This window comes from Hemiscyllium ocellatum, chromosome 3 (genome assembly GCF_020745735.1).
Source record: "Hemiscyllium ocellatum isolate sHemOce1 chromosome 3, sHemOce1.pat.X.cur, whole genome shotgun sequence".
In the NCBI taxonomy this organism is placed as follows: domain Eukaryota; kingdom Metazoa; phylum Chordata; class Chondrichthyes; order Orectolobiformes; family Hemiscylliidae; genus Hemiscyllium; species Hemiscyllium ocellatum.
In genome coordinates, this window is record NC_083403.1 from 95,704,747 (window position 1) to 95,776,835 (window position 72,089).

The following is a 72,089-nucleotide window of genomic DNA, read 5'->3' on the forward strand; positions in this document are numbered from 1 at the left end:
CTTATGTTCAAGAAGCTTTGGTGAAGCTCTCGTGTTCCTTTCACTTGCCATATCTTTTTTTCATAGCTCCTCCTTCATTAAAGTTACAGCATGCTAACTGAATGAAAGCCTCTGTGATTGACATTGCCACTTAATGCAGGATGGTGCTGGTGGCCTGAGTCAAGGAGTCAGAGCAGAAATATATTTGAGAGATACAGCATCAATTCCATTTGTGCAGTTACTATTTCAAATCCAAATTTTCTTTATCTGGCTGTCAAAATTGCCCACAGGTTTAATGTAATCATTTCTCACACTGCTAAATACTGAAATAGGTAATATGAGGTGAAATTTTAAACGGTGAGATTACTTCCTGGCATCATGTGTGTGCCACACTGCCTTTGACACTTTTTAGTATCAATCAGGGATAAACTGCTGTACTTTGCTTAAAACCATAGCTCCTAGTCAGAGCCAATGCTACAGTATAAGTGGTCACAGAAAATGGCTATTTTTTCCAATTTTTTTTTCATTTTCATTTGTGTCAGTATTTATTCTCATTTATATCTTTCCATAATGTGCTGCCCCTAATAGCTAATCGAGTAAATTAGATTCAAATTCCCACAGCTATCATTCCAGCAAGAAAGTCTTAACTAATTAATTCAAAAATAAAAAAAATACAAATTCAGAGTGATGGTGACTGAAACCAATTAAATAGCTCTTTCAAAAATCTTCCACAGGTATGACAGCTGAATATCTGTTTCTCCACTGTATAAGTCTAAAACAGAACCTACACTTAAGTTTGTAAAGATAGATCCTCTGATTGAATCTTTGACTGATACTTGAATCAGACTTGAATCTTCTGATCAAATGATCAATTATCTGAGCCTCTGCTGGATCCTTTCATTGATCTTCTGTGATTTTCTGATAATTTGATTTTCATCTGATTCAACCAATGGACTTTCTTATTGATTCTGCGGTCAAACATTCAGTTGATCATTTGATTGAACCTCTTAATGATTATCTCTGTGATCCACTAATTGATTGTTAAAGTAACACAATGAATGATCCTATGATCATTTCAATGACTAATGCTCCAATAAGTCTGATTGATTCTCTACTTCATTGATCCTCAGATTATTTATAGAATTATTATGAGGAACAATCTCTGAGTGGTCCATTGATTAAAGCTTTGACTGATCTCCTGCTTGATACCAGGATTGATTCAGTTATGCTTTCATAATTGAACTTCTGATTGATCTCCTGAATGAACTTCTGACAGATATAGTGATTCATTCTGTCATACATCTTGTGATTGCTTCTGGAATTAGCTCTGTCACTGATTTCACTATTAATCTTCAGACAGATCTTCTGATTCTGTGGTTATATTATAGATCCTTTTCTGATTGATCCCTATTTAATTAGGGATCCCCGGTTGAGCCTCATTTTAAACCTCTGATTAATCCTCAGAATGTTTTGTGAATCAATCCTCTGTGTTTCTGATTCTTTGATTTCCTGTATGATCCATATACTTCTGTAATTGGTCCTTTCATCCATTGTCGGATTCATCCTCTGAGTAATTCTTTGAATAATCTTCTCATCAATCCTGTCATTGATTCTCTGGTTGATCATCCAATTGACCCTCTGGTCCCTCTGTCTTTAGAACATTGCCATTTTCCCAGGCATTGATTCTGTAATGGGGCCCTTGCATCTCCACGATTCGATCCATTGGCTGTTCTGCTCCCAATCTGCTCAATGCAGCATCTCCAAATGATATTCCCACTAAATCATTGAATAAAATCACTTTTACATGAACATTTCCTTTTCGTGTATTTAGCCAAACATCTTTTAAACATTGTAATTGTACTTACAGCCATCACTTCTGGGTATATGAATAGGAAGGGTTTGGAGCAATTTGGGCTGGGTGCTGACAGGTGGGACTAGATTGGTTTGGGATATCTGGTCGGCATGGCTGGGTTGGACCAAAAGGGTCTGTTTCCATACTGTACATCTCTATGACTCTATGAATCTAAGTTCATTCCACATGCAAACTACCCTCTGTGTAAAAAAATTGCCCCAAGTCTTTTAAATCTCTCTCCTTTCATCTTAAAATGGTATCCCCTAGTCGTGAAACCCCCATCCGAGGGAAAAGGCAACTGTATGTCTATTAACTCTTATCAATACCCTTCATTATTTTATATACTTCTATCAGGCTGCCTCTCAACCTCCTGCACTTCAGTGAAAAATGGTCCCAGCCAACCCAGCCTTTCTTTATAACTCAAACCTTCCATACCCAGCAACATCCTGGTAAATCTATTCTGAACCCTCTCTAACTTATTAGTATTCTTCAAAATACTGGGCAACCACAATTGGACACAGTACCCCAGAAGAGGCATCATCAATGTTTTGAACAACCTCAAGATGAATTCCCAACTCTTATACTCAAAGGACTGAGCAATGAAGGCAAGCATGCCAAAGGCACTTTTAACCACCGTGTCTGTATGTTAGGCAAACCCGTAGGTCCTTCTGTTCTACAACACTATTTAAGGTTCTATCATTAATTGTTTATGTCCTACCCTTGTTTGTTGTATCAATTACCTCGCATACCTCGATGAATTACCTCGCATTCATCCAGATTGAATTCCACTTGCTATTTTATAGCCCATTGACCCATTTGATCAAGGTCCCTTTGTAAACTTAGAAAACCTTCTTCGCTGTCTATTATGCCACCAATTTTGGTGTCGTCCACAAACTTAATAACCATACCTTCTATATTCTCATCCAAATCATTTATATAAATGACAAACAAATGATGGCCCAGAACCAACCCTCATGAAACACTGCTAGTGACAGGCCTCCAGTCCAAAAAAGCAACCCTCCAACACTATTCTCTGTCTCCTGCTATTAAGGCAATTATGTATCTAATAGGTAAGCTCACCTTGAATCACATTTGACCTAACTTTATTAATTAGTCTACCATGTGGAAATTTGTCAAAGGCTTTACTAAACTCCAAATAAACAAAATCTACTGCTGTGCCCTCATCAAACATTTTGGTTACTTGCTCAAAAATCAAGTTTGTGAGACATGATTTTTCTCACAAAACCATGCTGACTATTCCTAATCAATTTTTGTCTCTCTAAATGTTCATAAAATGTTATATTTTATGATCACCTCCAACAATTCATCGACAACAGAGGTCAGGTCCACAGGTCTATAGTTCCCCGGTTTCACCTGACAACCTTTTTTAAAACAAAGGTTAAACACTATCCACCCTCCAGTCATCAGGAACCTCACTTGTAGATATATATGATGCAATTTTTTTCTGCAAGGGGGTCTCACAGTTTCCTCCCTTATTGCCCACAACGTTCTGAGATGCATTAGATCAGGTCCCAGAGAATTATTTACCTTTATACTCTCTGAAACCTCCTGAATTCACAGTAAGCAAACTGTGTTTAAAATATCAAGATTTATTTATCTGCATTCTCTAGACTCCATTATTTATTTAGTATTTCTCCAACCTCTTGTAGTTCAAAACAATAATGAACTCCTTGATCTTTCGGGAGCTCTACCCTCTTTCCAGTTGTCCCCCTGTTCTTAATGTATTTATAGAATCTCTTTGGATTATCCTTGACCTGATGTGCCAATGCTATCTCAAATTCCCTCTTTGCCTTGCTGATTTCTTTTTTAAGAATGCCCCTACTCTCTTTATATTGATTAAGAGATTCAATTGAATCAAGTTGTCTGTATCTATAATATATTTCTTTTTTATTCTTGACTAGAACCTCAATAAATTTATTCATCCAGCATTCTTTAATCTTACCAGCCTTACACTTCACTCTAAAAGGACTGTAATGACTCTGAACCCACGTTATCACACTCTTGAAAGCCTTCCACACGTCAGGCAGTCTTTTACTTGCAAACTGTCTATTCCAATCAACTTTTGGAAGTTCCAGTCTCATACCATTAAAGTTTATCTTATTTAAATTTAAAAAAGTTAACTTTTATGGAAGGCTTATACTTTTCCATAACCATTTTGAAACTAATAGAATTATGATCGCTAGATCCAAAGTGTTTCCCCACTTTTGATTCAGTCACTTGTCCTGCCTTATTGCCCAAAAGAAGGTTGAGTTTTACTCCTTCTCCTACTAGGAGTGTAATGTCTCAAATAATTCAAGGGGCAAATGTACTTTGATCTAAATAGTGCAACAATATGTGAATCTAACAGGCACTGTTCGAGATATACATTTAAGAAAATTCTGAGTCATTGATATGGAAAAAATGCAGATTGCAATAATTGCAAATAGTAGCTTTTGAACAATGTGAATATTGGTAATAAACTTGGGAAAATACACTGATAATGGGAACACCTCTGAGACACCCGGACCAACCAACCCAACCATCCCGTGGCTCAACACTTTAACTCCCCCTCCCACTCCACCGAGGACATGCAGGTCCTTGGACTCCTCCCTCGCCAGACCATAACAACACGACGGTTGGAGGAAGAGCGCCTCATCTTCCGCCTGGGAGCCCTCCAACCACAAGGGATGAACTCAGATTTCTCCAGTTTCATCATTTCCCCTCCCCCCGCCTTGTCTCAGTCGAATCCCTCGAACTCAGCACCGCCTTCCTAACCTGCAACCTTCTTCCTGACCTCTCCGCCCCCACCCCACTCCAGCCTATCACCCTCACCTTGACCTCCTTCCACATCTCCACCGCCCCTCCCCCAAGTCCCTCCTCCCTACCTTTTATCTTAGCCTGCTGGACACACTTTCCTCATTCCTGATGAAGGGCTTATGCCTGAAACATCAAATTTCCTGTTCCTTGGATGCTGCCTGACCTGCTGCGCTTTTCCAGCAACACATTTTCAGCTCTGATCTCCAGCCTCTGCAGACCTCACTTTCTCCTCGAAGTCCCTGGTGAGACCACACTTGGAATATTGTGTCCAGTTCTGGTCGCCCTACTGTAGGAAAGATACAGAGGCTTTGGAGAGGGTGCAAAGAAGGTTTACCAGGCTGCTGCCTGGACTGGAGGGCTTGCCTTATGAAGAAAGGTTGAATAAGCTTGGACCTATTCCAGAATGAAGAGAGGAGACCTGATCAAGGTGTACAAAATGAGTGGAATAGATAGAGTCAATAACCAGAGACTTTTCCCCAGGACAGGATTGACTGGCACGAGGGGTCATAGGAGGAAGGTATAAAGGAGACGTCAGAGGTAGGTTCTTTACGCAGAGAGTTGTGAACGCATGGAATGCGTTGCCAGCTATGGTGGTGGAAGCAGAGTCTTTGGAGACATTTCAGTGACTACTGGGCATGCACGTGGATATCATTGAGTTGAGGGGTGCGAAGGTTAAGTTACTATATTTTACATTAGGATTAAGCCTCCGCGCAACATTGTGGGCCAAAGGGCCTGTTCTGTGCTGTACTTTTCTATGTTCTATGTTCTATGAAATGCAGGGAAACAGGAATGTAGGGATTGTCGGATTCTTTGTGTCAGCAGTGTTTATGCAAACATATTGAGAGTGCTTCAACCAATGGCCATGTCTGAGTGTCTAAATGGTGTAGTCCCTGGTCCAGTCAACTGATCAGTCAGAGGGTAGTACTATGTTCACTGTCCTTCCTCAACTGAGAAAGTGGTACCTTGGTTAGTTGGGTGATGGGTGCAATCACTGTAAGGGAATCCATGTCTTTCCAGTCTGGGGATTCAGCCACAGTCAATCTTGCAGGTCAAGATCACACAGTCCACAATTGCTGACACAATTGCTGACACCACACTCTCGACTCTGATGTCCAGCACCTGCATTCCTCACTTTCTCCAAGTAATTACATGTTGGCTTTAAAGGGTAGAACAGTGGATACCGATAAGAGCATGGTTATATATTAGGTATGGAATTTGGAGAAACTGTCAACAGATAGCTTAACATTATTGGGAAGTTATTAGAATATGTACTAGTAGAACATTTAGAAATACATTGTATGAACAAGCAGAATCAGCACAGCTTCATGATGTGAAAAACATGCCTGACAAACCTATTAGAATTCTTTGAGGAGACACCAAGCAGGATAGATAAAAATGAAACAATGGGTGTATTATTTTTTGGATTTTCAGAAGGCATTTGATAAGTATCACATGTTGGGCTACTTAATAAGATAAGAGCTCAAAGTGTTGGATGTAGTAAATCAGAATGGTTAGAGGCTTGGTTAAGGAATTGAGGACAGACAGTTGGGATAAGGAGGGTATTTTCAGGATTGCAACCTCTAATTAATGGTATGCCACAATGATCAATACTGAGGCCACAATTATTTACAATATATATTAACAATTTGGATGAAGAAAGTGAATGTGCAATACCTAAGTTTGTGGACGACACAAAAACAGATGGAAAGGTAAGTGGTGAAAGTAGTACAGTGACCACCGAGGGATGTAGATAGATTAAGCAAGTGGGCAAAAACATGGCAGAGGGAATATAATTGGGCAAATGTGAGGTTATGCATTTTGGCAGGAATAATAGAGGAGCTGAATATGATTTAAATGCGGGAAAACTGCAGAAAGCTGTAGTACAGATAGATTTATGCATAGTTTTGCATTAATCACAAAAAGCTAGCATCCAAGTTCAGCAGTTGATTTATTTACAATCAGGAGCTTTTGGAGCATTGCTTCTGCATCTGGTAAAGGGTCTTCACCTAATGACGAAACAGTTCTTCAAAAGCTTATGGTTGTAAATAAACCTGTTGAACTATAACCTGATGTTGTGTGCCTGCTGACTTAGTCCATTTCCAGTCCAACAGCAGCATCTCCACAAGAAAATCAGTGGGTAATAGGGAAATCAAATGAAATATTGACCTTTATTTCAAAGGCAATGGAATATAAAAGTAAGGAGGTCCTGCTTAAACTATATAAGGCACTAGTCAGACCATAGATGGAACAATGTGAATAGTTTTGGTCCCTTTATCAAAGGCAATAGATAGAGACATTAGAGACAGTGTAGAAAATGTTCATTAGGTTGATTCTTGGGCCTGTACTCATTGAAGTTTAGAAGAATGAGATGAAACCTCATTGAAACATATAAGGGGTCCTATTCAGGATGGCACGAGCGGAATTCCATAGGGGTTAGTATTGAGACCATAACTATTCATATTAGACATTAATAATCTGGATGAAGGAGCTAAAGGTATTGTTGCTAAGCTGGCAGATGACTGAAAGATAGGTGGAGGGATGGTAGTGTTGAAAAAGCAGGAATGTTACAGAAGGACTTGGACAAGGCTACAACAGTGAGCAAAGAATGGAATGCATTGTTGGAAAGTGTGAGATTATGCACTTTGGGAGAAAGAATAAAGGCATAGACTATCTTCTAAGTGAGAAAAGGCTTTGGAAATCTGAAACACAAAGATACTTAGGAGTCCTAATTCGGAATTGTATTAAGGTTAGCATACATGTTCAGTTGGCAGTTAGGAAGGCAAATGCAATGTTAGCATACATTTCAAGAGGTCTAGAATAAAAGAGCAGTGATATACTGCTGCGGCTGTATATGGCTCTGGTCAGACCACATTTGGAATATTGTGACCAGTTTTGGGTTTGTATGTAAGGAAGGAAATGTTGTCTATGGAGGTGGGGTCCAGACGAGGATGACAAGAATGATGCCTGGGATGAAGGCCTTATCAAACAATGCATGAATTGAGGACTCTGGATCTGCACTCTATGGAGTTTAAAAGGATGAGGGTGGGGGGGTAGGACAGGGAGCATCTTATTGAAACTTAGGTAATACTGAGAGGCTTGAATTGGGTGGATTTTTGGAGAAGATATTTTTATGGTAGGAGACACTAGAACCCAAGGGCACAGCCTCAGAGTGAAGAAATGATCCTTTAGAACTGAAATGAGGAAGAATTTCTTCTCTCAGATGATGGTGAATCTGTGGAATTCATTGTCACAGAAGGCTGTGGAAGCCAAATCACTGCATGCATTTAAGACAAAGAGACGTGGGTTCTTGATTAGTAAGGTGATCAAGGGTTACAGGGAGATGAAAGGAGAATGGGGTTGAGAAATATATCAGCAATGATCAAATGATAGAGCAGACCAGATGGGTCAAATGGCCTAATTCTGTTGATGTAGCTTATGATTTTATGGCCTTGTAAGAGTATTTGGGAGCTTGCCAGGGTATTTGCGGAAGAGTTATTACCCCTTATGAGTCTATGCCTAGAAGGCATAATCTCAAACTAAGGAGTCATCCATTTATACAGAGTTGAAGGGGATTGTTTTCCTCACAGACAGTAGTGAATCTGTGGAATTCTTTCCCACAGAGGATTGCTGATGTTGAGTTGTTACTTATATTCCAAAAGAGATCAGTTTTTAATCAGTAAGGGTATCAAATGTTATGAAATTAAGTCAAGAAAGTAGAATTGAGGATTACTAGATCAAGCAAGATTTCATTGAATGGCATAAGTAACTTGATAGGCCAAGAGGCCTGCTTGGATCTCCAGATCTCATGGTCTTAGTCCTATATCTTCACAGAAGCCATGAAGGATATGTGCAATCTACTACTATCCAAGGTGCTCCTTCGAAATAAACACTTATAACTTCAATTTTCCTTGGGACGTTATGAGGAGATTACTATGACCCAGTCACCCTTTAGCCTGGTCCTATTGCTAAAAAGAGAGTCAATCAGACACATGATTACTTAAAGTACACACACATTTCAGATGCAATGTTCTATTTTTAACGCAGTGTCTCTTACCTTTGCCACATTTGAAATGCTGGAGGGTTAATTCATTTCCTTGCTATCCCAGTATGTCTAGGTCCACTGTAATGGGACATTTTCCCCAATGAGAAGACACAGGGAGGGAGTGAATGAGATGAAAGTGACTGGAGGGAAGGTTAGAGGTGGTACAGGAATGATGATGAGGCGTCTCCAATTAATGAGTGAGAACTGGGAAGGTTTGGTCATTTAGGGTGAGTAAGAGCCATTGAGTAGAGATGCTGCATGCAATATTGAGACTGGTTAACTGTTAGACTTGATGAGAAATACATGAAGTAGCAGAGATAGAGTGAGTGTGAGATAACAGAAAAAAGATGATGGAGTTTAACCTTGTAGAGTACAGAAGGGCATTGATCTTCTTGCAACATTGCTGGATGTTCTTTTCATTCTGGAAATGGAGCTGACCCAGGTGGTTATGTTTGACCAAAGTGGAACACATCTGGTGGTGTGTCGCCCTTTAGCAGTCTTGGGAAAAGGACACAACCCTCGGCTCAACCACACCGTCCACCAAGACAAAGAACAAAGAACAAAGAACAAAGAACAAAGAAAATTTACAGGCCAGCAACTGGCCCTTTGGCCCTCCAAGCCTGATCTGATCCAAATCCGCTGTCCAAACCTGGTGCCCAATTCCTAAGCATCTGTATCCCTCTGCTCCTTACTTACCCATGCATCTGTCCAAATGCATCTTAAAAGAATCTACCATGCCTGTCTCTACTACCTCTGCTGGCAATGTGTTCCAGGTACCTACCACTCTCTGCGCAAAGTACTTGCCGTGTGTAACCTCCTTAAGCTTTTCACCTCTCACCTTGAAAGTGTGACCTCTAGTTATTGTACCCTTCACCCTGAGAAAAAGCTTATCTCTATCTACTCTGTCTATACCCTTCATGATTTTGTAAACCTCAATCAGGTTGTCCCTCAATCTCCTTTTTTCTAATGAAAACAATCTTAACCTACTCAACCTCTCTTCATAGTTAGCACCTTCCATACCAGGCAACATCCTCATTAACCTTCTCTGCACCCTCTCCAAAGTGTCCAAATCCTTTTGGTAATGTGGTGACCAGAACTGTACACAGTATTCAAATACAGCCAATCCAATGTCATGTACAATTTTAACATGACCTACCAGCTCTTATACTCAATACCCCATCCGATGAAGGCAAGCATACCAAATGCCTTTTTGACCACTCTATCCACCTGTGCAGCAACCTTCAGGGTACAATGGACCTGAACTTCCAGATCTCTCTGCTCATCAACTTTTCTTTCATTTACTATATAATTTGCTCTAGAATTAGACTTCCCAAAATGCATCACCTCACATTTGCCTGGATTGAACTCCATCTGTCACTTCTCCGCCCAACTCTCAAGACTATCTATATTCTCCTGTATTCTTTGACAGCCCCCTATGCTTTCTGCTACTCTACCAATCTTCGTGTCATCTGCAAACTTGCTGATCAAACCAACAGTGCCCTCTTCCAGATCATTTATATATATCACAAGCAACAGTGGTCTCAGCACTGATTCCTGTAGAACATCACTGGTCACCTTTCTCCATTTCAAGAAACTCCCTTCAGCTTCTACTCTCTGTCTCCAGTTACTCAACTAGTTATTTATCCACCTAGCTAGACCAGTCTGCACATCATGCGACTTCATTTTCTTTACTAGTTTACCATGGTGAACCTTATCAAATGCCTTATTAAAAAATCCATGTATATGACATTTACAGCCCTTCCTTCATCTATCATCTTGGTCAGTCCCTCAAAGAACTCTGTTAAGTTGATAAGGCATGGTCTCCCACACACAAAACCATGTTGCCTATCACTGATAAGCCCATTCTTTTCCAAATATAAATATATATTTACCCTCAGTACCTTCTCCAGCAATTTTCCCATCACTGACGTCAGGCTCACTGGTCGGTAGATACCCTTCTTGTATAGGGCCTCTAGGTTCCTGTCGCCAAATTAGAGTGCCACCCCATCTCTCTCAGACATGCCAATGAACAGCACACTGCAAAGGGCACTTTCTGATTTGCAGTGTCAAAACGCTACATCGATGTGGTTAAGTATGGCACTCATGGAGCAAACATTATAAAGTCCTGGCACTGATATGTTTCTGACCATAAGATTGTACAGAAAGAGTGGCAAGAAGACCAAATGTATAATTTGAAATTGAACAGCAAAAAGTTGTGTGAGAAAGGGAGGAAATGGAAGCCCTCCTTGGAACTCACCCATAATTATGGAAGGATTCAGTCTTATGTGTTTGTAAGCCAAGAGAAAAAGGTTTAACATTTTATTATGATGAAGCTCCATTATTTTGCGATGCTTTTATGCTACTAGAAAGTAATATTTTTCCACCTGTTTTTTTGTTTGGAGCTGAAAAATTTGAGATAAGGATCATAAAAACAGCAGTGCATCTGCACAATTGCAAAAGAGCAAAGTAATAGCTGTCTCCCATCTCACATTCTGCAGGAGTATTAATCTGTCTGAAGGTATAAATCAGCAAGTACATTAGATAAGTTGACAAACAGTAACTGTTTGCTATCTCAATAAAATGGCCTTAAAATACCTATCAATCCATACCAGAATGATAGTTTCATTCAGATTTTGTAATCTTTTCTCAGAAAAAGCACATCAGCTGAATGACCTGGGAGGAAATTAATAATAGACTGATGTAGCACCCTATCATGCCAAACAGCTCAAAGCAATTCATATAATGAATTACTTATGGAAAGCAATGAGTGGTCTAGCGCCAGAACATAAGAGCTATTTTGCACAACCAACATTCCAGAGAAAGCAATGAGATGGCTAGCTATCCAATCTGTTTTCTGGTGACATTAGTTTAGAGATATGCTTTGGGCGTCATTGGGAAAACTTGCTTTTTTTTCTGTGAATGGCATCGTCAGTACAAAAGAGACAATTCTTCAGCAAAGCATCTCATGAGATGAAGGTTCTTGAACAATGTGGCATGCCTTCATGTCTGTTCCTGATGGCAGAACTGATCAAACAACCCTGCCCTCAAGTTGGACAGGAAGCTGTGCTACCAAACTGAGCTAATGTTGTCATAAAAAATTTTTAAAAACAAAACTAAGGTGCAGATTGCAACTGATGAATTTCAAGGGTTAAGAAAGGAATAGAAGAGTGGTTGAAAAGACACTAGACCAATTTAGAGTCAAGTCAGAGATGGAAAGAGGGATAAATTGATTGGATTAGAGTCTGAAAGCAATAGGAAATAATTGTGAGACACTAAAATTCAAGAAAATCTCTAACATAAAAATTAGGAGCATGAGTAGGCCTTTTGGTCCAATGAGACCAGTCTAGCATTCAACATACCATGCCTGATCCTCTATCTCAATGCCATACTTGCAATCTCTTCCCAAAACCCTTTAGCCTCTACAAACCAATCCATCTCATTTTAAATATATCCAAATTTACTATCCATAGCAATACTTTCCAGTTTCAATTGTTCTTTCCAGGGAGGCTGATTTTAGAAACACAAAACAAGTCAGTTAGAAGAGTACTTGCACGGTTAAGAATCGGCCTTTTCTGTTACAAGTTGTCCAATTAATTTATAAATGTGATTTAATGAAACTGACAAGGATATGGGGTGAGTTGCTAATTTTGGTGCTTAAAAGTGTAATGGTACAAATTTTGGCAATTTGTGGTGATGTGCAACTCCTTCCACATCTCTTCTGGATAATTTGCATTAACATTTTCTGGGAAAACCACTGGACAACATACACCTCAACAGTCATAAGCATGTTAAATTAGTCATTACTACATAGAGCATGTTAGGTGGCAAGAGGACATTAAGGTTTGAGCTATGGCACAGTTTATAAGGATATTTTTGTATTGTGCTTTTGTAAATGCCTCCTTCTACTAAATAATGTGTTCTCTTGGCTCAGCTGAGTGCAGTAAATTCCCTGTTGATTTCCTTTACTTCTCCAATTGCAGTCAACTCAACCAATCTGTTTATTTGTACATTATTCATAGATGCTGGCCTTTCAATGATCTTCTCCTCTGGCCTTCCATGAGTGTAAGTTAATTCTGCAAACCCATTCACATAAGTAAGGTTCTTAGAGAGACAAAGTCATCCTCTTAATTTTCCCTAACCTTTTCTGATCTGCCAATGTTCCTTTGATGGCAAACTGCCCATTAATTCATGCTAAGTTTTAAAATATTACAATTTAATTTTGCCTGGGTTATAGTTCTCCTCACACAGGATTGAATTGCATTCCTGTACTAATCGTATTAAGAGTCCTGTATTGACTAGGTATTTGCAACAAATCATTGACAATTTAAGCCAAAAATTGACATTTTTTTGTCACTTGATGCTCATCCATTGTTTCCACAGGCTATATGATTTTGTCTTAATGACCATTCTGTTACATTTATCTCCATCAAAATCTATCAGACATGAATTATTGCTACTATTTGTGAGATTGAACCTTTATGAAAGCTATCAGTAGACAGGTGTTCCCGAGAACTCTATGGGAAGGTAGAGAAGTGATTGGTGGGCCTCTTGCTGAGATATTTGTATCATCAATCATCACAGGTGAGATGCCGGAAGACTGGAGGTTGGCAAACGTGGTACCACTGTTTAAGAAGGGCGGTAAGGACAAGTCAGGGAACTATAGACCAGTGAGCCTGATGTCGGTGGTGGGCAAGTTGTTGGAGGGAATCCTGAGGGACAGGATGTACATGTATTTGGAAAGGCAAGGACTGATTAGGGATAGTCAACACGGCTTTGTGCATGGGAAATCATGTCTTACAAACTTGATCGAGTTTTTTGAAGAAGTAACAAAGAGGATTGATGCAGGCAGAGAAGTAGATGTGATCTATATGGACTTCAGTAAGGCGTTCGACAAGGTTCCCTGTTGGAGACTGATTAGCAAGGTTAGATCTCTTGGAATACAGGGAGAACTAGCCATTTCGATACATAACTGGCTCAAAGGTAGAAGACAGAGTTTTTCAGACTGGAGGCCTGTGACCAGTGGAGTGGCATAAGGATTGGTGCTGGGTCCTCTATTTTTTATTATTTACATAACTGATTTGGATGCGAGCATAACAGGTACAGTTAGTAAGTTTCGAGGAAAAAGTGAGGTCTGCAGATGCTGGAGATCAGAGCTGAAAATGTGATGCTGGTTAAAGCGCAGAAGGTCAGGCAGCATCCAAGGAACAGGAAATTCGACGTTTCGGGCATTCCTGATGAAGGGCTTATGCCCGAAACGTCGAATTTCCTGTTCCTTGGATGCTGCCTGACCTGCTGCGCTTTAACCAGCAACACATTTTCTGCAGTTAGTAAGTTTGCAGATTACACCAAAATTGAAGGTGTAGTGGACAGCGAAGAAGATTACCTCAGGTTACAACAGGATCTTGATCAGATGGACCAATGAGCCGAGAAGTGGCAGATTGAGTTTAATTCAGATAAATGCGAGTTGCTGCATTTTGGGAAAGCAAATCTTAGCAGGATAATAGATAATAGACAATAGGTGCAGGAGTAGGCCATTCTGCCCTTCGAGCCAGCACCACCACCATTCATTGTGATCATGGCTGATCATTCTCAATCAGTTCCTGTTCCTGCCTTATCCCATAACCCTTGATTCCACTATCCTTAAGAGCTTTATCCAACTCTTTCTTGAAAGTATCCAGAGACTTGGCCTCCACAGCATTCTGGGGCAGAGCATTCCATACACCCACCAGTCTCTGGGTGATGAAGTTTCTCCTCAAATCTGTTCTAAGTGGCCTACCCCTTATTTTTAAACTGTGTCCTCTGGTTTGGGACTCACCCATCAGCGGAAACATGCTTCCTGCCTCCAGAGTGTCCAATCGTTTAATAATCTTACACGTCTCAATCAGATCCCCTCTCAGCCTTCTAAACTCAAGCGTTTGTAAGCCCAGTCACTCCAATTTTTCAGTGTAAGATAGTCCCACCATTCTGGGAATTGACCTCGTAAACCTACGCTGCACTCTCTCAATACCCAGAATGTCTTTCCTCAAATTCGGAGACCAAAACTGCGCACAATATTCCAGGTGCGGTCTCACCAGGGCCCTGTACAGCTACAGAAGAACCTCTCTACTTCTATACTCAATCCCTCTTGTTATGAAGGCCAGCATGCTATTAGCTTTCTTCACTGCCTGCTGTACCTGCATGCTTGCTTTCATTGACTCATGTACAAGATCACCCAGATCTCGTTGTACTGCCCCTTTACCTAACTTGACTCCATTTAGGTAATAATCTCCCTTCCTGTTCTTGCTACCAAAGTGGATAACCACACATTTGTCCACACTAAACTGCATCTGCCATGTATCCATCCACTTACCTAGCCTGACCAGGTCACCCTGTAATCTCCTAACATCCTCCTCATATTCCAGCCTGCCATCCAGCTTTGTGTCATCAGCAAATTTGCTGATATTACTTTTAATACCATCATCTATATCATTAATGTACATTGTAAAAAGCTGCAGTCCCAGCACTGATCCCTACGGCACACCACTGGTCTCCGCCTGCTATTCCGAAATGGAGCCATTTATCACTACTTTTTGTTTCCTGTCAGTCAACCAATTTTTTCAATCCATGTCAGTATTTTGCCCCTAATACCATGTGCCCTAATTTTGATCATTAAACTCCTGTGTGGGACTTTATCAAAGGCTTTCTGAAAGTCCAGGTATACTACATCCACTGGATCCCATTGTCCATCTTCTGAATTACATCCTCAAAGAATTCCAGAAGATTAGTCAAGTATGATTTCCCCTTCATAAATCCATGTTGACTCTGACCTATCCTGTTACTGCTATCCAGATGTGTCGTAATTTTGTCCTTTATAATTGATTCAGGCATTTTTCCTATCACTGAGGTCAGACTAACTGGTCTATAATTCTGTTTTCTCTTTTCCTCCTTTGTTAAAAAGTGGGACAACATTAGCCACCCTCCAATCTGCAGCAACTGATCATGAATCTATGGAACATTGGAAAATGACCACCAATGCATCCATGATTTCCAGAGCCACCTCCTTCAGTACACTGGAGTGCAGACCATCAGGTCCTGGGGACTCTCCAACACCATTTCCTGCCTAATATAAATTCCCTTCAGTTCAGGTCCTTCAGCCACTATTACATCTGGGAGATTGCTCGTGTCTTCCCCCAAGTGAAGACAGATCTAAAGTGTCAATTCAACTCTTCTGCCATTTCTTTGTTCCCTGTAATAAATGCACACATTTCTGTCTTCAAGGGCCCAATATACACTTCTACACTTAATGGTAAAGTACGAGAAGTGTTGCTGAACAAGGATTACTTGGAATGCAGGTTCATAGCTCCTTGAAAGTGGAGTCGCAGGTAGATAGGATAGTGAAGAAGGCATTTGGTATGCTTTTCTTTATTGGTCAGAGTATTGAGTACAGGAGTTGGGAGGTCGTGTTGCAGCTGTACAGGACATTGGTTAGACCACTGTTGGAATGTTGCATGCAATTCTGGTCTCCTTCTTATCGGAAAGATGTTCTGAAACTTGAAAGGGTTCAGAAAAGATTTACAAAGATGTTGCCAGGGTTGGAGGATATGAGCTATAGGGAGAGGCTGAACAGGCTGGGATTGTTTTCCCTGGAGTGTCAGAGGCTGAGGTGTGACCTTACAGAGGTTAAATAATTATGAGAGGCATGGATAGGGTAAATAGGCAAAGTCTTTTCCCTGTGATCTGGGAGTCCAGCACTAGAAGGCATATGTTTAGGGTGAGAGGGGAAAAATATAAAAGAGTCGTAAGGGGCAACATTTTCATACAGAGGATGGTACGTGTATGGAATGAGCTGCCAGAGGAAATGGTGGAGGCTGGTATAATTGCAACATTTAAGAGGCATTTGGATGTGTATATGAATAGGAAGGGTTAGGAGGGATATGGGCCGGGTACTGGCAGGTTGGACCGAAGGGTCTGTTTCCATGCTATACATCTCTATGGCTCTTTGACTCTATGACCCAATACAGTTAACCAACGCACAATGTAAATTTTAAAATATTAATGATAGAAATACCAAACCATATATCCATTACAAGCAGCATGAGCATTAACTCAAAACTTATCCATTTATCATCACTCTTTGTTTTCTGTATTCAAGCTCATCTTCAATTCAAACAGATAACTTGCATGGTCTATACTTTGAACAAAATGATGCATTTCTATGCTAACTTGTTTTACTTGGATACTATACTTGTGAGACAAACAAAAGCGCCAGAGTCGAATTCAATGCAATTTTATTCACAAAATACACCAAAGGAGCTGTATGGCTGAATATTATCTAAAATTCTGCTCTTTCCTGATCAAAGTATTAATTCTTATATTAATTATTCCATCAGTAGCAAAATTAATTCTCTGTCTCAATCTTTATCTAAACTACTACAAGCTACTAGATTATGATGAAGCAATACCATATAGTTGAACTTGGTCAGGCTCTGCAGTCAGCTCTGCTGAATTTGGCAAAGGTTGTTCTTTCATGCATTCATCTTCTCTCTAACTCTCCCCATATTGTGGGAGCTCCATTGCTGGACCAGCTTGTTTCTTAGCTTATGGTATCAACAATATTTCTTCCTAAGGGCAAACCCACAATGACAATATCTGCCTTACAAATAGTTACAACCTCATTACTTCAAGTCTTGAATACCCATCTTTAGATTATTTTTATTTATAAATATTCATTCTCAGAATAAGCATCTCAAATGGATATCCCTGGTTAATAGAGCACTACTCAGATAAAGGTTATGGGAATGCAGACATTAGCCATACCAACACAACAAATGAAGCTGAAGATTCTGGAGGGAATTTCCCACACTGGGAGGATTGTACCTCGTTTACTTGGAACATAGAACATAGAACATAGAAAAATACAGCGCAGTACAGGCCCTTTGGCTCTCGATGTTGCGCCAATCCAAGCCCACCTAACCTACACTAGCCCATTATCCTCCATATGTCTATCCAATGCCCATTTAAATGCCCATAAAGAGGGAGAGTCCACCACTGCTAGTGGCAGGGCATTCCATGAACTCACGACACGCTGAGTAAAGAATCTACCCCTAACATCTGTCCTATACCTACCACCCCTTAATTTAAAGCTATGTCAGTAATAGCTGACTCCATAAGTGGAAAAAGGTTCTCATGGTTAACCCTATCTAAACCCCTAATCATCTTGTACACCTCTATCAAGTCACCCCTAAACCTTCTTTTCTCCAATGAAAACAGCCCCAAGTGCCTCAGCCTTTCCTCATACGATCTTCCTACCATACCAGGCAACATCCTGGTAAACCTCCTCTGCACCCGTTCCAATGCCTCCACATCCTTCCGATAGTATGGCGACCAAAACTGCACACAATACTTCAGATGTGGCCGCACCAGAGTCTTATACAACTGCAACATGACCTCAGGACTCCGGAACGCAATTCCTCTACCAATAAAAGCCAGTACGTCATATGCCTTCTTCACAGCACTATTTACCTGGTGGCAACTTTCAGAGATCTGTGTACATGGACACCAAGATCCCTCTGCTCATCCACACTACCAAGTATCCGACCATTAGCCCAGTACCCCATAGTCTTGTTACTCTTACCAAAGTGAATCACCTCACACTTACCTACATTGAACTCCATTTGCCACCTTTCTGCCCAGCTCTGCAGCTTCTCTATATCCCACTGTAACCTGCCACATCCTTCCTCACTATCAACAATTCCACCGACTTTCGTATCATCCACAAACTTGCTCACCCAACCTTCTAGCCCCTCCTCCAGGTCATTTATAAAAATTACAAACAGCAATGGTCCCAAAACAGATCCTTGCGGAATACCGCTAGTAACTGCACTCCAAGATGAACCTTTACCATCAACTACTACCCTCTGTCTTCTTCCAGCCAGCCAATTCCTAATCCAAACCTCCAACTCACCCTCAATACCATTTTTTGCAGTAGCCTACCATGAGGGAAGTTGCTGTTTTCAGACAATCAGCTAAGTCCTTGGAGAAAAGGGAAGGAATTGGGCTTGGAAGGACTGTGAAACATATTGAAAATATACCAGTGAGTTGTACTGTCTCAAAAATGTGCAAGACTTTATTTTTCTTACCTGCTGTTTAGGTGTAACTTATAGCTTATATCAACCATATTTTTATTTTTTTAATTTATGTTGATTCTGATTTGCATTAAAGATTGAAAAAAATTGAAGTCTTGTTGATAACATCTTTATTTTGGTGGTCAGCTGGAAAAAAATATTTCTTATACGAATCCCCAGCAAGGTCATAGCAAATTTATTACAGCAGGCTTTTTGAAAGAATAGCTAAGACTTTTCCAAGTAAAATCTTCTTTCATTGTTGAATCCTTTGATGGTTGTGCTTAATAGGATCTGATCTACACATAGAACAATTCTGTATCCTCGCTATTTCTGTCACGCATCAATTGTTGGGTAATTAAGGGTAGCAACATTTTCATGGTTGCCAGCACCCAATATTTCAATCTACGGAAAACAAAGTATGCAAGTTATCTCTGATCTTGCATTATTGTGAGTGTTTGCTTGTCATGCAGGTGCAGCACACAGTATAAAATATCATTGTTCCAGGACTACATTATCTAACACCACAATGATTTGGTTTCCTTCATAATACTAGCTCAATTGATCCAGCGCATTAGCTGTAGCACAGTTTAATTGGATTCTTAATTGTTGACAATAGTCAAATGCAAAAACTAATATAAAAAGCTCATTCAACATGTCTGTTTTGTCCTGTGTCCTAAATTTTCCTTTTCTGAAAGATCTTAATCTGTTTATAACAGTCTATTAGGTACTATCTAATTAACATATTGATTTCTCCTCTTTCTATCAACATTGTATCTGTCTCCAGTTATCCTCGCATAACCTTACACGTATGCTTCGCTATCCTCAATTGACTTGTTTGACTTTCAATCTTCACTATTTCTAAATTCATTTTATGTTTTAAAATAATTCTTTGTAGTCTGTAGGATAGTTCTGATCTGCTTGCTCAGTCACTAGGGGCCCTAATGTTACAAATGCTTTATCCTTTTATTTCCTCATTGGGATATGGTTCTTAGTCATGCCCTCTAAAGTCATCTTCAAGATTATATTTTCTCCAGTTTTTACTCCTATTCTGCCTCTCACCTTATACTATATAGATCTACACATACTGCTCTATCACCTGCTCTTCATTTGTAGAAAGTAATATACATTTCTCCATACATAAATATGGCTGGAAGCACAGCGTTATCATGAATGAGGACAAATGAACAATCTCAGCTTGAGTTCTATTGAATATGGCAAGTTGAGAGGTGATCAAAATGAACTGTAGAAGATGATTGAAAGGTTTGATAGGTCAGATACTGAAACATCATTTCCTCTGCTTGGTGGGCAAAGGGTAAAGGTTAGTATGAAGATGAGACAGCTCAGAACAATAGATCATGTCCTTAAAATTAAGGCCAAGCTCCTCTGCACAATCTCTGGATGCACTTCTTCAGAAAAGGAGCAGTGAAAGTCTGGACATCTCTCCCAGAAAGTTGTTGAGGCTGAGAATCAACAAAAAATCTTCAAATGCAATTCTGTGAGACTAAGGTATTAAGTGCTATGAAATTAAGATTGATGAATGGATAGTGTTATGAAGGTGTACTGTGCCTTTAAGAGAGTTGAAGAACTTAGCAAGCACACAGTGTGCTGCAGAATTTACAGTGTAATATTTAGTATGGCAGCTAGCAGTACCTGGGTTGCTATGAGACAAAAACAAATTCAAATTCAGCCAATCAGTTTAAATTACGCCCCAAGATATTAAACTCCAATCAAGTTTGAAGTTAGTATTTTGACACTGCTTTGGGGTATAAAATTTTTAAAAAATGAACAGTTGGAGGAGAACTGCCAAGCCAGCAACATATGCTGACTGCCTGCAGGATAGCTCTCTTAAAGGTACCTTTATCTATGAATGACCTGTGAAACAGAAATCCTAAGAAGAAGAAAAGAAGACTGAGGATGATACAAAGAGAAGATTCAACAGCTGGATGGTTTTGAAATTTGAAATTTTTGATAAATCTTTATTGGGGGTTTTATCGGACCAGTATTATTAGATTACTTACAGTGTGGAAACAGGCCCTTCAGCCCAACAAGTCCACACCGACCCGCCGAAGCGCAACCCTCCCATACCCCTACATTTACCCCTTACCTAACACTACGGGCAATTTAGCATGGCCAATTCACCTGACCTGCACATCTTTGTGACGGAACGGAAAGTAAAAAATAGGTTAGAGAAAGGAACTGTAAATAGTTGTTAGTTCATTATTTTCTGTTAAGCTTTAAATAAAACTAAAGTTGTTAAGTTTTACTTTAAATAATGACCTTTGGGATAGTTCTTGTCCCCTCAAATTTTACAGCACATGTTAAATTATTTCGTGTTTCTGGTTTAAATTAGCTGGGAGGGGGTTACCCCGTGTTGTAATAATAGAGTGAAGAAAGACAGTGATCAGCCATGGTCAAATGGAATGGCAGAAAAGACTGAAGGGCTGAATGACCCACTTCCATCCTGAGGAGTCCCTGAATGAAGAGATTTTTTTTTGCAGACACTGCTGTGTTTTGTCTCATAGTTGATGTTTAATAGATCTTGAAGAGACATCCTCATGATGTTATTACTGAGTTATGACAAGTTACCTAATGATATAAAGTGTCGTCTCCATCCTAAGCTCTGTACCCTTATAACAAGATATTCTGAGGGAAGCAGGGTGCAGCATATCTGAATTATATTGAGCCAGACAGCAAATACCTGTGATTGTAATGTAGATGTCTAGTTAACAGGTAATCTAGTAAAAGTTTATTGCATTCTTCAGTACAATGTGACCCCCCCCCCCACCAAACCCCCTTAATCTCATCCATTAGTTCTGGAAACCAACGTAATTATATAGTCAAAGTATTTTCCCTAGGTAATGGAGTCCAAAACTAGAGGACATAAGTTTAAAGTGAGAGGAGAAAGACTTAAAAAGCACCTAAGAGACAACTTTTTAACACAGAGAGTGATGCGTATGTGTAGAATGAACTGATAGAGGAAAGTGATGAAGGCTGGTACAATTGGAATAGTTAAAACACATTTGAATAGGTATATGAATAGGAAGAGATAGGTTCCAAATGCTAGCAAATGAGACTACATTAGTTTAGGATACTGGTCAGTGCAGAACATAGAACATAGAACACAGAACAATACAGCACAGAACAGGCCTTTTGACCCTCAATGTTGTGCTAGCCTGTGAACTAATCTAAGCCCATTACCCTACACTATCCCATCATCATCCACATGCTTATCCAAGGATTGTTTGAATGCCTATAATGTGGCTGTGTTAACTACATTGGCAGGCAGGGCATTCCATGGCCTTACCACTCTGGGAGTGAAGAACCTGTCTCTAACGTTTGTTTTAAATCTATCACCTCTCAATTTGTAGCTATGCTCCCTTGTGCGAATAGATGTCATCATCCTAGGAAAAAGACTCTCACTGTCTATCTATCTAATCCTCTGAAACCTCTGATCATCTTGCATGTCTCTATTAAATCACCTCTTAGTCTTCTTCTCTCCAATGAGAACCGACCCAAGTCCGTCAGCCTTTCCTCATAAGACCTTCGCTTCAGACCAAGCAACATCCTGATAAATCTCCTTTGCACTCTTCCAATGCTTCCACATCCTTTCTGCAATAGGGCAACCAGAACTCCACATAATATTCCAAATGAGGCCACACTAGCATGTTATACAGCTACAGCATGACATCATGGCTCTGGAACTTAATTCCATGACCAATCAAATTTAACACACTGTCTGCCTTCTTAACAGCACTATCAACCTGGGTGACAACTTTCAGGGATCTATATACATGAACACCAAGAGCCCTCTATGCGTCCACACTGCCAAGAATCTTTCTATTGACCCAGTATTCTGCCTTCTTTTATTCTTCCCAAAGTGAATCACCTCACATTTATCTGCATTGAATTCCATTTGTCATCTTTCAGCCGAGTTCTGCAGTTTATCCAAGTCTCCCTGCAACCTGCAACATTCTTCTATACTTTCCACTACTCCACCGACTTTAGTATCATCTGCAAACTTACTAACTCATTCACCTATGCCTGCGTCCAAGTCATTTATAAAAATAACAAACAACAACGGTCCCAAAACAGGTCCTTGTGGTACACTAGTAGTAACTGAACTCCAGCTGAATATTTTCCATCAACAACCATTTGCTGCCTTCTTACAGAAAGCCAGTTTCTAATCCAAACTGCTAAATCACCCTCACTCCCATGCCTCTGCATTTTCTCCAATAGCCTACCAAGTGGAATGTTATCAAAGGCTTTGCTGAAGTCTATGTACACCATGTCAACTGCTCTACCCTCATTCACATGCTTGGTCACTTTCTCAAAAAACTCAGTGAGGTTTGTGAGACATGACCTTCCCTTGACAAATCCATGTTGACTATTTCCAATTAAATAGTTTCTTGCTAGATTATTATAAATCCTATCACTTAGAATCCTTTCCAAAACGTTTCCTACAACAAATGTAAGGCTCACTGGCCTATAATTACCTGGGTTATCTCTATTGCCCTTCTTACAATCCTGTAGTCCTCTGATACCACACCTGTAGACAATGATGACTCAAAGGTCAAGGCCAAAGGCTTGGCCATCTCCTTTCTAGTTTCCCAGAGAATTCTTGTAAAACTTCCTTCTGGCTCAGGAGACTTATCTACTTTCACACCGTCTAAAATTGTTAACACCTCCTCCTTATTAACCTCAATCATTTCAAGTCTAATAGCCCGTATTTCAGTCCTCTCCTCTACAATATTCTCCTTTTTCTGAGTGAAAACAGATGAGAAATATTCATTTAGTAGCTCTCCGATCTCCACAGGGTTCACACACAACTTCCTACTTCTGTTTTTGACTGGCACTATTCCTACACCTGTCATCTTTTTAGTCCTCACATATTTATAGGAAGCTTTAGGGTTCTCCTTTATTCTACCTGCTAAAGACTGCTTATGTCCCCTTCTTGCTCTTCTTAACTCTCTCTTTAAATCTTTTCTAGCTGACCTGTATCTCTCCATTGCCTCATCAAAACCATCTTGCCTCAACATCACATAGGCCTCCCTTTTCTGCTTAACAAGAGATACAAAATCTTTAGTAAACCATGTTCCCTTATCTTATCACATCCTCCTTGCCTGACAGGAATGTACCTATCAAAGACACACAATATCTGCTCCTTAAAACAGCTCCAATTTTCTATTATGCCCATCCCCTGCATATTACTGCCCCATTCTATGCCTCCTAAGTCTTGCTAATCAATTATATTTGCTCTTCTGCTATCTATAACTCTTGCCCTGTGGCATGTGCCTGTCCATTCCTATCACTAAACTAAATGTAACAGAATTATGGTCACTCTCTCCAAAGTGCTCATCTATCTATCTAAATCAAACACCTGGCTTGGTTCATTACCCAGCACCAGATCCAATGTGGCTTTCCCTCTTGTCGGTCCTTCAATATACTGTGTCAGGAAACCCTCCTGTATACATTGGACAGAAACTGACCCATTTGACATTCTAGAGTTACGGTATTTCCAGTCAGTGTTGGGGAAGTTAAAGACCCCATAATGACCACTCTGTCCCTTTCACTCCTGCCCAGAATTGATTTGCCAATCCTCTCCTTTACATCCCTGGAACTTTGCGGAGGCCTATAGAAAACTCCCAGCAGTGTGATCTTTCCTCTCCTGTTTCTAACCTCAATCGATACTACCTCAGTAGACGAGTCCTTGTCAGATGTTCTTTCAGCCACCGTTACACCGTCCATAACTAACAAGGCTACACCTCCCTCTCTATTGCTACCTTCCATAATCTTAATGAAAGATCTGAACCCTGGAACCTGTAATGTCCATTGCTGACCTTGCTCTATCCATGTCTCAGTAATGGCCACAATATTGAAGTTCCAGGTACTTATCCATGCTGTCGCCTCACCTACTTTATTCCGGATACTCCTGGCGTTGAAGTAGACACACTTCAAACCAGATTGCTATCTGCCAACACACGCCTGTGACTGTGAAATACTGTCCATTTCCTCCCTACTCTCATCCACCCATGTTCTGCAACTATAACACAAGTTTCTACCCCCCTGCTGAGCTAGTTTAAATCCACCCGAGTAACACTAGCAAATTTCCCACCCAGGAAATTAGTACCCCTCTGGTTCAAATGAAGGTTGTCCTTTTTGAAGAGGTGCCACCTTCCCCATAATGAGCCCCAATTATCCATATATCTGCAACTGTCCCCTCTGCACCATCCCTGCAGCCACATGTTCAGCTGATATCTCTCCCTGTTTATCATCTCGCGATCACATGGAATGGGTTACAATCCAGAGATAACAATCCTGCTTGTTCTCACTCTCTCAACTTCCACCCTAACTCCCTGAAATCCTGCCTTAAATCCCTATCCCTCCTCCTACCTATGTCATTGGTACCTATATGGGCCACGACTTGGACCTAGTCATCCTCTCCCTTCAGGACCCCAAAAACATGATCTGAGACATCACGAACCTGGCACTCGGGAGGCAATGCACCAACCATGAATCTCTTTTGTTCCCAACAAACCTTCTGTCTGATCCTCTCACCAATGAGTCTCCATTGACGAACACTCTCCTCCTTTCCCCCCTTCCCTTCTGTGCAACAGGTACAGACTCTGTGCCAGAAACCTTCACCTCAATGAATGTCCCTGGTAAATTGTTCACCCCAAACAGTATCCAAAATGGTATACTTGTTTTTCAGGGGAATAACCCCAGGGGATCCCTGCGCTGTCTGTATTTTTCCCCTTCTAACTTTCTTCATGCCGAGGGGTAACTACTTCCCTGTAACTCTTATCGATCACAGACTCTGCCTCCTGAATCATCCAAAGTTCAATCATCTCCCACTACAGTTTACTATCGCGGTCTTGGAGGTGCAAGAGTTGGGTGAACTTCCTGCAGATGTACTTGGATGGGACACTAATGGCGTCCCTCACCTCAAACATCATGCAGGAGAAACATTACTCTCCCTGCATGCCAATCCCTGCTAGTCCCCTTATCAGAAAGTTAAAAAAAAAGAGAAGCTTACCTGATGTGCCCTTGGTGTATAAGGTTAGAGGAGGTGGATGGGTGGGAAAACGTACAAGGGTAGGGTTTCGGGCTTAGAAAACACTCACTTATATAGCTGAGGGGGAAAAATAAAGTCCCTCCTTTCCCTGAAACCTTCCATCCCACTGACCTCCGGCACCTAAAATCAGACCCCACCACCAGGGATATATTTCCCTCCCCACACCTATCAGTATTCTGCAGAGACCACTCCTTCTGCAACCCACTCATTAGATCCATGCCTCCCATCAACCCACCCTCCACACTCGACACCTTTACTTGCCACTGCAAGATGTGTAAAAGCTGCACCCACATCTCCCCACTCAGCTCTGTCCAAGGCCCCAAAAAATCATATCAAATCTGGTGGAGATTTTCCTGCGCATCCATCCACCTCATCTACGGCATTTGTTGCTCTTGGTATGGTTTCCTCCACACCGGGAAGACAGGATGCTAACTTGCGGAGCAGTTCAGGGAACATCTCTGGGAGACATGCACCAAACAAACCTGACCGCCCTGGGGCTGACCACTCCAACTCCCCCACCCACTCTGCAAGGACATGCAAGTCCTGGGCCTTCTCCACTACCAAATCAAAACCACCAACGACTGGAAGAAGAGTATCTCATCTTCCGCCATAGGAGTCTCCAACCACACAGCATCAACATCGACTTCACTAGTTTCCTAATCTCCCCTTGTACCACCTCATTCCAGATCTAACCTTCCAACTCGGCACTATCTTCTTGAACTATCCCACCTGTCTATCTTCTTTCCCACCTATCATCTCCACCCTTCCCTCTGACTTATCACTATCACCCCCCACCTGCATCTACCAAACCTTCCCAGCTATCTTACCCCCAGCTCCCCTCGCACCATCCTATGTATCTCTCATTCCCCTTCACCCCTCCTCCCCCCACACCACATTCCTGAACAAGGGCATATGCCCGAAACATTGACTCTCATGCTTCTCGGATGCTGCCTGATCTGTTGTGTTTTTCCAATGCCACACTTTTTGACTCTAATATCCCAGACACTAGAATTACCATCCCTGGATATGTCCTGAATGACCACAGGTGACAGTATAGAGTTGGTGCGCGGGGGGAGATTCCCTCAAAGTCCTTAACATTAATGCCACACTCCATGGATGAAGATTAAACATGGGCAAGGAGACATTTCCTTGGCTATGAATCAGTACTCCTCTATGTTGGAGAAAGCACTGAGAGTGGCAAGGGTGCAAATGAATACTATATGGGAGATTCCAATATCGCCTACCAAGTGTGATTCAGCAGCACACTACTGATCAAGCTGGTCGAGATCCTGAAGGACATAGCAGTTAGATTGGGTCTGTAGCACATGATGAATGAACCAACAAGAGGGAATAATATACTTGACCTTATCCTTCTTAATTTTCAGGCTGCAGTCACAACTGTCCATGACAGTATTAGTACCAGTGACCGTCACACAGTCCTTGTGGAGACAAAGCCCTGCTTTCACATTGAGAATACCCTCCATTGTGTTATGGAACTACCACAGTGCTAAATGGGACAGACTTTGAACAGATCTAGGAATTCAAAACTAGTCATCCATTAGATACTGTGAGCCATCAGCATCTACAGAATTGTAATCCAGCGTGGTCTACATGGCCCAACATATCCCCCACTGAATCGCTAACATCAAGTCAGCAGATTCATCCTAGTTCAATGGAGAGAACAGGAGGGCATGACAGAAGCAGCGCCAGGCATACCTGAAGATGAGGTGTCAACCTGGCAAAGCCATCATATCTAAGATTAGGTAAGATCCTAGGCAGTGTTAATGATCAAAGAGGCCTTGGAGTGCAGGTTCATAGCTTCTTGAAAGTGGAGTCACAGGTAGATAGGATAGTGAAGAAGGCATTTCCTATGTTTTCCTTTATTGGTCAAAGTATTGAGTACAGCATTTGGGAGGTCATGTTGCGGCTGTACAGGCCATTGGTTAGGCCACTGTTGGAATATTGCATGCAATCCTGGTCTTCTTCCTATTGGAAAGATGTTCTGAAACTTGAAAGGGTACAGAAAAGATTTACAAGAATGTTGCCAGAGTTGGAGGATTTGAGCAATGGGGAAAGGCTGAATCGGCTGGGGCTGTTTTCCCTGGAGTGTCGGAGACTGAGGAGTGACCTTACAGATGTTCATAAAATCATAAGTGGCATCGATAGAATAAACTCCCTGGGGTGGGGGAGTTCAGAACTAGAAGGCATAGGTTTAGGGTGAGGGGGGAATGATATAAAAGAGACTTAAGGGGCAACATTTTCATGCAGAGGGTGGTATGTGTGTGGAATGAGCTGCCAGAGGAAGTGGTGGAGTCTAGTGCAACGGCAATATTTAAAAGGTATGTGGATAGGTATATGAATAGGAAGGGTTTGGAGGGATATGAGCTGGGTGCTGGCAGGTCAGACTAGATTGGGTTGGGATATCTGGTCAGTATAGCTGAGTTGGACCAAAGGGTCTGTTTCCATGCTGTACATCTCTATGACTCTCTGACTCTATACTTGCATAACAAACAGCATAAGCAGCAAGTGATAGACAGAGCCAAGCGATCCCATAACCAATGTATCTGATCAAAACTCTGTAGTTCTGCACACCAAGTCATGAATTGTGGAAAATTAAACAACTCACTGGAGGATAAGAGTCAACAAATACCTCTATCCTTAAAAATGGGAGAGCCCAAAACATCAGTGCAAAAGATAAGGTTGAAGTGTTTGCAGTAAACATCAGTCAGAAGTATTATGTGTATGATTATCTAGGCCTCCCCCAGTGATTCCCAACATTGCAGATACCAGTCATCAGCTAACTTGATTCACTCCATGGTATTTCACAAAACAGTTGGAGACACTGGATACTACAAAGGCTAAGACCTGGCAATATTCTGGCAATAATACTGAAGACTTTTGCTCCAGAACTTGCTGCTCCCTGACCAAGCTGTTCCAGTACAGTTACACCACTGGCATCTACCTGAAAATGTTGAAAATTGCCCAATTATGTTCTGTACACAAAAAAATAAGATAAATCCAACCCAGCCAATGACTGCCTCATCAGTCTATGCTTAATCATTAGTCAAGTGATGGAGGGTACCATCAACAGTTTCATCAAGCAACACATACTTGGCAATAACCTACTCAGTAATGCTCAGTTTGGGCACTAAATCTTCGAGTAAAAAGTGAGGTCTGCAGATGCTGGAGGTCAGAGCTGAAAATGTGTTGCTGGTTAAAGCACAGCAGGTCAGGCAGCATCCAAGGAACAGGAAATTCGACGTTTTGGGCCACAGCCTGATGAAGGGCTCTGGCCCGAAATGACGAATTTCCTGTTCCTTGGATGCTGCCTGACCTGCTGTGCTTTAACCAGCAACACATTTTCAGCTCAGTTTGGGCACTGCCTGGGCCACACAACTCCTGACCACATTACAGACTTAATTCAAACATGACAAAAGAGCTGAATTCCAGAAGTGAGGGGAGGATGACAGCTCTTAATATCAAGGTCGTAGTCGACCATGTGCAGCATCAAAGAGGCCTAGCAAAACTGCATCGATGGGTCTCAGGGGGCAAACTCTCCAACTGGCTAAAATAACACCTGGTATATAGGAAAATGTTCATTGATGTTGCAAGTCCAGCTCCAGGACATCTCTGCAGGAGTTCCTCAGTGTGATGTCCTAGGACAAACCATCTTCAGTTGCTTAATCAATGACCTTCCCTCTATCATAAGTTCAGAAGTGGGGATGTTCGCCAATGATTGCACTATGTTCAGCACCATTCATGACTCCACAGATACTGAAGCAATCCATGTTCAAATGCAGCAAGATCTGGACAATATCCAGGCTAGGCTGACAAGTAGCAAGTAGCATTGGCGCTGTACAAATGCCAGGCAATGACCATTTCCAATAATAGGCAATCTAATCACCAACCTTGACATTCAATGGTGTTACCATCACTCAATCCCTTCTATCAGCATCTTTGAGGTTGCCATTGACCGCAAACTCAACTGGACTCATGACATAAACACAGTGGCTACAAGAACAGATCAGATGCTAGGATTTCTATGGCGAGTAACTCACCTCCTGACTCCTCAAATCTCATCCACCATTTACAAGGCACACATTAGGAGTGTGATGGAATACTCCCTACAGCATGGATGGGTGCAGTTCCAATGACACTTAGGAAACTTGACCCCATCCAGGACAAAGAAGTCCCTGTTGATTGGCACCACATCTATAAGCATTCATTCTCTCCAACATCAACACACATTAGCAGCAGTTTGTACTGTTTACTGCAGAAATTCACCAAAAGACCTTAGTCAGCATTTTGCAAACCCACAATTATTTCCATCTGGAAGGACAAGAGCAATAAGTAAATGAGAACACCATGACTTCAAGTTCCCCTCCAAACCACTCTCCATCCTGACTTGAATTGTTGCTCAATTAAAATCCTGGAATTTCCTCTCTCAGGGCACTGAGGGTCAACCTACACCTGGTGGACTGCAGCTGTTCAAGGCAGCAACTCATCACTACCATCTTCTCCAGGCCAACTAGAGATAAGCAATAAAATGTTGGTCAGTTATCGAAATCCATGTCCCTTGAGTAAATAAATAAAAACTCAGCAGGGCTGGCAACATCTGCAGAGAGAAAGCAGAGTTTAACAACTCAAAGTGTTAACTCTACTTTCTGTTCACAAAATTAATATGATCCCCAGCAATTGTTTTGTGTAGGCAAAGATCTTTTGGATTCTGATGACATTTTTTTGGTTTTCACAAAGGCAAATATTAACTATAGTTATTTTTGCACATTGTCTTCTAACAAGCTACTTCTAATGACTAGTAAAACAAGATACATTGTAAGTCCTGAGATCTATTTGATAAAGCTTTGAGCAATTAGTCGCTAATGCAATTCAATTAAGCTATGTGACACACCTGTTATATATTTTCCTTCTTCAACATGATTGAGAGGTTCTTCAAATCAGAAAAATACTGTGAGTATTTGTTGGGCTCTCTGTGAGAGGAAAGGGCCCAGTGTGACAAAGACTGATGAAATATATTCCACTCTACATCAATTACCCCTCTGGGATTTTCCCTTCACCGCATTTTGCAAAACATTTTACAAATCACTCGAGGTGATACCATCACCCATGCCTTCTCTCTGGGAATTGTTTAATTTGTCAGCCTGATAATTTCTTTTAAAAGCATTTCATCACCCCAATCCTCCCTTGAGTTTCAAGGTAATTAAAAAATATTATAAAATAAAAGATGTGAACTTGCAGGAAGGTTCCTGGGGACACATGGTGAGCTGAACACTGTTGGCATCTTCTTTATTTTTGCATGGATTAAAATATTATCCTTTCTCTTTCCTCACAAAATGAATGGAAAGTTTGTCAAGATCCATGTTGGAGCCAATGGCATAAGTAGAACTTACAGAAGTGTTTGAAGAACCAGAGTTGATTCTTTGTTAAGGTTTAGATGCTAAACGGCCAAGATTAGCTTTTTTTTTGAAATACTTTTTTTTGTATTTGACACGGTGCATTATCCTCAGACATTTTGCAGGTTATGAATGGCTTGTGTATAGAACATAGACCGTCATCACCCCTCCCACACCCCCACCCAGCCCACTCACCCTTAGCACACTGCAGAGGTCAGGTTCTGAGTAGTATGTGTTTACCAGAGTGTGTTTTCACAAGTTTTAAATATCATTATTAGATTCTGTATTGTGATGTAATGTGTTTTTAATGCAATCATTCCTCATCCGATTATGCCATTTAAAAGTGGTCTGCCCATTGCTCAGCCTTACCTCATTGTTCACATGCATTGCAGTACTTTGCCAATATGGTGAAAAAAGACTGGACCAATATCTTTTCCACTGTGTTTTAAATTGTTCTGATGGATTATAAACAAGGAAGGCTGATTTTGAATAAAGGACTCATCTGCTTCTCTAAACTTACTCTCAGGGATTCTGCTTTGAAAGTGAATTGAGCACCCATTCTCTCCATCCCATAAAGCAGCTTGGTGTTCAGACAACTGTAACTATTGTCAATGCTATGTTATCTCTTGAATGTTAATGTCTGTCAGTACCATGGGCTTTCTAGTTACCTGAGAATGAATGACAGTTTCAAGAATTTGTAATAGCATCTTGCCCATTTGAAATGGTTTTTGTTTGTTGTTTTTTCTCTCAATGATTTGCAGTCTTTTATTAAAGCATTAAAGATTAGTTTTATTTCTGAGAAAACTAAAACATTTCCATTGATATTTGATAGAAACTGAGAACAATATATAATATATACTGGATGAGTGAACAGAGAGGATAAATAGGGGCATTGAGGTAACATAGGAAATCTGAAGTGCCACGGAGGGTAAGTGGAAGCATAGAAGGAGCATAGTTGTTCAATGGAGTGGGCTGAGGGAAGTGAAATTTAGAGAACACTTAAGCACAGTTATGAGCTGGGATACTGTGGTGGAAAAGTGAGGTGGGCATTCTAAATGGTCTGCCTCCTTACCCACACTCTCCCACACTGGTTCACAGCTTGCAAACAACACTGTGAACCTAACTTGTGCAAAATGACAAAAAAAAGGCATATGATGCCACACATGGATTGAGTGTGCAGTTTGTGAACTGTGGAACTCTGTATACCAGGTTTCCTCAAAGACAGGAAATTTCTGGCCTCTGATGTCTAAATACCTGAGCAAGAACTTCAGGGTTAATAACCTCTGAATTACTAACAGGCATATACAAACTGGCATGGGGTCAAACAGGATGTCTCAAGACTGGTATTTTCAGTTCATGGAGCACTGAAAACTCCTGGATTGGAAAAGAAGGAACAGACACTTATTGAGGTCTGAACAATGAGGGCAATGGTTGAATTTGTGACAAAAATGGTTGAAAAGTCCAGCTAGGCATATCTCGATATGGGAGCAACTTGCTGCATTTTTTAGGCATTAACCGAGTGGTGAGGTGAATTACCAATTCAAGTGGTTGCTGGCTTGTTTATTTAACTTTAATAATGTCAACACATATTTTATTAATATACACCTTGCTACCTTATCAATGGCACAAAACAAGATTGAAATGTGAATTCAGAGTGGGTTACATGGCAAATTCAACTCACTGCTGGGTGTAAAGCAGCTCCATGTTGCCCAGCACCAAACATTGTCTCAGAGTACAATCCATGGGATGTGATCATATCTGGTAAGGTTGGCAAATGTCCTTCCTGAAAAGACATTAGTGAAGGAATTTTTTTTTCCCAATAATGGGTGATAGTCATGTCACCATCACTGAGATCAGCTATGTATTGCAGATTTATTAACTGAATTTAAATCTAGAAGTGACAAAAGTGTGATTATGACTCTATCCCAGACCATTATACTAGGTGTCTCAAATGCTAGTCTAGTGACGTTATTATGATGCCACCACCTTCAACATTTTATGATTGGAAGGTGACCAGGTTTGGAGATAAATATTCCAGGGCATTTGACATTTCAAATAGATAGGAAGCTTGGTTTTAAAAAAGGGTGGGATTTCACTGTCACTAAATAACGATATAAAATATTGATGAATAAAGCTCTTGACTCTGGGGATCAGAAAATAGAATCACTGTTGATGGAAATAAAGAAAAACAAGAGAAAGAAAATATTGGTGGGAGTCATTTATCGTAGATACATTATTAGGGAGAGTACAACAAAGGTACAACAATAATAACGATGAGGACTTTAATCTTTGTATTTCCTGGACAGATCAAAATGCAAAAGATAATCCGGGGAATAAATTGCTGAACTGCATTTGAGACAGTTTTCCAAAACAATATGGAACTAACCAGGGATAAGGCTGTTTCAGATTTTGAACAATGTAATAAAGTAAGTTTAATTAGAAATCTCACAGCAAAGGATCCTCTGGGAGAGTGATCATAACACGATTGTATTTCACATTAAGTATGAGAATGATAGCCTGAAACAAGAATGTTAAACAAAGTCAATGATTTACGTTATGGAATGAGCTAATGAAGGTTGCATGGGAAAATAATAAAAAACAGGTCTGGTGTTTGATAAAGAGAAGGCAAATACTTCAAGAAATAGTTAATTCTTCTCAACAAAGAAACCTTGCTTTGAGAAGCAGAAACTCTCTTAGAAAAGTAACTTATTTGACTGGCTGAAGAGTTTAAGGTAATAGTTGTAAAATCTCAACAGTATGGAAGCAGAACAAGTCCACACGGACCGTCTGAAGAGCATTGCACTCAGACCCATGCCCTATCATATAGTCCTGCATTTCCCATGGTCAATCTACCTAGTCTGAACTTCCCTGGACACTTACAGACATTTCAGCATGGCTAATCCACCTAACCTGCTCATCTTTGTACTGTGGAAGGAAACCGAAGCACCTGGAGGAAACCCATGCAGACACAGAGCAATAAGAACGTGCAAATTCCATACTGTCAACCAAGGCTGGAATTGAACCCAGGTCCCTGGTGCTGTGAGGAAGCAATGCTAACCACTGGGCCATCATACTGGATTTAAAGAAATGATACTTTATGTGAAAATTGCTGGTGTCCTGTAGATTATGAGAATTTCAAATACCAAAAAATAGTGACTGATAATGACTTAAAATTGAGAGTAGGCAAGTACAAAATTTAAGACAAATTATAAGAGTTTCCACAAGTAAGTAAAAAGCAAAATATTGGCAAAAGCATGAACATCGGTCCCTTTGAGAATGAGTCAAGAGAAAACATCACAAGAAATTGTTGAGTTGAATTTCTCTTCAGTCCACAACTACAGGCAATGTCCTGGCTTATTCAAGTGTCAGTTACAAAGCCAAAGCTATTTCCATGATTAGAGTGGAAAAGCTGGAAATGCACAGCAGGTCACGCAGAATCCAAGGAGCAGAAAAATAGACAGGAATGAAGGGCTCCTGCCCGAAACGTCGACTTTCCTGCTCCTTGGATGTTGCCTGACCTGCTGCGCGTTTCCAGCACCACTCTAATCTTGATTCTAGTCTCCAGCACCTGCAGTACTGACTTTCACCTAATTCTATGATTTTGCTATTGGGCAGGCTCAGAAGATAGACCCAAAACCCACATCAGCTGGAATGGTGCTTGAACCCACACTGTTATGTTTTACTAGGAGAGAGTGTGGTGCTGGAAAAGCACAAGCATCTGAGGAGCATGAGAATAGATGATTCGGGCATAAGCCCTTCGTCAGGAATGAGGCTTGTGTGCTGGGAGTTGAGTCCAGGAACTCTCCATCTATGTTTAGGTCCCTTAATCCAGGAACTCCCCACCTACATTTGAGGCACCATCCACCCCCTTCACCTAAGACTTTTGTTTCCCCGGCCCCCATGCCTTATCTTCACCATGGATATCCACTCCTTGTACCCATCTATCCTCTATGACAAAGGCTTCCAAGCCCTCCGTTGCTTCCTCTCACGCTGTCCCAACCAGAATCCTTCCACTGACACCCTCAACCGCTTGGCTGAACAGGTCCTCACCTTCAACAATTTCTCCTTCCAACCAGTTCCTCCAAACCAAAGGGGTAGCCATGACACCCATGTGGCCTCCAGCTATACCTGCTTCTTTGTTGGGTCCGTGGAACAGTCCATCTTCCGCAGCTACACTGGCACCATCCCCTATCTTTTTCTCCACAGCATTGATGACTGCATCAGTGCCAGCTCATGCTCCCACAAGGAGGTTGAACAATTCATCAATTTTGCTAACACTTTTCATCCCGATGTCAAATTCACCTGAACCATCTCGAACACCACCCTCCCCTTCCTGGAGTTTTAATGTAGATTTCACCATTTTTCTCATTTCTCATCCCCCTATCTTATCCCAGTCCCAAGCCTCCAACTCACTACCACCCACTTGACCTATTGATCATCTTTCCCATCTATGTGCTCCACCCTCCTCTCTGACGTATCACCTACTGCCCCACCTTCATCTATCTATTGCATTTTCAGCTACCTTCCCCCTCAGCCCCACCACTCTCCCATTTATCTCTCAAACCACAGCCCAGAAGCTTCATTCCTGATGAAGGGCTTATACCCAAAATGTCAATTCTCCTGCTCCTTGGAAGCTGCCTGACCTGCTGTGCTTTTCCAGCACCACACTCCCAACTCTGATCTCCAACATCCGCAGTCCTCACTTTCTCCCTGTTATGTTTTACTAGTCAAACTGAGATTCGCTGAATGGGAAAAAGATTCCTGTCCAAAGAAGTGACCATGTACACGAAGCGACAGAACAGGAGTTTAAGATCATGTCATACCCACGATTCATTGAAATGGGGCATAAATGAATAGAATTGACTTTTTTGCTGAGCTGAGATTTCTTAGCATCTGATTTCTCTGGGCCCAACCCACAATTCATTCTCCAATATGTGATGCTGCTATCTATGTTGCTTCCCGCTCTTGTCTGGAATTGGAAACATTAATCAGCTTTGCATCCAACTTTCATTCTTTTCTCATCAGCACCTGGTCCTTCTCTGATTTTTCTTTTCTCTTCCATGACTTCTCCATTTTCATTTCTGAGGATAGGCTATCCACCAATATCTGTTATGAACCTACCACATCCAGCAGTTACTTTCACTATATGCCCTCACACTTTGGTTCCTGCAGGGGTTTATTCCATTCTCCCAGTTACTCTATCTCATCTATTCCAACAGGGTGCCTACAATATGATCTCTTCTTTCCTCAACTGAGGATTTCCCTCTATGATATTTGACAGGAGCCCTCAGCCGTTCTCTTACATCTCAAAACATTAGGCTTCCCCTTGTCCTCATTATTTAATCCACCAGCCTTTAGATTCAAAACATCACCCTCTGCCATTTACACCACATTCAGCTGGATTCACCACCAAAATCATAATCTCCTCCTCTCCACTGTCAGCATTCTCCAGGGACCATTGCTATTCTACTGAGTTTGTATTATAAGTATATTCAATTTGAATTTTTATCTCTTTTGATTTTGTTTTCATCAAATGCTTTAATGTTCTTCTCTTGCTTGTGCTCATTAGTACATTTAGTCCAAATCCTATGGCATAAACCAAAATAACAGATGAAAATGTGTTGCTGGTTAAAGCCACAGCAGGTCAGGCAGCATCCAAGGAATAGGAAATTCGACGTTTCGGGCATAAGCCCTTCATCAGGAATGAAGGGCTTATTCCTTGGATGCTGCCTGACCTGCTGTGCTTTAACCAGCAACACATTTTCAGCTGTGATCTCCAGCATCTGCAGACCTCATTTTTTACCCATAAACCAAAATAACCCTAACCTTAGCCCATTTCATTCTCAGACATAAGTATGGGTCCGCCATGAATGAAAAAGCATACTAAGGTGTCTTCACTACTGGGGCCCTTTTGTTTGCGAAATTTGTTGAGAATATTTTCTTCCATTAACTGCACTATGCTTCCTTTTTTTTTCTTATTCTGAAAGCAATGGTTGTGAAAATTGATAAGGGTGCAAGGTGGGTAGGAGTATATCGAAGTTGCCAAAAGCATCCATCCTGGACCTGTGCTGTTATCCCCCTCACATCATTGAGGTGTTGAGGTATTGAAAGCTTTAAGCCAAACTTGTAGATATCCTACGTGACTGCTTGGAGTCTGTGGACTGGTCCATATTCAAGAAATCAGTGGCGAACCTAAATGAGTATGCCACTACCATTAATTTTATGACTATATGACAAAAAAACTAATCCAAGCATTCACCAACTGGAAACCATGGATGAACTGAAAGATCCACTACCTGCTAAAGTCTATATCTATAGACTTTATATCTATAGCGTTCAAGTCGGGGATTCTGACCTATGTGTGAAATCTCTCTCCACAAGGCCATCAGGGAAGCCAAGAGATAATACCAGAGTAAACTAGCACTCCAGACTAACCACACAAGTACATGTCAACTGTGGCAAGTCTTGCATGACAAATCAGGCAACAAAGCAAAGTTAAGTAGAATCGCTGCTAGCAATGCATCCCTTGGGTGCACCTATTTACACAGTCACTGTTGCAGGTATCAGATCAGCTTTGTTGAGAGTAAACCCATGGAAATCGAATTGCATGGATGGAATCTTTGGCTGTGCATTCAGATCCTACGCTGACCAGTTGGTGGGAGTATCTGCAGATATCCTTAACATCTCCTTACTGCATTGGGAAGTTAAGGCTGGTATCATCCCACTGCCAAAGAGAAATCAGACAATGTGCCTTAATGACTACCAAACCTGTGACTCTGACATACATCACTATGAAGTGCTTCAAGAGCTTAATAATGGCACATATCAACTCCAGCCTCCCAGATCACCTTGAATCACTACACTTTACCTGCTGTCATAATAGATCCATGGCAGGCACCATCTCCCTCGCCCTACATTCACCCCCGGAACATCTGGATAACAAAGACACCTGCATCAGGCTTCTATTTATGATTTTAACTCCACATTCAGAACAATAATTCCAACCAAACTCATCTCCAACCTCTGAGATCTAAGGACTCCCCTACCCATTCTGCAACTAGATCCTCAACTTCCAAATACACTGACTCCAATCAGTAAGGATTGGCGACAACACCTCCTCCTCCTCCTTGGGCGGCACGGTGGCACAGTGGTTAGCACTGCTGCCTCACAGCACCAGAGACCCGGGTTCAATTCCCGACTCAGGCGACTGACTGTGTGGAGTTTGCACGTTCTCCCCGTGTTTGCGTGGGTTTCCTCCGGGTGCTCCGGTTTCCTTCCACAGTCCAAAGATGTGCGGGTCAGGTGAATTGGCCATGCTAAATTGCCCGTAGTGTTAGGTAAGGGGTAAATGTAGGGGTATGGGTGGGTTGCGCTTCGGCGGGTCGGTGTGGGCTTGTTGGGCCGAAGGGCCTGTTTCCACACTGTAAGTTATCTAATCTAATCTAATCAATAATCCTCAACACCAGTGCCCCACAAGGCTGCATACACACTATCTTATTATGTTCCTTATACACTCATCACTTTGTGGCCAATTCAGCTCTAACTCCATTTATAAACTTACTGATGACACCACCATAGTGGATCAGATCTCCAACAATGATGAGATAAAATTAGGAAAGACTTAACCAGCTTTGTGGCATAGAATAAATAGACCAATTTCTCCCTCAGTGTCAGCAAAACAAAAAGCTGGTCATTGACTTCAAGTGGAATGGAGGACATGCCCCTATTTATATCAATGGTGCTGAGGTGGAAGGTGGTCAAGAGCTTCAAATTCCTAATGGTAAGTATCACCAATAATCTATCCTGGTCTATCCATGCTGAGGCTATAGTCAAGAAAGCACACCTATGCATCTACTTCCTCAGAAAGCTAAGGAAATTTGGAAAATCCATAGAAAGCATTCTCATCGGATGCATTACAGCTTGTTATGCAACTGCTCTGCCCAAGACTTCAAGAAATTACAGAGAGTTATGAGTGCAGCACAGTCCATCATGAAAGCCAGATTTCCTTCTATTGACTCCATCTACACTTCAGTTTCCTTGAGAAAGCAGCCAACATAGTCAAAGACCCCTCCCACCCCAGTTATACTCTCTTCAACCCTCTTCCATCTGGCAGAAGGTACAAAAGTTTGAAAACACATACTATCAGATTCAAAAACAGCTTCTTCCCCACTGTTATCAGAATTATGAATAGACCTTTCATATATTAGAATTGATCATTCTCTGCTGTAGCAGTAACACTATATTTTGCATTCTGTTCTATTACCCTGGTGTACTTATATAAGGTACGATTTGTCTGGCTAGCAGACAAAATAATACTTTTCAATGTATCTTGGCACATGTGACAATAACAAACCAAATCAAATCATGGAGAAGCTTGGCAAAGGAGAAACTAAGTTAGCAACTGGTCTTCCCAAAGGAAAGGAAAAATGCCAGCATTAGCATGGTACAGGCAATAAATATTGTGTGGAAGTTTCTTTTGGGTAAAACTAGGTTAAAAATGTGGAAGACATGGATGTGATTGCATCTCTCAAAGAAGTGAGAGCTGGAAGTTAGATGGGGAAGAGACATAAGATGATTGGGCATTTGAAGAATTGAAAGAAACAAGTTTTCACTGAGCAATTGAAATGCTCAAAGGAGATCAAAAGTCATAATAATGCAAACCCTTTGGCAGTCAGCCCTTCACTTCAATGTTCAGGTGGTTTGCCTGACGTGTTGAGGAATATTAAGGCCTGAAGTGATGAAAACCATTGGGATCAAGGACACGACAGGGAGTCTGGATGTGCAGTGAAATGTGCATGATTTAAAAGTATAGTTTGTTTTGAAACCATCCTCTTAAAGCAATAGCAGTGCCTTGAGTGATTTATTTTAAGACTCAACATACAACTCCAGCAAATTATGAACAAATAAACACAGCCAAGACTGTTTCTCTCCTTATTTTATCTTGAGGTTGCCTTGCATGTTCTCATAATTTATAGAAAAAGACTGTTGCAAATATTTTCTTACATATTCAAGCAATATTTTCACAGAGAATGCTAGCGTTCCAGACAGTTTGAACTTGTGATTAAATCTGGGTTGACCTAAGGCCACAGATGTTCAACTTTGATCCCAAATTGTTTAATTATGATCCTCAAACATTTTGCAATAGTTTTGTTTTGTCTCTCAGTGCTAAGATAAGGAAGGTTTAGGACTTGTGTAGCTTGGTTTCTCCTTTCCACAGTGCAATGTCCTGCTGAAAATGGACTCCCCTTTATGTACTCCATCATTGTTCCTTCAGTGCATGTCAGTAGCCTCCTATCATCAGAAATCCGGCTCTCTATAACATTCTCCTTTACCCACTTACTTACATCCGTCGAGAGGTAAAGGCACCACAATTAACTGCCTGTTCTCCATGCTGTCAAGTTCACCCGAGTCTTGCCTTGTCCCTCTGGACAATTCCTGCTAATGACTGAAACTTTTGATTCCAAATGGATATCAATTCAGGAATCTGGAGGCAGAGGTGTCTCTGCCAGCCCACATAAGCCCTTCTCCCATTCTGGCTGAGTTCCATTGACAACAACACTCAATTTTCTTTTCTCAATCACCACAAGCTGTGGCCTTTCTGAGTTTTCTTTTAGATATAATTATTTCTCAAAAAAGAGAAGAATTATGGCAAATTAAGGCTACTCACCTTCAGTTTATTGTTTAATTCTTTTTGGGATATAAGAGGCACTGTCAAGGCAGCCTGTCCTTAGGTTCCCTGAGGGCTTGAATCCTACAATATTCAATGGGAATTTCCTTTCTTGGAGTTGGGATGATTGTTTCCTTAGCAGTTTTGGTCTTCTTACCTTAAAAAGATGTATCCAGGGAGTGCAACAAATGTTAATCAGACTTGTTTCTGGGATGGCAGAACTGTTTTATGAAGAGAGATTGGGAAACCTGGGCCAATATTCTCCCAAGTTTCTAGAACTGAGACATGATATCGCTGATACCTATTTTATGATTTCAAGAAATACACGTGATTTTTCTTTTCCCCAATTTTCCGAGAATTCAAGTTTGATTCCTGTTTGAAAACTTCTGACATTCTTCATCTCTTTTCTTATTCTTTAACTCATTCAAAGCCAATCATTACTCATTAGAATTTAACTATGTTACCAGTAGACTTCTCAATGGCTGGTGCCATTGTGCATGAAGGTGCTTTTAGAGAGCCTCAGTGCTCCCTGGCCAACAACATGCTCCTTGTTTCTCATTCTGTTTGAAGGCCCACACACTTTGTGGGAAAGTGGTGAAGTAGTGGTGATGATACTGAACTCAGAATCCAGCATCCCAAACCATAGCAATTAACTGACTTTGGATTCAATAAAAGTCTTGAATACAGTACTAGACTATCTTACCATCCTTGATTGTTGTAAAGTCATCATCTAATTCACAAATGTCCTTTAAGGAAGGAAGGAAATCCGTCATCCTTTTTTGGACTGGTCCACACGATGCCAGGTCCTCTTAATAGCCTTCTGGGCAATAAATGCTGGCCCATCCAGTGGCACCCACATCTTATACATTAATTTAAAAATGCAATGTGCTGGGAGCTATATTTTCTGAGACTCTGAATAGTTGCAATGTTTATTTTTTTAATCAAAAAAGCTATTTGAATATGGACTAACACAGCTGTGGACTTGTGTACTAAATAAAATATAAGAGTTGGGGAAGCTTCTGGGCAGTGAATTATTTAAAAGTCATCAAAACACTTGACAACAAATATTTGAAGGCAAGTTAAATCAATAGGTGACATTAATTATATTGAAAGTGTATGAATTCAGCTTCGTTTCAGACCCTTAAACGCAGAATTAAGGTCAACACTCCAATGAAGTAATGGGGGAGTGCTGCATAGTTCAATATGTCATTTTTCCAGGAGACGTGAATCCGAGGCTCCATCTAACCTTTCAAGTGAATGTAAAATATCCCCACAGTCACTATTCAAGAAAGATTAGAGGAAGTCTGTGTGCACTTTGGTCAATGTTTATCCTGCAACTATTATTGCAGAATTCGATTACCTGCTCATTATGTCCGTGGTCTGTGAAAACAGGCTGCCAGGTTACAACATTGACAACTCTTGAAAATAACTTAATTCACTTTGGAATATTTTGTGATGGTGCAAGGTATTGAAAAAATCCAAAATTGTGTTTTCCTTCACCAAAAGTTTCATCCCTGCACCCCATCATGAATATGCAAATATAGAGCAGAAGTAAACCATTCAGTCCCTGTGACTATTCAGTGATTCGCTAAGACCATGTCTGGTCTGATTTTAGTCTCAAATCCACGTTCCCACCTATCTTTGATAACCTTTCATCCTATTATTTAACAATAACTAAACTAAACTAAAGATTTTTACAGCGTTACAGTATCATCTGAAATGCTTATTTAAAAATGAAAGTGTCAATTATTCTCTCATTATAAACATGAATTTAATGCAAGTTCATGTAATAAGCACACACACACAAATTTCCCCAACCCCATTATCTATGTTTAATCATTCCTTGCTGGAGAAGGATAGTGGACAGTGTATTGCTGGGAATCCAGAACTAGACATGGGTGGCTTTGCATGCATGTGACAATAGTAAAACATATTATTTATTTAATACTGGTACTTGAAGCAATTTTACTGCACTATAAACATGGCAAAAACAGCCACCAGATGTAACCAAACTTGTGTGCAAATTTGACATTTTCTGTTCATGTCTAAGGAAGTACAGAATATTCACCTCTGCCAGAAACCTGAGCATTACTCACAATTTGAAAAATGTCTGTGCTGTCAGTTTCTTCTCTGAGAGTGAGGCGATGTGTGTTCTGTTGAATGGTGTAGGAAATAAGTTGGACAATTTGATGCAGTTTGCACATTGAGAGAAAGAAACAGCAAGAATGGCTGAGAGTCAAGTTATTGTAAGTGGAAAGAATGGTAGGTGTAATGAAGAACCTCATTGTACTTGAAGAAGAGGTTTGTGTTCGAAGAAATTAGGGAAGGAAGTATTGCTGGCACTGGCACGGGAACCCAATATTTCAGAGTTGTGTCAAGCACAAGGAAGAAAGAGAGAGGAATTTATGTCTTGGTCATTACATTTTTATTCCTTTTCAGCTAGGTCTAAGAGCTGTTCTGTTGATTTTTATTTTTCCAGTCCAGTCCTTTGGTCAATGAAGGACAACAAGAATTGTTCATCTGAAGAAAAGAAAAATACTCTCATGATTTTGTTCCCCTAGAACCTCATGCCAGTATCTTGCGAGACCCCAGGAAATCATTTTCTTTTTATTAGAAAAAAAGTTTTCAAATTTATTCAACATTTTGAGTTTAATGTGTAATTTGTTGCAATCATGTCTTCTATTAGCTTTTTGCCTTAAAAGTCAATCCATAACCAAACACCTCCTCAACACATCAGTTTGCTCAGGAATGGGAAATACCTTGGTCTGAAGATATTATCTTGCCGCCCCATTCTGGTACTTCAGACTGCATGCCTGTCTTTTGTTCTTCCTTTTTGTTTCAGATAAGATGAGATATTTCCATTTATAAATTATTGTAGAGAATAGCCATTCATTGAGGGATGTTCAACAAACCTTTAAGTTTGACTGTGTTTAAGATGTTAACCTGTGACTCAGAAAGACTTTATGAAAATGGTTATTTGAGTATCAACAAACATTTATTCTCATTACATTATGTGAATTAAGTTTACCAGCAGAGCTTGGATCATTTATCTCATTACAGAGATGTTTAAAAATCATAACACTGCAAATAGTTTACATAATTGTATCTGCCTAGTTGTTTAATGTGCTTGTATTTGCATGAACAATTGTACTATTATGAATTAAATCAATGCCCATTACCATGATGCTCCTCCAAACTACATAAGTGTCTTTTATTTTGTTTCAGGCAAACACAGCACATCATTACCCCATCTATCACTAGTCCAGCAAATAGTTTAACAGTCCTAACCCTACCTGCTCATTTGCATTCAACAACTCTCTAGCTATGGGATGGTTTTGAAGGCAGTATACTGGACAGATTTACTATTATTGTAAGGGTAAGTAGCTTTTTGTGCATGGTGAACAATGCTGACAATCCACCACCTTTCCCGGCCTGGATTTAAAGCATAAAATCTAGATGTCTCATACTTTCAGCTAATACTTAAAAGTTTGAAGTTCTCCTTTGGATGTTATCAGACTCTACAGAGAAATGCCCAGTCTATTGCACATCCTCTCACACCTAGTGATGCCTGGCTCTCAAACCGAGCTTAATATTTGAAATGCCTGATAACGATTGAAGATAATGAAGATCATATAACTAATGAACCCAATCAATATTCATTTTAGCTTGAGTTCCACATGGGAAAAGCAAAAAATAAACATTAGGGAAGAAAGTTATCCAAAAGATTAAAAGTGCTGCCTGCTAGTGATTTTTGAAGGTGGGAAAGCAGTATGGAAAATAGAGAACATGAAAGCATGAGAAGGGTTAAAGTATGAAGACCACTGGCAATCTGTGGAGTCTGGAAGGCAGGATGGGATAAGAATAGTGGAATGCTCTTAATCAATTAGCAGAGTAAGGTTAAGGCTGAAAGGTCACTATAGCGAGATGAGATAACACAAGTAATAAAGCAAGTTTCTCTGTTAAATGTTGTTATGAGAGGATTGGGACCATAAATATTTGGGACATGACATTAAAATATCTAGTTAATAGTTAGTAGAGTCAGCTTGAGACAGGAGACTATTGTAATAGATGGAATAGCTAACTACCTACCATGACAGGTTAGTCTGGAATGGAAGATCACTGTAGCAGAGTTAGCAATAAATATCTAACCGTGACTTTAGAATACCATTAAGTAGAATGTACAACTAAAGAGACAATGGGAACTAACATCACTGGTTTATTGTGTAGCTAGAGTGAGTTACTTTGATTAATATGGTTGGACATGCTGATAAGCTAAAAGAAACATTAAAAAAATCCATAGGCTCTGAGGTTCTTGGGCATTCAAGAATCTGCTTTCTCACTGTCACAGTTTTTTGTTTGCAAATAGAGGACCTGCTTCTTGAAGAACTCTCTGCATCTCTTGGTGATTCTCCCAATTTTCTCTACAACAGCAGAAGGCTGGATGAGCACAGCAAGCCAGGCAGTGTCAGGAGATGGAGAAGTCGATATTTTGGGTCTGAGACGATGTGCAATAGACTGGATGTTTCTCTGTAGACTGATAACATCTAAAGGAGAACTTCAAACTTCCATGTACTAGCTCCAAGTATGATACATCTAGATTTTACTCTTTCGAGTTCTGAACAAGGGTTACATCCTAAATGTCAGCTTCTCCACCTCCTGATGATGCCTGGCTTGCTATGTTCTTCCAGCCTCCTGCTTGTTGACCTTGGATTCCACCATCTGCAGTTTTTTTTGTCTCTAACCAAGTGATTTTGAAATAGGACGTTTGCTGTGAACACCACCATTGGTGGAGAAACAAGCATGCATGCACTGTGGGCTGACCAGCTGGCAATGTCAACGCCATCTGTTTAAAGGCTAAGGTGAATTTATAAGCCACTTTGATGCCAGTGCAAGGAGAAGGACCAACACAGGAGGATGCAATGTCCCCTTCCCAGGCAGTACCAAGGCAGTGTGAGCACAGCGGCAGACAGACCATTCTGTAGTGGCATTACTGGGACAGAGAAACTCCACTTTTTTGGTGCCAGCTTTGAACTCTGCATCATCCTCACCCCATAGTAACCCTAATCCTTGCATCCCAAGCCTGGTGGCATCAGTGTTGTGAGTGTACGCACTTTCTTCCGCTCGACACAATCAGTTGACATCATGGCATGGCAAAGATGGCATGGTAGCTCAGTGGTTAGCACTAATGTCTCACAGCGCCATGGAGTTCTACAGTATTCAGGAACTATTTTGACATCATGCATAATCACACTGATTTTTGGTTGTTTTACCAGAGCTCACTTGCATTGCAAAAGTATATGTGGAACGCATTGATCAATCTCTCTGTCTTTTCTTTAAAGCTCTCCTGAATAAATACCTGTGAGGAACAAAGAGGAAATATTTGGAACAGCTGCTGCCTCTAGTTCTCTGGAGCTACCTGTCTGGAGTGCAGGATGGCCTTGGTGATATGCTGTCAGACCCAATTGACACCACCATGTATGAATATCTCATTGGGCCACAGTGGTGTTCCCTTTATAGTGGAGTCTTGACATCAGAAGATTCCCTGGGCCTTTTACATTTCACAAATCAGCGATTAACACAGAGATAACTAAGGCAGAATGCAGTAATAAACAGAGAAATCAGTATTATACTTCCTCAATCTCTTAAACAGTCCTGTCTTATCTGATAATATATTGGTACTGTTTGTGATAACAACGTCAATGCAATAGATTTGTCAATCCTGTACCTTTTAACAATTTGAACACTGCATTGAAGAGATTCTGTTCTCTCAATCCACTATGCATTGGAATGAGGCATAGTCAACCTTTATTGAATTATTTAACAGCAAAGAATTCTACAAACAGGCAAATCAAGTCTATATGATAAATATTAGTCAATTCGTAAGGTGCTAGACAACAATATTTGTTGTATTTTTGGAGGCAGCTGGTCAAGTATTCTCATTGATTGAATTTCTAATGAATGCATAATGGAAATATCCAATGCATGCCTCAACATAATTATTTCAGCCCAATTTTCATATTTTCTGCAAAGATGATAAATAGTTTCAAAATGTCAGGCTAACTGAAAGAACCTTTAGTTTTCATGGTAAACCAGGATATTGTTGAATGATGTAACTTTAATGGTGGAAGGCTCATTTTGTAAGGTCCACATAACTGTGTTCAAACAATTATTTTGTGATTTTTCTAATGAGCACCTTTGATCCAGTGTAACATGAAGTCATTGGGTGAGAAACTGAGGCTGCTCATCCCCACTTTGTGCCCACTAATTTGCTTGCACTTTCCAACAATACTCTCTGATCCCTTTGTCCTATAACTAACTCCTTCTTGAAAATGTTTGATGTTTGAATACTCCTGGTACCATTTCACTGAGGCCTTGTACAATTAAACCAAGACATCCCTGGTCCTGTTGCTACAAAGGCCAACATAACAGTTGCTTTTTTCATTTTTGCTACACATGTATACTTACTTTCAGCAACTGGTATACAAGGGAACCAAGGTCATGTTACATCTCTCCCTTTCCCAATCTATAGGCATTCAGATAATAATCTGCCTTTCTGTTTTTGTACCAAAGTGGACAATCTCTCACTTCACCTGCCATTCATTTACCTATTTGCTCAACTTGTCTAAATCACACAGAAATATCACTCTATACTCCTAAGTTTACCTTCCCACCTAGCTTTATGTGATCTACAAAATTATGGACAATACATTTAGATCTCTCATCTACATGATTAATATGTATTGTGTAAATCTGGGGTCTAAGCACATTTATATGTGGTACCTCACTAGTTACTGGCTGCTACTTAGAAAAAAAAGTCATTCTTTAAAAAAACTACTCTTGTTTCCTGCCTGCCAGACAGTTCTCTATCTATGACTTCTGAAAGTCCAAGTAAACCGTATCTACTTATTCCCCTTTATTCATTCCTATAGTTTCAGTCTCAAAAAATTCAGTAGATTTGTGAAACACAAATTCCCTTTTATAAATCTATGCTGATTCTGTCTGATCCTATAATTATTTTCTAACTGCTCTTTTATGAAATATTTTCTAACGAACTCTAGCATTTTCTCCCCGACTTTGTTTTTTTAAATAGTGGGGTTATATTTGTTACCTTCTGATCAAAAGAATTGTTCCAGATCCTATGAATCTTGAAAGCTGACAACCAATATATCGACTATTTCCATGGCCACTTGCTTAAGCTCTCTAGAATGTAGATCATCATGCCCCGAGGATTTCTTGGCCTTCAATTCTATCAATTTCTTCAATAACACTTTCCTCTAAAACTGATTTTCTTCAGCTCACAGAAAACCCCTGTGATCCCCAACATTTTTTGGGATTTTATTTGTGTCTTACTTTGTGAAGACAGAATCAAAGTACATATTTAGTTGCTTTTCCATCTCTTTGTTCCCCATTATAACTTCCCCTCTTCCATTGTTTTCTTTTCTCTTCACATACCTATAAATTATTACATACCTATAAATACTCACAATTGCCACAATATCTTGAAACCAAATCATAGTTTGAAATCAGCTGAAGCTTGAATTTGTTGTAGTCTTCCAATCATTGCATTTGTGATAGTAACTATGCTGAGGCTTTTCTGAAGATGGTTTTTAAAAGAAGGTATCACAAAAAAAAAGTAGTCTTCCAATCTGCAAAGGTCATTGTGCGTTGAAAAGGTGACATTTTATTGAGGAATATTACAGTCATAAAATTCCTCACAGATTTTACAAGCTTAGGAGATATTGTTCAAGGTTGCAGCTTACCTTGGGGCTATAGATACATGGCAGGTTAACTGTAGACTGACCATAAAGTCAGTGGAGGCCACTAAGCGAACATCTGTTTGTTTTGAGCATGAAGTAAGTCAGCAATAAATAACTAAATAAATGAACAAGAAAATAACTTGTCTTCAACAAAGTAGTTCATGGATGATAAGTAAAATACTGGAATGTAAAAACAGCCAAAATATTGAGATATCAGTTGCATCTACAGCTTTTGCTTTCATCCTCTCTGACATTTGCTTTACCATTACTGGAAGTATGTTATTTCTGGTGATATAGATCTGTTTGAATCCTTGAAAGCAATTGTAAACCAAAATCAAATTGCATCTTCATGAAATAAACTCTGTCTGTCACACAGTTGAACATTGGTCACTAGAGAAACAGTTTACAAATGGGTACAAAACTCTATGTCACAATAAGTAGAAACAACACAATCTGGACACAATAGCAGTGCACTGCTTTACAAATGAAGTGAATAACAATTGAATGCACCCTTATCTTAGAATCATTTTGAGGACTGAAAAATTACACTCAGTCCTTCACAGGTAAAGCTATAGATCCACAAAAGGCCTTCCTTTCAGTCAGGTCAGCGTCCATACCAAATGCTTTAAAGTATCAATTCAATCTACTCTACTTTCACTGAGGGCACTGGCAGATGACAAAGAAGCCTACAGACTGAATTTACATTAAACTTATTGCATAAAAATAGGCCATTCAGCTGAATAGGTCCACAAATATTTATCCTTCACATAGCATACTCCCTTCACATCTGACTTTATCTTGCCCTATTACCATCTCCTCTCAAACATTTTCCTCAACTACTTTATGATTTTCCCTTGAATGCATGCAAACCATTGACCTCAATTATGGCCTCAATGTAGTAGTGTTATGAAGATGAGAATGTACTGTACCTGTAAGACAGTTAAACGTTGGCAGTGACAGCGTCAAGTGCTTTCAATAGGATACAATGTAACATGTGCTCTAGCTACTGGGGTAGCTAGGGTAGCTGGTTTCCTGGAAATTACAAAACAGATTCGAATTAGGTCAAGCAGTTTAAATAATATCCCTAAAAAAATGTAGTTTGAATTTAATACATTGACAATCTTAAAAGCTAATGACAAACAATCCAATGCTTTAGGAGTATAAGACTGGAAAAAATTATCCGTTGTGAGGAGAACTGCCAAGTTACAAGCATGTAAAGACTGTCTGAAAAATAGCTCTCTTAAAACGTACCTTTATCGATCAATAATCTATAAAACAGAATCTGCAAGAAGAAGAAAAAAGTTAGGAATACAGAGATAACTGAAAGCTGCCTGGTTTTGAGAGAAGAAGTTCTGTTCTGTAAATCTTAATCGGGGATTTTATCGGACTAGTATTGTAGAAGGGAATGGTAAAAGATAGGTTAGAGGAAGGACTTGTAAATAGTTGTTAGTTAATTATTCTCTGTTATTTTAGATTAGACTTACAGTGTGGAAACAGGCCCTTCGGCCCAACAAGTCCACACCGACCCGCCGAAGCGCAACCCACCCATACCCCTAACCTAACACTACGGGCAATTTAGCTTGGCCAATTCACCTGACCCGCACATCTTTGGACTGTGGGAGGAAACCGGAGCACCCGGAGGAAACCCACGCAGACACAGGGAGAACGTGCAAACTCCACACAGTCAGTCGCCTGAGTCGGGAATTGAACCCGGGTCTACAGGCGCTGTGAGGCAGCAGTGCTAACCACTGTTCCACCGTGCCGCCCACAATTATACTTTAATTACAATTGAGGAAAATTGAGTTTGAACATGAGAAGTTGCAACTTTGTCAGCAAAGTCAAGTTAAAGGATGACGATTAAAGGAGAAGGTATATATATATATATATATTAATATGTCAAAACTCTGCCACATTTTAATGGGAAAGATGTTGAAACCTCCTTTATTTCATTTGAACAATTGGCTAGACAGATGGAATGGCCTAAGGATTTATGGGTAATGTTAGTTCAGAATAAAGTGGTAGGCAGAGCTGGTGATGTATTTGCCGCACTGTCAGATGGGGTATCAACATATTATGTAGACATTAAACAGGCAATTTTAAGTGCTTATGAATTGGTACCAGAAGAATATAGACAGCAGTTCAGAAACACAAAGAAGGAACCAGGTCAGACTTATGTTGAGTTCAAAAGCATTTAACATAATCTTTTTGATTGATGGGTGCGTGCTTTGAAAATAGATAAGATCTTTGAGGCTCTAAGAAAGATTATTCTGCTGGAGGAGTTTAAAAACTCACTTTCAGAGATGTTAAGAATTTATGTGGAGGAACAGAAAGTTCAGGAAGTGAGAAGGGCAGCAGAATTGGTACATGAGTACATGTTGGCACATAAGACAAGCTTCCAGCCAGAATTTCGACCTGTGAGGGTTAGAAGTTAAGAGAGGGGGAAATCCTACACTATGGCACAAAGAGTAGAGAACACTGGTGAGAAGAAGTGAAAGACCTGAGGTATTTTCACTATAATGGAGTGGGTCACAGAAAATTACAGTGCCGTTGGTTTCAGAAGGGCATTGCAAACAGGTGTTTTCACTGCCAGAAGGTGGACATGTAAAGTCACAGTGCTTGTTTTTAGATTAGATTACTTACGGTGTGGAATCAGGCCCTTCGGTCCAACAAGTCTACACCGACCCTCCAAAGAGCAACCCACTCATATATCTACATTTACCCCTTCACCTAACACTACGGGCAATTTAGCATGGCCAATTCACCTAACCTGCAGGGTTTTGGACTGTGGGAGGAAACCAGAGTACCCAGAGGAAACCCAAGCAGACACGGGGAGAATGTGCAAACTCCACACAGACAGTTGCCTGAGGCGACTGTGGGAAAAGATGTGGTAAAAGAAGCTAAGCCAGTGGCATTAGTGAAGGTAGTAAAGGAGATCCCAAGAAGTGCCGAGGAGCTGCAGGAGAATGCACAGCCTAAGCACGGGCTGGGTATGGCTGGGTATCAGTTAGTACCTGATCTAGAAATGAGCAGCAGCTGACAGGGAACCCTTCGTTGTCCAGTACTTCCTAGGAGCTGACAAACTGCCATGTTCTTAGTGACCTGCAACACATTATCAATGAGGATGAGCACTTTACCAAGACCTTCTCCACGCCTCCACTTCTCACCTTTAAACCAGCACCAAACCTCAAACAAATCATTGTTTGTAGCAAACTGCCTGGCTTTCAGGACAAACCCATTAAATTCTGTCACAGCCGACGCTGCAAGGCAAGTCAGTGTTGACACAGATACCACCATTACATGAGGAGACACCACCCACCATGTACGTGGCAGGTTCTCATGTGACTTGGCCAACATTGTCTATCTCATTCGCTGCAGGCAATGATGCCTTGAGGCACGGTACATTGGTGAGACCAAGAAGAGGCTACGGCAACGGATGAATGGACACTGCACAACAACCAATAGACAAGATTGTTCCCTTCCAATCAGGGAACACTTCAGCACTCTGGGACATTCAACCTCGGACCTTTAGGTGACTGTCCTCCAAGGCAGACTTTGGGACAGGTAACAACGCAAAGTGGCCGAGCAGAGGCTCTTAGCCAATTTTGGTACCCATGAGAATGGCCTCAACCGGGATTTTGGGTTCATGTCACATTACAGGTGACCCCACTGCACAAAACACACACACACACACACACACACACACACACACACACACACACACACACACACACACACACACACACACACACACACACACACACACACACACACACCAAACAGGAAGACAGCTAACGATCTGCATCCATGAACACCAACTAGCCACGAAACAACATGACCAGCTATCCTTCGTAGCCACACACGCAGATGACAAGCAACATGAATTCGACTGGGACAACACTACTATTATAGGGCAAGCCAAACAGAGAAAGCCAGGGAATTCCTAGAGGCATGGCACTCATCCACAGATTCTATCAACAACACATCGACCTGGAACCAATATACCGGCCACTGCAGTGGACAGCTGGGACTGACAACTGGAAGCGGTAGAGACAAACCACTATAAATGCCGAAGGAAACATCACAGAAGTGCTTCACAGAAGGCTCCCAAGCACTGAGCATGTCACCTAGACAGGGGATGAAATGTTTGCAACACAAATTCCCAGCTCAGCGAACAGAACCACAACAAAGAGCACCCGAGCTACAAATCTTCTCCCAAACTTTAAATATATATACAAGCTTGTGGGGTGAATTTGTACTGGCAGAAATGCATTTTAGTTTGTTCAAAATCTGCATGAATCCATGTAAAATTCTGTAGATCCCGTGTTTTAAAAGTAGAATCAATCTGAACATTGAGGCACAGACAGCCTCACAAAGGGCACCTTACACATTCAATGCATTATATGAGCTGACATGGCACCAATTGTTAAAGTTCACTTGAGAATGTAACTTACGAAAGGTTCTGGGTTTTAATATGAAAGAACTGAAACCAACATGGTCATTCTAAAAGATGAGAGACTTAATAAACAATCCAGGGCTTTTTCAAGATAAAATCCCAGTTGTATCACACTGTAAACATTTGCTTAAATTCTGTGTCATATGATCTTATACTCCACAGCCACTTGATGAAGGAACAGTGCTCTGAGAACTAGTGCTTCCAAATAAATCTGTTGGATTATAACCTGGGGTTGTGCGATTTTTAACTTTGTACGCTAAAGGAACAGTGATTTATTTCTGATGGTGAGTGGCTTGGAGGACAAATTGCAGTTGGTGATGGTCCTTTGCGTCTGCTGTTCCAGGTGGTAGAGGATGTGGCTTTGGAAAATGATATCTAAGGAGCCTTTTTGAGTTTCTGCAATGCAGTTTGTGGCTATGCTCTGCACTGCTGTCACTGAGCATCATATCATATCATCCTAGACAGAGGATAGGCAACTGAAAATTATTCTATCACTCTCCGGCCTTGTAGATTTTGGATAGGCTTTGGGTGATAGGAGGTACGCTACTCGTGGCAGAATTCCTAGCCTCTGATCTGCTTTAAACATGTATTTATATGACTTAGTTTCTGTTAATCATAAGTTCTAGGATGTTGATAATGTGGAATTCAGCAATATTAATGCCATTGACTATCAAGTGGAGATTTTCTAATGTTTGTTCTGGCTTTTATCATGATCTGACCACGAAATCTTCATGCAAAATAAGCATTCTCTGTGATTATTTTGTGATCTTGTGTATGATTGGGGAGCCGTTGAGTTTTTTAAAGTCAAAAGTTATATGACACCAACTTACAGCCCAAAAGTTTATTTGAAATCACAAACATCACCTGCCGAAGGAGCAGTGCTCCGAAAGCTCATAATTTCAAATAAACCTATTGGATTACAACCTCATATCATGTGACCTCTGACTTTGTGCACCCCTGTCCAACATCAGCACCTCCACACCATGAGTATTTTTAAGGTATAGATTCAAGGAGCAAAAAGACATGGGAAAAAGGCGGGAATGAAGAGTTGCAGTCACAATCAGATCATGATCTTATTTAGTAGAAGAGAAGGCTGAGGGTTAAATGGTAGCATCCTGAACAGCGCTGTATTCTTTCACTAGATTATTATCATGGAATTCGTATTCAAGTTGAATGGGATGAGATTGAATTCCAAATCTTCTCAGTCAGAAATAGTAGTATTAGTGACTCCTTCGTGAAAGATCAGTGGATAAAATTGATGCACTGACCTCAAAAGATTTATGTGTCTATCTTCAATGGCCTAAGACTATCTCTCTCTAGTACAGGTGATGAACATATGCAAAAAGGAGTAAGTGCAGAAACATTAGGCATAGCCTGAATTCATCTTTCCAAGGCATCATACATCATTAAGACTTTACATTGCTTATTCCTTGATAGGATGTAGGGGCCGCATATGCCCAGCAGTTGTTGTCTATCTCATAATTGCCTTCATACAGATTGGCTTGGCAGGGCAATTCAGAGGACTCTTAAGAATCAACCATATGTAACTGGAGTCACACTTACATCAGATCAGATTGGAAAGGCATATTTTCTGTCCTGAAGGACATGAATAAAACAAAGGGCTTTTCACAAAATCGCATGATGATCATTATCAGTGAGACTAGCTTTAGTACCTGGATTCAAATTCCATTAGCCGCTGTGGTGATGTGGGGTTTGAAGCTGTACTCTGAGGTTTTGGGGTGGGCTTCTAGGTTTACGAACTCTGCCACATTAGCATTATCTGCCCTTACAACTGTTTTATTTGGTCAAATAATTGAAAATTCGACAATTATTCTTAAGTTTGTTATTTCTGCAAGCAGTCTAACCTTTCTGGAAGAATTGGGTGTAACACTGAAATGTTGTTTTCTAAATGGAATTCTGAAACCAATTGAATTAAAATGGAAATGAGATGTCAATTATCCTCCATAATTTGAATATAGTGAATGTGTTTGCCACTTTTATATGTTTCAGATGTGTCGCATGCAGTGCAGAACAGCAGCTGGCTCATTTTCCTTTGATCATGTATAAAAATGAATCTATTATAAAAAATATTCAAGCATTCTCACTGTGATGGGCAAACTCCAAAGAAAGCCATCATTTTTGTTAGCATAAAAGTGCATTGTATTCTAACATACCTGAAAATTAACCCGTGGGTGAAACTGCAGAGGAAAAGATACACAAACAACTTCTGGAATACTGTATACAGTACTGATCACAATTCCTATGTGTTGTCAAGTTCCTCTTTTAAACAAGTGAGACAACTCTGACCTGCATATTATGAATGAATTTGCCCAGATTCCCCACAATACTGAAGCCTTCAAATGAATTTGAGCACGAGCCAATACCAAAGCAAAACAGCCCCAACTTTATTGGGAACAAAGTTACAATAACCTTTAAGACTTCTCTCTAACTCCTATTTGGCCCTTTAAGGCCTCTTGTAGATTTACACAGTCGTTCTCTCTCTCTGGGTCCGTCTGTGGGTCTGCATAGCTGCTTCCTTCCTGTCTCCATCTGGATGGTCAGCTGGTCTTCTCAGAAGACCTCAGATGATTCCAGAGTTTCCAAGAGAAAGATCTGGTGGTGAAGCCTGGTTTTATGCCTTTTAGCTGGTTTTCTGGAACTTTGTATGATTCTGGCAAATCAGAGAGATACATTTAATAGTTTGAAATAAGAGTTGTAATGGTACTGTTAGTTTATTTGTGTAACAGGACTCGATGCCTTTCTGCCCGGATCCTCCTTTGTTTAGTGGATATGTAGTTGGGGGTATGTCTGTCCAGAATAATCATTGCCTTTTACATTATGCTAATATCATTAGCATCTGACTGCTGTGTCTGGGGTGTGGGTTTTGTGATTTCAGAGTTTTATTTGGTCAATGTACCCAGCATCCCTTGCTGTTTGGCCAAATTAGTGATCAATCTGTGTTTTAGCAATCAGAAGACTGCTACATATGGAAAAATATTAGTGTTAGAAGTACTTCAGAGAAAGCTTGCTAGAGTAATTCCTGGAATAAGCAGGTTTCTTTATGAGGAAAGGTTAGATAGGCTAGGCTTGCATCCATTGGAAAAGGCCCCTTTATGATATAATGATGTTGTTCCCTAACCCAAGACTAGGAGGCCTGGGTTCAAGTCCCACTTGCTTCAGAGGTGTGCAATAATATCTCTGAATGGATTGTTAGAAAGATATATTAAACTTATAAAAATTAGAAGATTCAGAGCTGACTTAATTGAATCATATAAAGTCCTACGGGAACTGAACTGGATGAAGGCAGAAAGGATGTTTTCTCTTGTGAAGAATCTAGAACGAGGGGTCAAAATTTAAAGATAAAGGCTGCCCACTTAAACAGAGATGAGACAAATTTTTTTCCTGCAGATGGTTATGGGTCTTTTGAATTCCTTTCCTCAAATGCAGAGGATGCAGACAATCGAAATGTGGAGCAGGTTTAAGGAACAGATATTGCGTGGCGTTGATAGGTATCACCCTGTCAGGCAGGGAGGAAGCGAAAAGGTAAGGGAACCGTGGTTTACTACAGAAATTGCATCTTTTGTTAAGAAGAAGAAAGAGGCTTATGTGTTGATGAGGCAAGATGGTACAGACGAGGCGATGGAGAGTTACGGATCAGCTAGGAAGGATTTAAAGAGAGAGTTAAGAAGAGCAAAGAGAGGACACGAGCAGTCTTTAGCAAACAGAATAAAGGAGAACCCTAAAGCTTTCTATAGGTATGTGATGAATAAAAAGATGATTAGGGGAGGAATAGAGCCAGTCAAAGACAAAAGTGAGAAGTTGATTGTGGACCCTGTAGAGATCGGAGATGTGCTAAATGAACATTTCTCATCGGTGTCCACTCAGGAAAAGGAGAATATTGTAGAAGAGAAAAATATGAGATATTAGACTAGAAAGGATCGAGGTTAGTTACACATAGGTGTTATCAATTCTAGAAGGAGTGAAAATAGACAAGTCCCCTGGGCCAGATGGGATTTATCCGAGGATACTTTGGGAAGCTAGGGAGAAGATAGCAGAGCCTTTGGCATTGATAGTTGAGTTGTCATTGTCTACAGGTTTAGTACCTGAGGACTCGAGGATTGCAAATGTTATGCCCTTGTTCAAGAAGGGCAGCAGAGATGACCCAGGTAATTATATACCAGTGAGCCTCACTTCTGTTGTAGGAATAGCTTTGGAAAGGATTATGAGAGATAAGATTTATAATCATCTAGCAAGCAACAATTTGATTTCAGAGAGTCAGCATGGTTTCGTCAAGTGCAGGTTGTGTCTCACAAACATCACTGAGTTTTTTGAAAAGGTGACCAAGCATTTAGATGAGGGTAGGGCAGTTGATGTGGTATACTCAGACTTCAGTAAAGGTTCCACATGGTAGGCTGATGGAGAAAATGCAGAGGCATGAAATTGAGGATGATTTAGTAATTTGGATTAGAAACTGGCTTTCTGGAAGAAGGCAGCGAGTGGTGGTTGATGGAAAATATTCAGTCTGGAGTCCAGTTACTAGTGGTGTGCTACAAGGATATGTTTTAGGACCACTGCTGTTGTCATTTTTATAAATGACGTAGATGCAGGCATAGGTGGATGGATTAGTAAATTTGCAGATGACACTAAAGTCGGTGGAGTAGTGGACAGTTTGGAAGAATGTTACAGGTTGCAGAGGGACTTGGGTAAACTGCAGAATTGGGCTGAGACGTGGCAAATGGAATTCAATGCAGCTAAATGTGAGGTGATGCACTTTGGGAAGAATAACAGGAAGACAGAGTACTGTGTCAATGGAAAGATTCTTGGTAGTGTGGATGTGCAGAGAGATCTTGGAGTTCATGTGAATAGATCCCTGGAAGTTGTCACCCAGGTGGATAGTACTGTTAAGAAAACATATGGTGTGTTAGGTTTCATTGGTCGAGGGATTGAGTTCCGGATCCACAATATCATGCTGCAACTGTACAAAACACTAGTGCGGCCACACTTGGAATATTGTGTACAGTTCTGTTCGCCCCATTACAGGAAGGATGTGGAAGCATTGGAAAAGGTGCAGAGGAGATTTACCAGGATATTGCCTGGTCTGGAGGGAAGGTCTTATGAGGAAAGGTTGAGAGACTTGGATCTATTCTCATTGGAAAGAAGAAGGCTAAGGGGGGATTTGATAGAGACATACAAGATGATCAGAGGATGAGATAGTGTAGACAGTGAAAGACTTTTTACTAGGATGATGACGTCAACTTGTAAGAGAGGGCATAACTACAAATTATCCCTCCCCTTCCTAGATCTCTCCATTTCTATCTTGGGCGACCGACATTTACTACAAACCATTTACTACACAGACATTTACTACAAACCGACTGACTCTCACAGCTACATAGATTACACCTCCTCCCACCCTGCCCCCTGTAAAAATGCCATCCCATATTCCCAATTCTTTCACCTCCACCGCATCTGCTCCCAGGAGGACCAATTCCACTACCCAACAGCCCAAATGGCCTCCTTCTTCAAAGATTGCAATTTCCCCTCTGACGTGGTCGACGATGCTCTCCACCGCAACTCCTCCACTTCCCGCACCTCCGCCCTTGAACCCCACCCCTCCAATCGCCACCAGGACAGAACCGCACTGGTCCTCACTTTCCACCCCACCAACCTCCAGATACATCGCATCATCCTCCGTCATTTCCGCCACCTCCAAACAGACCCCACCACCAGGGATATATTTCCCGCCCCACCAATATCAGCATTCTGGAGAGACCACTCCCTCCAAGACTCCCTCGTCAGTTTCACATCCCACACCAATCCAACCTCCACTCCCAGCACCTTCCCCTGCAACTGCAAGAAGTGCAAAACCTGCTCCCACACCTCCCCTCTCACCTCCCTCCAAGGCTCCAATGGATCCTTCCATATTCATTGCAAATTCACCTGCACCTCCACGCACATCATTTACTGCATCCGCTGCATCCGATGTCCAAAGTTCTAGGACATTGGGGAGACAGGCCGCCTACTTGCGGAACATTTCAGGGAACATCTCTGGGACACCACACCAACCAACCCAATCGCCCCGTGACTGAACACTTTAACTCCCCCTCCCACTCCACTAAGAACATGCAGGTCCTTGGCGTTCTCCATCGCCAGACCCTGGCCACACGACGACTGGAGGAGGAGCGCCTCATCTTCCGCCTAGGAACCCTCCAACCACACGGGATGAATGTAGATTTCTCCAGCTTCCTCATTTCCCCTCCCCCACCTTATCTCAGTCCCAACCCCTGGATTCAGCACTGCCCACTTGACCTGCAACCTTCTTCCCGACTTCTCCGCCCCTATCCCCTCTCCGGCCCATCACCCTCACCCTCACCTCCTTCCACCTATCGTATCCCCAACCCCCTCCCCCAAATTTCTCTGCCCCCTTTCCTTTTATCTCAGCCCGTTTGGCACACCAGCCTCTATCCTGAAGAAGGGCATATGCCCGAAACGTTGATTCTCCTGCTCCTCGGATGCTGCCTGGTCTGCTGCGGTTTTCCAGCACCACACTTTTCAACTCTGGTCTCCAGCATCTGGAGTCCTCACTTTCTCCGGGCTGTTCTTGAGGGTTACTTTCCAATTTACCTTTTCTTTCTGCTGGGTAATGCAATTAGATAGTGACATTACCTTCTGTATTTGTGTTGATATATAGGTATCTGGGCTTACTCAGAGACAGACTTAGAAAAATCCATCAATATCCTAAGTAATTGTCAACTCCATTAAACTTAAAGTCATAATATGCAAGGAAAGCATTAATTTTCTCAATAACACTGTATTTAAATTTGCATAATTTATCACTTTTTTTTAAATAACTGACAGATACTTCGACATGAAAGAAGCTATCACTTTAAGCAGACCTTCTGCAGCCCAGAGAAATCTCACCTAATGTGTTTTCACCACATATTTACAAAGCTGAAATATTTTAACAGGTAGTTACTAGCCTGTTTACTGCATCTTAGATCTAAGTCTTACACATACATTTAACAATTGACACAGCACTCATTATCAAAAGATGACTAAAATATTTCCCATACAGTAGTTCCTGAACATATGCAGCCTTCAACTTGAAACATCAAATTAATTTGCAAGTAACTCATTACCTTGGTTATTTCAAATTTTCCTAATCCTAGTTATATGAGTGTTCATTTGTCATAGACCAGAAACTGTTCTCTCTTAACAAACTCTTTCTCAGTTCCTTTCCCTTACAGGTGTCAATTTCTGATACTCTTAAAGCTTTCTCTCTCTCTCTCTCTCTCTCTCTCCAAGCATCTTGAAGAATCCTGCCTTTATATCTCAGTGTTTTTAGTGGTCTTCCTCCCTCACATAAATTCCTGATAGCCGCTACTTCCTAGCTCCTATCGCACGGCCTTCCAGCTTCCTTGCAGCCAATTACATCTCACGAGCCCCCTGCCCCCTTTCCCCCTCGCTCCTCCCATTACTCTGCTCCCCATATGTTCCTTTTTTCTCTTCCCACCCTGGGCCCCTTTGTGCAACACTATTATCCACAAACACCAGCCACCCTCCACACCTATCTCCCCTGCCCATCTCTGCTTTGTCCATTGCAGTTCTCCATTAGCCTATCAGCAGCAAGCATAGAGGGAACCAGCCTATTAATGGAGGAGCAGACCTCTACCATTTCCTTCTTTTTTTCTCATGGTAGGTGAGAGCAACATTTCTCATTCCAGAGAGTGAACTTTGCAGAGGGATTTGCGGATATTCAGGAGTTTGTATGTTACCTTTCAGCTGTAGTTCACTGAAGGGCTGGAAACTGTGGAATCCCTCAGGCTGAATGCCTGACAAAGAATGTAATTATATTGCAGCACCTCAGAGCCAAACCTGGTGGATGAAGCAAAGTTTATTTGCACTTCCTATAATTTTCAATTTCAAATATCTTTCCTCAGGCTGTACACCTGACTTGAAACGTAGATTGGAAAGATTATGAGTATTGCAATTATGCTGAACTACCTAAGTGTGGAATGTGTTCCATGGAGACAAGTTGAATTTTATTCCTGCAATGTTCGAGCTGAAATATTTAGTTAATACACTTGTACACACTTATGAATGAGATATACTTTAGGAAAGAACAATTATTGGGAACAGATTTATAGGCTATGGGGAAAGTAGAATAAATTTGATAATTCGAACAAAGCACCACCAGAGGACTGAGTGACCTCCTTGTGTGCTGTACTGTTTTCGGATTCGAAGATGCAAGTTGATTGCACGAACTTCACTGCAGAAAATGAGTGGATGTAAATGCATGTAAACAATATTATTGTATTAACCCTGAACACAAAATTCTTCTGCGTACTATTTTAACAGGGACACTCTCAGTCAAGAGATTAATACTCCCACTAAAAACTGTCTGAAGAATCACATATAAAACTGTTAAATAATTGCATTATTGACAGTCATTTCTAACCAATGGACATTTCTTGGCTGATATATTCTGAGTCACAAAGTGTAGCGCTGGAAAAACACAGCAGGTTAGGCAGCATTCGAGGAGCAATAGAGTCAACATTTTGGGCATAAGGAATATGGAGGGGGAAGGGGACCGAGAGATAAATAGGGACATTGGGGATGGGGGTTGGGGGGAAAGTTGGTGGAAAGGTGATAGGTGGATGCAGGTGGGGAGTAACTGCGATAGGTCAGTGCAGATGGTGGAGCGGATAAGTGAGAAAGAAGATAGATGGATGAGTCGGGTCAAGGCAGAGGTATTGAGTTAGACCGTTGGATTTGGGATGAGGTGGTGGGGATGGGAGATTTGGAAACTGGTCAGGTTAATGTTGATTCCATGTGGTTGAAGGGTCCCAAGGCAAAAGGGCAGGCATTCTTCCTCCAGTTGGTGGGTGGGTTTGATTTGGTGGTGAAGGAGGCCCAAGACTTTCATGTCCTTGGTGGAATGGGAGAGGGAGTTGAAGTGGTTGGCCTTAAGACAATGGAATTGATTGGTGTGTGTTTCCCAGAGATGTTCCCTGAAATGCTCTGTGAGTTGGCTCCCCCAATATAGAGAAGACCACATTGAGAAAAACTGCTGAGCTCATCTACTTTATGAAAATCACAATAAAATTGGTTGATCTGCTGAAAAAGAAACATTGACCTGTGATTTGTAGTATGAATTAGCATGTGTGATCTCTTGTAGGGGCCTAAGCAATGTAAAAAATTGTCTGAGAATTTGAGCGAGGCCTTTCTTAATGTTAAAAGCGTCTATTTACATTTTCTAACAAAGTTCCATGCTTCAGAACAAGATTCTCAATAAGAAGACATAATAGGCAATTGAGTAAGATTACTGTTTTTTTTCAGTCTTAATAACTGCAAATCTTACCTCATTAATATGAAACTTTCTATTTCATAGACTAGATATTGAGAATTCCCAAAATAAAACTCAGAGTAGGTACTGGCATCTCCACTTTGTTGCTTCCACCTCCAGACTTTTGTCTTGGACACCCAGACCTAACTCAGTGGCCACATACACCCCACATCCACAGACTTTGGCATTGCACACCAGGTAGCCTCTTCACATCATCGTGGTACATCGTTGATCCACTTGAGCCGTGCAGCAGCATGGCCATGCTGCAGGCTACACTAGTAGTTGTTGTTGCAATACTGCTGCAAGGACACTTTGTGTGCAGGGACAAGCACTGAGCTCAAGGATTAGACCAAGCTGGAGCTACATAATCACTGCTTTCTTTCTTAGTGCTCACCTATCTAGAGCCTGATGGTATAGTGGCTCAATGGTTAGCACTGCGACCTCATTACTTCAAGGACCTGAGTTCAATTCCACCCTTGGACAATTGTCTGTGTGGAGTTTGCACGTTCTCCGCATGTCTGCGTGGGTTTCTTCCCACAATCCAAAGATATTTGGTTCGGTAAATTTATGATACTAAATTGCCCATTGTGTGTAGGCTAGATGGGTTGGCAATGGGGAATATAAGGTAGGTGTGGCATACTCCTTGGAGGGTAGTTTTAGACGTGATGGGTCGAATGGCCCATTTCCACACAACAGGAATTAGATAGATAGATTACTTACAGTGTGGAAACAGGCCCTTCGGCCCAACAAGCCCACACCAACCCGCCGAAGCGCAACCCACCCATACCCCTACATATACCCCTTACCTAACACTACGGGCAATTTAGCATGGCCAATTCACCTGACCCGCACATCTTTGGACTGTGGGAGGAAACCGGAGCACCCGGAGGAAACCCACGCAGACACGGGGAGAACGTGCAAACTCCACACAGTCAGTCGCCTGAGGCAGGAATTGAACCCAGGTCCCTGGCGCTGTGAGGCAGCAGTGCTAACCACTGCGCCACCGTGCCACCCTATGAATCTTTTCTATGAATCTAATTGGATGCTCACAACATTGCTTTGTGATTTGCTTCCCCAGACCCAACTTGCAAACAAAGCTAGGAAACTTATTGTGGTTGTCCAGTCTAGTCCAGTCAAGGAAGACACCCGACAGTCAAAAGGCACAGTAAGTTAAAGGTTTTCTCCAATACAGGTCCAGGGGCTTGGGCACAATCAGTAAGTTAGTCAGGGCAGTCAGAGTCAGGATCCTGTCCTCATTCAAGGGGAGAGTTAGGGTATCCCACAACCTGCCCCGGCTCTTTGTGTCCTATAGTGAGTTGTTCCCTCCTGGAATGAGAGAAAGGGAGGTATTAAAAAATTAGGTCACTCAGCTGTTAGCTCTGGTGCACGTTGGGCTGGTGAGAAGGCCCGAGTGTGTGAGCGAGCGGCGCGGAGGCCGTTGACCATTTGCAATGTGGGGAGTTGGTTGGTGAGATCAAGTGACAGAAGAGGTTGTTTATAATAATGATTGTGGTAGAGCATGAGCCTTGTTGGTAGCAGCATGCAGTACCAGAGACAGCGTGAGTGTGAGATAGCAGAAAGAATATGGTGACACATAGACTGGCAGAGTGGAGAAGGACACTGACTTTCTTCCTACAGTGCTAGGTGAATCCTCCAGATGACTCAAAGTGCTCTGATCTGAGTGGAACCACAGACCAGGGCTGACAGTGTTTAGTTTTTGCCTATTCTGGAGAAAGAGAGCAGCCCATTTCTGTATCCACCAGGACTTCTAGGCAAATTGCTGCAAAGGGGGCATCAAATTCTCCTTATCTGCCATGGCCTGTATGAATGTCAGGAAGTGTGAGGGCAGCTTCTACTGGCAGTGAGTGTCTGGGTGTACAATGGGATTTTAAGGACATCAGCAGTGCCAGGGATACTGTCCATTCCACAATATCTAGACAGTGTTGAATTTGTCTGGCTATGTTCAGTGAAAGTATTGGGCTAGCATCAGAATATGGAGAGCTATAAGGTCAGGTTAGTAGGTAAATGAGGTGTGTTTGATAGAATATTGCAAGAAAACGTGTTCAGTCTAGTCGAGAGAAACTCTCCATGAAATGTGACAGAATTAATACTTAGCCAAAAACATAAAATTAAGCCCAATATTCCGAAACAGCATATTGAATGAGTATTTCCTGCATCTGCATTGTGCAATTAAACATGAAAACTAGAAAGCTGCATCCAAGTTGCCTTGTTCATCTTGAAGCTTCATTCCAAGAGCATCTGGCTAATTGAAACACATCAGAAGGCATGAATAATAAAAGCAAAATATTGCAAAGGCTGGAAGTCTAATACAAACAGAGAAAACACTGGAGATACTTAACAAGTCCAGAGAGAGACAGAATTAATGTTTTGAATCCAGTATGATTCTTCTTCAGAACTGAAGGGCATGAAGTGAAGTTGCTTTACTTCTGTGAGGTGGAAGGAAGTGTCCATGATGTCAAGGCAACATTTAATCAAATGTAGCCCGAGAAAAACTGTAGTTAATGGGATTCAGAAGGAGGACTCTCCACTGTTTAGACTCATACTTGGCACAAAGAAAGATGGTTATGGTAGCTGGATGCAAATCATCTCATGTTCCAGTATATCATTGCAGGAGTTCTGCAGGATAGTGTCCGAGGTCCAAGTATCTTCAATTGCTTCATCAATGACCTTCCCTACATCATAACATCACATGTAGGTTGTTTGTTGATGCTTAAACATTGTTCAATCTTATGCACAATTCCTCAGTTATTGAAACAAACCATTCCTTTTTGTGGCAGGACCTGGACAATATTTAGGCTAAAACTGATAACTAGAAAATAACTTTTACACCACACACGTGCCAGGCAATGACCATCTCTGACAACAGTGAGTCCTAATGTTCATGAATTACCATTACTGAATATCTCAACATCAACATCCTGTGAGTTGCCATCAATCAGAAATTGAATTGGATCAACCATATAAATGCTGAATACAATCCATTCTAAAAGATGAAAGACTTAACAATCCAGGTTTGCTTAATATATCATTTTAGTTGCATGATGCTGTAATCTTTTGCAATAAATTCTGTGCCTTATGATCTTACATGCCACAACCACCTGATGAAGGAGCAGTGCTCTGAAAGCTAGTGCTTCCAAATAAACCTGTTGGATTATAACCTGGTGTTGTGTAATTTTTAACTAAATAAATACTGTAGTTACAGAAGGAGACCAAATTCTGGGAATTCAGCAATAAGTCATTTCATGACTCCCCACTGTCTGTTCACAATCTACAAGGCACAAGTGAGAAGCATGATGGAATACTTTCCATTTGCTTGAATGAGTGAAATTCAACAATAGTCAAGAGGTTCAACACTATCCAGATCAAAGTAGCCCATTTGATCAGCACCCTCAACAGCCATATGATGACTGTAAGGTGGGAAGAGCTGTTGATATTCTCGTTTGATATTATCGTATTGTATTTGATTCTTCTTTCTGATGTTTGATGGAGCAACTGGCATTCGAGGTACTGATATCTTCTTCATTCATCACCAACACACTGGTTGCAGCTGCACTATATGCAAAATGCACTGTCCAACATCACACTAAGTCTTTTTGATAACACCTCTCAAAACTCCGCCATCTAAATAAACTAGAAAACTGATACAAGAGGACATTAGCAGCTGCAAGGTCCCTTCCAAAACACACAACATCATGATTTGGAATACAGCTCTATTTCTTGTTGCCGAGTCAAAATCCAATTACCTTCCTGACAATACTGTAGATGTCTTTACATGAAAGACTCACTGTCCTGCCATCAGCCCCCATTTCTTGCTGAGGTGTGGAAATTATCCAGAGACAATTAAACAGACATGCGGATGACACCCTGGCAGGCTACCTCGAATTAACTAATAGCTTCTGCATTTGATGGAGGTTGAGAAAGGGCTGCTTCAATGGCAGGAAAAGCATGGCTACTACAAAATGGCCTTCGTTACATATTTCAAAGAGGACTTTCCTTACCTTCTGCTGCCCACCATCTGAGAATGCATCAAAGAACTATCCTATTGCAGCTCCCTCCACCCATCCTACTGTTGTCAGAATACCATATCCTCCCCCCAGATAAGAGTGAGGACTGCAGATGTTGGAAATCAGAGTCTAGATTAGAGTGGTGTTGGAAAAACACCAACACCACCACCAAGCTGGTCAGTCAGCATCCGAGGAACAGGAAAATCAACGTTTCGGGCAAAAGCCCTTACTTCAGTCCTGATGCTGACTGACCAGCTGTACTTTTCCAGCACCACCCATACCCTCCCCCCAGCTCCATTACACTCAGCCATCACCCCACACCTCCTCCAATTCCTCCAAATGGGAAAATTCAATCCAGCATGTTTCATTATGTATTTATAATTCTGATTCCTTAAGGAGAAACACAGTTGGTTGTGCTGTTTAACCATGTCGCAGATGCTCTGTGGATGGCTCCACACTGTTTCACTTTGCTAATAACTGCACATTCTAATGCAAAAGCGCATAAGACATGAGAAAATTTAATGATAATGATTGGTTAGTGCCATTTGTTCCCCATTGACTGCAATAGCTGAGGCATTATTCATGACTGCTAAACTAAGTGACAGACTTAATGTATTCAGACTAACTTTGTTTCCCTATGTTGCATGTGTTTATGTGTAATTATTCATTCAAGGATGTGAATGTCGCTCTGGCTGGGCCAATTTTTACTCACTTCTAATTTCCTTTCAGGAGGTGGTATCGAATTACCTTCTCAAACTGCTGCAATCCATGTTGTGAAGGTAGACACATTTTTTTAGTTAGAAAGGAAGTTCCAGGATTTTGACCCAGTGACAATGGGTCAATATATTTCCAAGTCAAAATGTTGTGGCTTGGTGGGGATCCTACAGGTGGTGGTGTTGTTCTCATGAATCTGCTGCTCTTGTTCTTCTGCCTAATCAGGGTGGTGAATTTGGAAGGTGCTGACTAAGAAGCCTTGGTGAGTTGTTGCAGTGCATCTTGTGGATGATACATACTGCTGCTGCTGTGTGTCAGTGGTGGAGAGAGAATTCTTGAAGCTTGTGGATAGAGTGCTGATTCATGCAGCTGCTTTGTCCGGGATTATATCAAGCTTCTTGCATGTTGTTGTAGCCACCTTCATCCAACCAAGCGGCATGTATTCCATCAAACTCCTAATGTTTCCTTGTGGATGGAAGACTAGGTCAGCTTGGAGGAGTCCGGAGGAGAGTTACTCATCACAGAGTTCCTCGGCTTTCACCTTGTCTTGTACCCATCTGCAAGCCACTTTAACATAATTTTATGCTGAAACATTTTTAGGACTGGATTTATTAAGAAGAACAAGAAATCCTGTCCAAAAATTGTTTTTATCTGCTTGACTTACCATATGCTTCAAAAAGATCTCATTCCAGCCTTTGAAATTGTTGCAATATCAAATCAAACCCCATTTTAATTTAAAATATTCAGCAAACCTACTCAACATTTGTTGAATAAGCATGTTAGGAACAGCCATATAAGGATTGAATTTAATATTTTTGAGCTTTATTTCTCCCTTTCGGTGTAAAGAGAAATGGAATAGTGAGTTAAATTTTCTTGGCTAATAGTGATACACTATTATCAATGCTTTGCTTTATTGTTGGGGTGTCAAGTGTCTCATTGTCTTTTAAATGAGTTTGTTCAGTCTCTGTTTATTTCAAAAGAGCTTTTTATTCACAGACTTTCTTTTCACATAGTTAGAGCTCTAAATGAGCATAGAGTATTTCCTCCATAAGATATCTCTCCAAGTCCTCTCTCCCCTTGTACTCTTACACCATCATTGCACCATCATTTCTTTAACTGAAAAGCCACAGCTATGTAATGAGTTCAGAAATGAAAGGCACCATGTGAGCTGTGAATCTCTAAAACTCATGAGTACATTTAGAGCCCTATCATTGTTTTCTCTACACAAGCAGTATCTCTCCCTTAGCTATTCTATTACTCTCACAGAATTGCAAAAACAAATTAAGTCTCATAGTTAACAATGGAAGTACTGTTTTATATTGTGATGATTGTTTATACAATGCCTAAAAACCTCTTTGGCCCAGAAAAGAAGCAATTTAACTGAAGTGTCTCCTTCTTGCATGTAATCTATTCTTTAAGTTTGCACTACGGCTTTTTATTTGGAATCATTCTTTTTAAGACTTTAGATTTCCTTATAATCTCTCTCTTAATCCAGATGTTTTCTTCATTTAAGCATCTGCTTTGACTCTAATTATCCATGTCCTCACAGTTCATTGTTTTTCATCTTTCTTTCTCAAACTTTAAACCTCATTGGTTGAGGAAATTGACCTTTGTTACCAATGTTCCCTGAGCTGCCAAAGATCTCAGATATTTTTTGTTGTGCCTCTAATGATATTTGAGTTTGTTATGAAAGTGGTAAACTTGGAGTATTTTTAACTTCCATTATCTGATGGGTGGCACAGTGGCTAGCACTGCTGCCTCACACCACTAGGGACCCAGGTTTGATTCCAATTGTCTGTGTGAAGTTTGCATATTCTCCCCATTTCTGCTTGGGTTGCCTCCTGATGCTCCAGTTTTCTCCCACAGTCCAGGGATGTGCAGACTAGGTGGACTAGCCATGGGAAATAGGATTAGGGAGTGTGTCTGGGTGGGATGTTTTTTGGTGGGTTGATGTGGACTCAATGGGCTGAATGACCAGCTTCCACACTGTAGGGATTCTATGATTGTTATACCTGAGACCTTTCATGGATTTTTTTTCAATGAAATCTGGCAACAGAATCAACGTCAAAACATTTGCATCTCCTCAAACATATGTGTAATAAATGCATATATTGGACATCAAAAGTTGTCTACAACTGTTCAGCTTGAAAAAAAACAATGGAGCCATCATTCGGTGTATAGAAATAAACTATATTTTAGTCACTATTACTGAGCAGCAGAAAGAGGGAAAGAAAATCAAACTTTAAGCAGCAAGAACCAGAATTTTCTTTCTGTCCGTTTTCCCTGCATGTCAACTTGAAAACAGTACATGGTGGGAAAGGAAATTGGAGATTCAACCATTTTCCAAGCAGTCTTGTTCTGAAGGGTCACTGGATCTAAAATGCTGACTCCGTTTTCTCTCCACAAATGCTGCTAGACCTGCTGTGTTTCTCCAGCAATTGTTGGTTTTGTTATTAAAGAGCAATAACTAGCTTAATTTTGCTGCCCCTATCCTGTCAGCTTATAAGTGGACACATCCAATAAAAGTAGTCCCTGAGACCAGGCCAAGGGTAAGCTGCCAGCTCCTTTGAAACAACAACACAGCAAGATTCAATGAGAGAAATTGAATTGTGTATGTTTCTTTTTTCTGTGTGCCAGTTGGTTCATGTTTAGTGGTTGAAATGGTTAACTTAACAAAACCTCCCCTTGCTGAAAACATTTATGTCTCACATAGAGTCATAGAGTCATAGAGATGTGTGACATGGAAACAAACCCTTTGGTCCAACTCATCTATTCCGACCAGATATCCCAACTCAAATCTAATCCCACCTGCCAGCACACAGCCCATATCCTCCAAACCCTTCCTATTCACATATTCATCCAGATGGCTTTAAAAAGGTGCAATTTTACTAGCCTCCCCCCCACTTCCTCTGGCAGCTCATTATGTACACATATCACCCTCTGTGTGAAAAAGATTGCCCCTTAGGCTTCTTTTATATCTTTCCCCTCTTACCCTGAACTTATGCCCTCTAGTTCTGGTCTCCCCCACCCCAGGAAAAGACTTTGTCTATTTATCCTATTCATGCCCCTCATGACTTTATAAGTCTCTGTAAGATAGCCCCCCAGCATCTGATGCTCCAGGGCAAACAGCCCCAGCTTATTCAGTCTCTCCCTATAGCTCAAATCCTCCAACCCTGGCAACATCCTTGTAAATCTTTTCTGAACCCGTTCAAGTTTCACAACATCCTTCCTATAGGAAGGAGATCAGAATTGACCACAATATTCCAAAACTGGCCCAACCAATGTCCTGTATAGCCGCAACATGACCTCCCAATTTGTGTACTCAATAAACTAACTCCGCCGGGGCATGGGAACCTGGACTGTAGCTTTAGGGTACAGGACCTTGAGTGTAGGGAGGTTATGAATAATGCAGCGATCTCGAAGGAGGGTGCCTGTAAACAGAAGGGTGGATTGAAGTGTGTATACTTCAATGCCAGAAGTATTAGAAATAAGGTAGGTGAACTTGCAGCGTGGGTTGGTACCTGGGACTTCGATGTTGTGGCCATTACAGAGACGTGGGTAGAACAGGGACAAGAATGGCTGTTGCAGGTTCCAGGGTTTAAATGTTTTAGTAGGATCAGACATGGGGGTAAAAAAGGGGGAGGTGTTGCATTACTTGTCAAAGATAGTATTACAGCAGTGGAATGGACGATGGAAGAGGACTTGCCATCTGAGGTAGTTTGGGCTGAGGTTAGAAATAGGAAAGGTGAGGTCACCCTGTTAGGTGTTTTCTACAGGCCTCCTAATAGTCCTAGAGAAGTAGAGGATAATATTGCGAGGATGATTCAGGAAAAGAGTGAAGGTAGCAGGGTGGTTGTTATGGGGGACTTTAACTTCCCAGATATTGACTGGGAGAGCTATAGCTCGAGTTCATTAGATGGGTCGGTGTTTATCCAATGTGTGCAGGAGGGTTTCCTGACACAATATGTAGACAGGCCAACAAGAGGTGAGGCTATACTGGATTTGGTTCTAGGTAATGAACCAGGCCAGGTGTTAGACTTGGAGGTAGGTGAGCACTTCGGGGACAGTGACCACAACTCGGTGACTTTTACTTTAGTGATGGAGAGGGATAAGTGTGCGCCGCAGGGGAAGAGTTATAGCTGGGGGCAGGGAAATTATGATGCAGTGAGGCATGACTTAGGATGTGTGGATTGGAAAAACAGGCTTCAAGAGAAGAACACTAATGAGATGTGGGGATTGTTCAAGGAGCAGCTACTACGTGTCCTCGATAAGTATGTACCAATCAGGCATGGTGCAAAGGGCCTTGTGAGGCAGCCGTGGTTTAGTAAGGAATTGGAATCCCTTGTGAAAGGGAAGAAGGCGGCATATGTAAAGATGAGGCGTGAAGGTTCAGTTGGGGCGATAGAGAGTTATAAGGTAGCCAGGAAGGATCTAAAGAGAGAGCTAAGAGAAGCGAGAAGGGGACATGAAAAGTCTTTAGCTGGTAGGATTAGGGAAAACCCAAAGGCTTTCTATAGGTATGTCAGGAATAAAAGGATGACTAGGGTAGGTATCGGTCCAGTCAAGGATAGTAGTGGGAAGTTGTGCGTGGAGGCAGAGGAGATTGGAGAGACACTAAATCAATACTTTTCATCAGTATTCACTCAGGAACAGGACACTGTTGCTGATGTGAATATGGAGTCACAAATGATTAGAATGGATGGCCTGGAAATATGCAGGGAAGAGGTTCTGGGAATATTGGAGAGGATGAAAATAGATAAGTCTCCGGGGCCTGATGGCATTTACTCTAGGATCCTATGGGAAGCTAGGGAGGAGATAGCAGAGCCATTGGCCTGGATTTTTATGTCGTCA